The sequence below is a fragment of the Hemitrygon akajei genome, chromosome 2 (assembly GCF_048418815.1).
Source record: "Hemitrygon akajei chromosome 2, sHemAka1.3, whole genome shotgun sequence".
NCBI classification, from domain to species: Eukaryota; Metazoa; Chordata; class Chondrichthyes; order Myliobatiformes; family Dasyatidae; genus Hemitrygon; species Hemitrygon akajei.
Genome location: NC_133125.1, coordinates 207,373,305 through 207,445,393, shown reverse-complemented (window position 1 = coordinate 207,445,393; position 72,089 = coordinate 207,373,305). Strand labels below are relative to the sequence as shown.

Genomic DNA, 72,089 nt, shown 5'->3' with positions numbered 1-72,089 from the left:
TCGGACTGTGTCGGTCACTGACACTTGCGGGCTGCCCCCAGTACATCCTCGGACTGTGTCGGTCACTGACACTTGCGGGCTGCCCCCAGTACATCCTCGGACTGTGTCGGTCACTGACACTTGCGGGCTGCCCCCAACATCCTCGGACTGTGTCGGTCACTGACACTTGCGGGCTGCCCCCAGTACATCCTCGGACTGTGTCGGTCACTGACACTTGCGGGCTGCCCCCAGTACATCCTCGGACTGTGTCGGTCACTGACACTTGCGGGCTGCCCCCAGTACATCCTCGGACTGTGTCGGTCACTGACACTTGCGGCCTGCCCCCAGTACATCCTCGGACTGTGTCGGTCACTGACACTTGCGGGCTGCCCCCAGTACATCCTCGGACTGTGTCGGTCACTGACACTTGCGGGCTGCCCCCAACATCCTCGGACTGTGTCGGTCACTGACACTTGCGGGCTGCCCCCAGTACATCCTCGGACTGTGTCGGTCACTGACACTTGCGGGCTGCCCCCAACATCCTCGGACTGTGTCGGTCACTGACACTTGCGGGCTGCCCCCAACATCCTCGGACTGTGTCGGTCACTGACACTTGCGGGCTGCCCCCAACATCCTCGGACTGTGTCGGTCACTGACACTTGCGGGCTGCCCCCAGTACATCCTCGGACTGTGTCGGTCACTGACACTTGCGGGCTGCCCCCAGTACATCCTCGGACTGTGTCGGTCACTGACACTTGCGGGCTGCCCCCAGTACATCCTCGGACTGTGTCGGTCACTGACACTTGCGGGCTGCCCCCAGTACATCCTCGGACTGTGTCGGTCACTGACACTTGCGGGCTGCCCCCAGTACATCCTCGGACTGTGTCGGTCACTGACACTTGCGGGCTGCCCCCAGTACATCCTCGGACTGTGTCGGTCACTGACACTTGCGGCCTGCCCCCAGTACATCCTCGGACTGTGTCGGTCACTGACACTTGCGGGCTGCCCCCAGTACATCCTCGGACTGTGTCGGTCACTGACACTTGCGGGCTGCCCCCAACATCCTCGGACTGTGTCGGTCACTGACACTTGCGGGCTGCCCCCAGTACATCCTCGGACTGTGTCGGTCACTGACACTTGCGGGCTGCCCCCAGTACATCCTCGGACTGTGTCGGTCACTGACACTTGCGGGCTGCCCCCAGTACGTCCTCGGACTGTGTCGGTCACTGACACTTGCGGGCTGCCCCCAGTACATCCTCGGACTGTGTCGGTCACTGACACTTGCGGGCTGCCCCCAGTACATCCTCGGACTGTGTCGGTCACTGACACTTGCGGGCTGCCCCCAGTACATCCTCGGACTGTGTCGGTCACTGACACTTGCGGGCTGCCCCCAGTACATCCTCGGACTGTGTCGGTCACTGACACTTGCGGGCTGCCCCCAGTACATCCTCGGACTGTGTCGGTCACTGACACTTGCGGGCTGCCCCCAGTACATCCTCGGACTGTGTCGGTCACTGACACTTGCGGGCTGCCCCCAGTACATCCTCAGACTGTGGCGGTCGTTCACGCAAACAACACATTTCAAAATGTGTTTCAATTTAACAAATAAACCTGCTCTTATCTTTACTTGAAACAAGGCAGAGTCTATTTTCTAGACGGAGAGCAAATTCAGAAATCAGAGGTGCCAAGGGACCCGAGAGTCCTTGTACAGAACTCCCTAAAGATAACTTGGAGGTTGAGTCGTTAGTAAGGAAGGCAAATGCAATGTTGGCATTCATTTTCAGAGGTTTGGAATATAAAATCGAGGATCTACTGTAATGCTGAGCCTAAGTAGGTTATTGGTTCAACAGTATTTGGAGTACTAGCAGTTTGGGACATCATATTTAAGAAAGGGCGTGCTAGCATTGGAGAGGGTCCAGAGGAGGTTCAGAAAATTGATCCAGGGAATGAAAGGGTTACTGTATGAGAAGTATTTGAGAACTCTGGTCCCGTACTTGCTAGGCTTTAGAGGAATCGGCAAGGGGAGGGAGGGGAATCTCTTTGAAACCTACCAAATCTTGAAAGGCCGAGAGAGAGAGTGAACATCCATAGGATGTTTCCAATAGTGGGAGAGACTGCGACCAGAGGAATTAATTGCTACTGATGTCCATGGAGGCCAAGCCATTGGTTATATTTTGAGTGCAGGTTGAAAGGTTAGCGAGGTTGTCAAACATTACAGTGAGAGACAGATGAATAGGGTTTGACAGGGAACGTAAATCAGCCATTATCAAGGTCAACTTTATTGTTACCCAAGTTACACAAGCAAATGAAACAATGTTCCTCCGGACCATGGAGCACCTAGAAAACAACACCTACAAAATATACACACAGCACACAGCGCTGAAATAACGACACGCAGTCGGTGAGTTGCAGTTGCGAAAAAAGATTTATTCAAACTTCGCGGCCTCGCTTTAAAGCCTTCCTGTTCCCCCCCACCCTCGCCGGGCGGGAATGCTGTAAAGGGCTCATATTCACAGTCCCGTCCCGCGCGCGGGCTTTACCCCTTGCTGGTGAAGGCTTGGCGCCCTTTTTGGGGCCGGGCTCTCTGCCGGCGCGCGCCACTTTGTGAGCCGGTTCGAGTGCGCTGGAAAGTGGGTCACCATATAACCCCCCCGAACCGGCGATACACCTCTCCCCAATGTCCACAGTCTGGGTCGGTCTCTGTTTGGGAGGTCTGTCTCTGCGCCGCGGTGCCGGAGCCCCGACCGGCTGCGCCAAGTCAACATGGGCCGGTTTGAGTCGGTCCACCGTGAAAACCTCCTCTTTCCCCCGAATGTCCAGCACGAATGTGGACCCGTTGTTGTTGATCACCGTAAACGGCCCCTCGTAGGGCCGCTGTAGCGGTGCCCGGTGTCCGCCCTCTCGTACAAAAACGAACTTACAGTTCTGCAGGTCTTTGTGTACGCAGGTCGGGTTCTGCCCATGCTGTGAAGTGGGTATGGGGGCCAGGTTACCGAGCCTCTCGCATAGTCTGTCCAGGACTGCTGCGGGTTCTTCCTCTTGCCCCCTTGGGGCCGGTATGAACTCTCCTGGGACGACCAGGGGTGCGCCGTACACCAACTCGGCCGACGAGGTGTGCAGATCCTCTTTGGACGCCGTGCGGATTCCGAGCAGGACCCGGGAAGTTTGTCCACCCAGTTAGGCCCTTTGAGGCGGGCCATGAGAGCCGACTTCAGGTGACTGTGGAAACGCTCCACTAGTCCGTTCGACTGTGGGTGGTAGGCAGTTGTGTGGTGTAGCTGTGTTCCCAAAAGGCTGACCAGCTGACCTGACATAGCTGACCACAGGCTGGAGGTGAACTGGGCGCCTCTGTCAGAGGTAATGTGGGCCGGTACACCAAAGCAAGATACCCAGGTGGCAATCAGTACCCGGGCGCAGGATTCAGAGGTGGTGTCGGCGAGCGGGACAGCCTCTGGCCATCTTGTGAACCGGTCCACGATAGTCAGGAGGTGCCGTGCTCCTCATGACACTGGCAGGGGGCCCACGATATCCACATGAATGTGGTCGAAACGCCGGCGGGTGGGGGAGGAACTGCTGCCGCAGGGCTTTGGTGTGCCGCTGCACCTTGGCTGTTTGGCAGTGCATGCACGTTCTGGCCCATTCACTGCCCTGCTTGCGGAGTCCGTGCCAAACAAACCTGTTGGCTACCATCCGGACGGTTGTCCTGATGGAGAGGTGCGCTAAGCTGTGAATGGAGGTGAAAACGCGCCGCCACCAGGCTGCCGGGACGACGGGGCAGGATTGGCCGGTGGTGACGTCACAGAGTAGGGTCCTCTCACCTGGGCCTACGGGGAGGTCCTGGAGCTGCAAACCGGAGACTACAGTTCTGTAAGTAGGGATCTCATCGTCTGCCTGCTGCGCCTCCGCCAGCGCTGTATAGTCCACCCCCTGGGACAGGGCCTGGATGGTAGGTCTGGATAGTGCGTCCGCCACGACATTGTCCTTTCCCGAGACATGCCGGATGTCTGTCGTGTATTCGGAGATGTAGGACAGATGTCGCTGCTGGCGGGACGACCAGGGATCGGACGTCTTCGTGAACGCAAAGGTAAGCGGTTTGTGGTTCGCGAACGCGGTGAACGGCCTACCTTCTAAGAAGTACCTGAAATGCCGGATTGCCAGGTATAGCACCAACAGTTCTCGGTCGAAAGCACTGTATTTGAGTTCGGGTGGTCGTAGGTGTTTGCTGAAAAACGCTAGGGGTTGCCAGCGACCCTCGATGAGTTGTTCCAGCACTCCACCGACTGCTGTGTTGGATGCGTCCACTGTGAGGGCGGTAGGGACGTCCATTCTGGGGTGCACTAGCATCGTGGCGTTTGCCAAGGCTTCTTTGGTTTTAACGAAAGCGGCTGCGGCCTCTTCGTCCCAGGTAATGTCCTTGCCCTTACCCGACATCAGGGTGAACAGGGGGCGCATGATTCGGGCTGCTGAGGGGAGGAAGCGGTGGTAGAAATTCCCCATACCCACGAATTCCTACAGACCTTTGATTGTGTTGGGTCGGGGGAAGTGGCGGACCGCGTCTACCTTGGCGGGCAGAGGGGTTGCCCCATCTTTAGTAATCCTGTAGCCCAGGAAGTCGATGGTGTCGAGCCCCAACTGGCATTTGGCCGGGTTGATTGTTAGGCCGTATTCACTCAGTCGGGCATAGAGTTGACGGAGACGGGACGGATGCTCCTGACGACTGCTGCTGGCTATAAGGATGCCATCCAAATAGATGAAAGCGAAGTCCAGGTCGCGTCCCACAGCGTCCATTAACCGCTGGAACATCTGTGCGGCATTCTTCAGGCCGAACGGCATGCGGAGGAATTCGAAAAGGCCGAACGGGGTGATGAGAGCCGTTTTGGGGATGTCGTCCGGATGCATCGGGATTTGATGGTATCCCCGGACGAGGTCTACCTTGGAGAAGATCCGTGCGCCGTGCAGGTTTGCTGCAAAGTCCTGAATGTGCGGCACAGGGTAGCGGTCCGGTGTGGTAGCCTCGTTCAGTCTGCGGTAGTCGCCGCATGGTCTCCAGTCCCCTGTCGCTTTGGGCACCATGTGCCGGGGGTAGGCCCGTGGGCTGTCGGACCGCCGTATGATCCCCAATTCCTCCATCCTCTTGAACTCCTCCTTCGCCAGTCGGAGCTTGTCTGGGGGAAGACTTCGAGCACGGGCGTGGAGGGGTGGTCCCTGGGTCGGGATGTGGTGCTGTACGCCATGTCTGGGCATGGCTGCCGTGAACTGCGGTGCCAGAACCGATGGGAAGTCCGCCAGGACTCTGGTGAAGTCGTTGTTCGACAGCGTGATGGAGTCTAGGTGTGGGGCCGGCAACTGGGCTTCACCCAGGGAGAACGTTTGAAAAGTCTTGGCGTGGACTAGTCTCTTCCCTTGCAGGTCGACCTGTAGGCTGTGAGCTCGCAAAAAATCCGCCCCCAGGAGTGGTTGGGCTACGGCGGTCAGTGTGAAGTCCCACGTGAACCGGCTGGAGCCGAACTGTAGCCGCACCATACGGGTGCCGTAGGTCCGTTCGCGGCCCTCAGGGTGGGACCAGGTTCTCTTTTGCGGGTGTCGTAACTCGACGGAGGTAAGACGCTGATCTCGGCTCTGGTGTCGACCAAATAGCGGCGTCTCGACTGTTTGTCCCAGACATACAGGAGGCTATCCTGATGGCCAGCCGCCGTAGCCATCAGCAGCGGCTGGTCCTGGCGTTTCCCGGGAGCTTGCAGGGCGGGCTACAGCGGCGGGCTTCTGCGTCCCACCGCTGGTGGTAGAAGCACCATTGTTCGTTGGCCTCCTCACTCCTGTCTCCGGGGTTTTGTGGGCTCTGCTGCCGGACCTGGTCTGGTTTACTGCTGGGCGCGTGGCTTGGTGATCTGTACGACGGACGCCCCACTCTCCTTGGCTTTCCAACAGCACATCTGCCCGGGCCCCCACCTTCCGGGGGTCGCTGAAATCCGCGTCGGACAGCAGCAGGCGTATGTCCTCGGGCAGCTGCTCCAGGAACGCCTGCTCAAACCTGAGGCAGGACTTGTAACCTCCGGCCAGGGCCAGCATCTCGTTCACTAATGCCGACGGCGGCCTGTCTCCCAAACCATCCAGGTGCAGTAAGTGTGCAGCTCGCTCGCGCCGTGAGAGTCCGCAAGTCCTTATGTGCAGGGCTTTGAATTCTGTGTATTTGCCGTCCGCTGGGGGCGACCCTATGAACTCCTCAACCTGGGCGGCTGTCTCCTGGTCGAGGGAGCTCACCACGTAGTAGTAACGGGTGGAATCCGAGGTTATCTGCCGAATGGGGAATTGGGCTTCTGCTTGTTACTGATGTTTTTTACGGCCACCTTTGATTCTCAAGATGTCTCTTTTTTTGTAATATTGTTTCACTGTACGCATTAAACAAATCGGGGGAGAAAACATACCCTTGTCTAACGCCTCTCTTGATTTTCGTAAACTGACTCACTTCTCCATCTATTCTTAAAGCGACAGTTTGTTCCCAGTACAAATTTCTGATTAGGCGGAGGTATTTCGAATCTAGATCGAGAGTTTCCTGTGATATTTTCGAATAACTTATTGTGCTTCACTTTATCAAATGCTTTTGTGTAGTCGATAAAACAAACAAACAAATCATTTTTTTGCACTTGAATAGCTCTTTCTGATAGTATCCTTCATATTAGTATCACGTTTCTTGTACCCTTGTCCTTTCACAAAACCACAGTGTTCTTTACATACTTCAGCTTGTATCTTACTTGTAGCTCTTGTCATCAAAATTCTTCAAAGTATCTTAGTGACATGACTCATTAAACTTATGGTCCTATGTAATTCACGTTCTATTGCTCCAGGTTTCTTAGGAAGAGTGATAAATACTGATTTTTAAATCTCTTCTGGCATTATTCCAGTCTCACAAACGTCATTGATTAAATCAGTAAGTTTTTCAATTTTGCTGTTACAACTCTATAAAACTGATCCGACCATACGTGGAGTACTGAGTTCGGGTCTGGACGGCTCATTATAGAGAGTACATGAGGAAAACTTGAGCAAGCTTGGGCTTCTCTCTTTGCAGCAAAGGGGGATGATAGGAGATTTGACGGAGGTAGATAGATAGATAGATAGATACTTTATTCATCCCCATGGGGAAATTCAACATTTTTTCCAATGTCCCATACACTTGTTGTAGCAAAACTAATTACATACAATGCTTAACTCAGTAAAAATATGATATGCATCTAAATCACTCTCTCAAAAAGCATTAATAATAGCTTTTAAAAAGTTCTTAAGTAGTTTACTTAAATACATTAAATACAATCAACCCCGGCACTTTAACATATCTTACTCCTGGCAGTTGAATTGTAAAGCCTAATGGCATTGGGGAGTATTGACCTCTTCATCCTGTCTGAGGAGCATTGCATCGATAGCAACCTGTCGCTGAAACTGCTTCTCTGTCTCTGGATGGTGCTATGTAGAGGATGTTCAGGGTTTTCCATAATTGACCGTAGCCTACTCAGCGCCCTTCGCTCAGCTACCGATGTTATACTCTCCAGTACTTTGCCCACGACAGAGCCCGCCTTCCTTACCAGCTTATTAAGACGTGAGGCGTCCCTCTTCTTAATGCTGCCTCCCCAACACGCCACCACAAAGAAGAGGGCGGCTCTCCACAACTGACCTATAGAACATCTTCAGCATCTCACTACAGACATTGAATGACGCCAACCTTCTAAGGAAGTACAGTCGACTCTGTGCCTTCCTGCACAAGGCATCTGTGTTGGCAGTCCAGTCTAGCTTCTCGTCTAACTGTACTCCCAGATATACAAGAGAGAGAGAGAAAAAAAGGATGGACAGCGTGGACACCCTGCGTCTTTTCACCAGGCTGGCAATGGCTAACGACGAGAGGACATACCTTTCAGGTATCTGGGGGAAATTATAGGGGTATGGGTGCCAGAGGCAGTTTTGCTTTACACACAGAGAATGTTGAGGGTTTGGATCTCCCTGCCACGGTGGTGCTGTAAGGAAAGTGTTAACTGTGATTCCTTCTTGGCTTACGCTGAAATAAAATGGAAGTCTGTAAGAATAAAGAGTGTTAGCTTGGAGTGGGATTGTTTTGAGGAAGTACAAGACAGCCAGGTCTGCAGCAATGTTTTCAGAGAGTCAAGTGCCACCATAATAATTGAGGTGGTGAAGAACATGTTGGTCTGGGCTGAAGGGCATCAAGGTTCCAGTGTGTGCAGCTGGTCCCGCCAAGATGTAAATACAGCAGGTGTAAGGAGTTTTGAAGGGTATAAAAATGAGAGTGTTCTTTGCTGCAAGGTGGAAAAGAGAGTTGTCTTAGGGCAGACCACAACTGGAGAACAGAATGTTGAGAATAGGGAACAGAATGTTGAGAGGGAAAGAGAGAGAGAGAGAGAGAAGAGAGAGAGAGAGAGAGAGAGAGAGAGAGAGAGAGAGAGAGAGAGAGAGAGAGAGAGACGAGAGAGAGAGACGAGAGAGAGAGAGAGAGAGAGAGAGAGAGAGGGGTGGGGGGGGGAGAGAGAGAGAGAGAGGGAGAGAGAGAGAGAGAGAGAGAGGAGAGAGAGAGAGAGGAAGAGAGAGAGAGAGAGAGAGGAGAGAGAGAGAGAGAGAGAGAGAGAGAGAGAGTGACTGACTCCCAGTCTTACGGTGGGAAATGAGTGAGATTGCAGGATGATGTGTTACTTCCATCATGCCAGGGCTGGGTGAGCAGCCAGAGGTCGTGGTTCTTATTAAAACTTAGAACAGAGAGAAGGTCCTGAAAATAGAATTAGTTAGTTGGGGAGAAAGTTAAGAAGTAGGAACACTGGGGTATTGATCTCAGGATTAGTTCAGGTCCCACGTGCTTGCGAGTAAGAGATGGTAAGGTGGTATCGTGAAACGTGTGGCTAGCAATCTGGTGCAAGAGGCATGGCATCAGGAACACAGATCACTGCGTTCTCTTCCAGCATAGGTGGGACTGGTGTAAGGAGGATGGGTACAACTGTACTGAGGGGAGCTAGTATACTGACAGGGAATTCTGTTGGAACCACCCTTGTGGAGTTTTCTCATGTGGCATGTGTGTGGAGGAAAGGGATAGGTAGGAATCAAAGATACAGGTCAGTAAGTAGAATTGAGCAGAAGGTAGAGACGAGATCGAGAAACCCCATCAGGAAGTCAAGATGGAGCATTGTTAATGAGCACAGTGTCGTCAAGGGGCTGAAGTGCGTTTATTTCAGTGCAGGTTGTAGAACAGTTAAGACAGAAATACTTGGAGCCAGGAATACTCTGTGACACAATGAATTAGCCATTACAAAGATCTGGCTGAGAGAAGGGCAGGACTAATAGCTAAGCATTCCAGAATTCGGATGATTCAAACAGTTCAGAGAGAGGTGAATGAGGCTGCATTGCCGATGAGGCAGAATGTCGCAAAGTGCAGGTCATCCAAGAGTCTCATCCAATAAAATAATGTAAGTAGGACACAGGAATAAGAATGGTATAAGATTATATTATAAACATCCCAATAGACAGTGAGAGAGATCAACCGATATGTCAGCAGTTATGGACGGATGTAAAAACAATATAGCTGTAGTGGGTGATTAATCTCCCCGGAATGACCAGGACTCCCTTGCAGCCTTAGGCTTCGATGGGGCATTATTTGTTAGGTGTGTTCAGAAAGGTTTCCTGAAACAGTATGTAGATGGTCACCAGGGAGGGAGACGTATTTGACTTAGTCTGGGGAAATGAGCCTAAAGAGATGATTGGAGTTTCATTGGGAATGATTTAAGGATTATAATTCCGAAGGGGTTCCGACAGTTATTGATAAGGATAAGAATGAACCTGCATGTGAATGAACGTAAATTTGTGGAATGCTAATTACAGCAGAATTGGACAGAAATCATAGAGAGTAGTTTGGGAAACGATGTTCTTATTAAGTCAAATTGACATGTCAGAGTCACTCACAGTCCAATCGTTCAGAATTCCGGAGCTCCATCTCCATGTTAGGAAAGTAGAGCAGGACGGGGACATTCAGGAACTAAGGAAGGTGAGAGATATTGTGTTTGTTTAAAAAGTAAGAGGAGTCATATGTAAGATTTAGAAAGCTCAAATTGGACAGGGCATTGGAGAAACATATAGGAAGCAAGAAACAAGTCAGACAGTGGATCAGAGAAATGGCATATGAGGTATTGTACTCCGGGAAGTCAAATTACAGCGGTTTTTTTCAAAATTCCTCTCCCTGTTGTGTAGCTGGAATGACAGTTATGTCAGAGACATGCTCTGCCTGATGATGTGGGAGATCAGGGAGTTGGTCATTGTTGCCGATAACTTCACATGAGGGAAGTGACCAGCTGCAGTTCCTGAATGACTATGTGATGGAAATTGAGGTGGTGATCGACAGAGCAAGGATCATCTAGGACACCGAGACCAGATCATTCGTGTAGTCACACATAAGGTGCAGGATGCAAACATGTTTGGTGACCACCAGGGGAGACAAAAGAAATAGCCAGATATTTTAGTGTCCCCCAGTGGCTGCTCCGCTCACAACAAGAACACATTTTGAATCCTGATGATGGAATGACCTATTAGGGCACAACAGCAGCAGCCAGGCTGCTGGCACTGACGGTGTCTCTGAAGCTCAGAAAGGGAGGAAGAGATCAGGCAGGACAGTATTCGATAGAAGACTCAAGTTTCGTTGGCTGTAAAAGAGATACAAGGATGTTGTGTTGTCTCCAGAGAACCAGAATCAGGAGCGTGTCGGAGCAGCAGCAGAAAATTCTCAAGTGCTCTCGGGGACATATCGAACATAGAAATTTACAGAACAGTACAGGTCATTTGGTCCACAATATTGTACTAACCATGCAAATTACTCTAGAGACTACCAAGAATTGTGCTACTGAATACACTCTATTTTATAAGCTCCATGTAACTACTTAAGAGGCTCTTAAAAGACCCCATTGTATCCGCTTCCACCACCACTGCTGGCAGTGCATTCCCTGCACCCAGCACTTTCTGTGTGAAAAACTTACCTCTGACATCCCCTCGGTACCTATGTCCAAGCACCTTAAAACGTTGCCCTACTTTTCAACCTTTTCAGCCATGGGGGAAAAAAACTTCTGGCTATCCAAACGATTAATGACCCTCATCATCTTATATACCTCTATCAGGCCATCTCTCATCCTCCGTCGATTCAAGGAAAAAAGGTTAAGTTCACCCATCCTATTAAAATAAGGTACGCCTTCCAATCCAGGCAACATCATTGAAAATCTCCTCCGCATTCTCTATATAGTATCCACATCCTTCCTGTAGTGAGTTGATCAGAACTGAACACTTGTGGGGTCAGACCAAGGTCTTATATAGCTGTAATATGACCTCATGACTCTTGAACTCAATCCCATGGTTGATAATACCAACCATAATATATGCCTTCTTAGCAACACTGTCAATCTGCTGTCATGGGCAAACCGAGTTTGAAACGGGGTCCAGAACTGACCCTATGGACTGTACTGCTATTAAGAGAGGGGGAGGTGTCCAGCACAATGAGAGAGAGAGAGACAGAAACTGCTCTGATTTATAAAGGCCAGCATACCAAAAGCTTTCTTCACCACCCTATTCACATGAGATTCCACCTTCAGGGAACTAGGCACCATTATTCCTAGATCACTCTCTGTTCTACTGCATTCTTCAATGCTCTACCATTTACCATGTATGTCCTATTTGGATTATTCCACCAAAATGTAGCACCTCACACTTATCAGCATTAAACTCCATCTGCCACCGTTCAGCCCATTCTTCTAACTGGCCTAAATCTCTCTGCAAGCTTTGAAAACCTACTTCCTTACCAACAACGCTACCTATCTTAGTATCATCTGCATACTTACAATCCAATTTACCACCCCATCATCCAGATCATTAATGTATATGACAAACAACATTGGAACCAGTACAGATCCCTGAGGCACACCACTAGTCACCGGCCTCCAACCTGACAAACAGTTATCCACCACTACTCTCTGGCATCTCCCATCCAGCCACTGTTGAATCCATTTTACTGCTGAACTGTTTCTTTTATATTATTTAACCGTCTGCTCATACCTTTGCAGATTGAAATACTTCTTTTCGACGTCTTTAGACCTTTTACAGATTTGAGATGCCCATTACAGACTGTCAGATCAGCAACATCGCACACAAAATTTTGGAGGAACTCAGCAGAGTTCCTTGTGTTGCCTTAATTTGCAGCACCAGCAGACTTTCTCGTATTTGTACTTTAGCAACTTGCTTATTTTACCGTTTTCGTCCTGATCTCGGTCTTTCCATTGTATCTTTCTTCGAATCTATCTTTGTGTATTTTGAATTGTATTGACTTTATTACTTACATCCTTCATATACATGAGAAGTAAACAACTTTACATTATGTCTCCGTCAAAATTGCAGTGTGCAATTTATAGTAACTTATAATAAATAGTATGTACAACAGGACAGTCACTATCACATAGATATACATGTGTGCAATTGTTTCTGTATATGTGTGTGTGTGCGTGTGTGTGTGTGTGTGTGTGTGCGTGCGTGAGTGTGAGTATCACCCGGAATTAGCTGAAGGACTGCAGGACAGTTCAAAATGGGAAACTGCAGGAACAGAGGTAGGGATCGTTCAGTGTCGCTGAACTCCGTTCAGAGATGAATAATTAGCCATAAAAAAAGATTATATCTGTAAATTAAGTCAAGTTAAATCACTTTTTATTGTAATTTCGACCATAACTGCTGGTACAGTACACAGTAAAAACGAGAGGTACTACATGAACAATGCAAAACCTACACTGAACCACGTAAAACAACGCAAAAATTACACTAGACTACATACCTACCCAGGACTGCATAAAGTACACAGAACAGTGCAGGCATTGCAATAAATAATAAACAAGACAATAGGCACAGCAGAAGACAGTAGGTTGGTAGTCCGATGGCTTGGGGCGAAAATCGGTTACTTAATAAACAGCTGAATGGCGGCGTCCGGGATTCCGCCGTTTCTGTACTCCCGCCGAGTATTTCGTTGCCACAGATGTAGTCCAATTTAATGTCCATTGGAGACTAGAATGGACGGGAGAGCCGGCCGGCTAGGGCTTACTTGTTTCCTGGCACGGACTCCTGCCTGCTTGCCTCGCTTCCGCTTCCTCGCACACCGCTTACGATGTCCCCAACTCCGTCCACCGGCATCAGGCGACTCCGAGGACTGCAGGCCTGATTCCCTCAGCAAGCTGAGTTCGTGTAATCTACCCAGCAGATTTTCATGAAGGTTTGTTTTTAGGCGATCCCTGTATTGTAGCAGTAACTGGCAATGGTAGATAGTTGCTGTTATTCATTGCCCTAAACCCTAATTGTGCCTTAAGATTAAATTGAAAAAACTAAATTAAAGTAGCACCAGATCCGAAAGGCTGTTGTGGATGCTCTGCGACAAAGTACAATCATTAAAATTAAATCTATCGGCCACCAGAGACACTGCTGAGGTAATGCCAAAGAATTTAGTTGTATTTATCTCCAGTCGCCCCAATATTAACATTAAGAACAATGGTATTGAATTAAAGTGTTTGTTCAAGTAACTGTAACTAGTGAGGTGTATAACCGTATCTCTGGAGACAGATCCTTTGTATAAATCAGGACCGCTTTGAATGCATTAGCTGTCTGCCGGAGCTGTGGATACAGGAGTAACAGAAATCACAGATTCTCACTGAAATGGTGTATCCTGTCATCTGGCGGATAGCAGAGGTTTACTATCCTTTTACTTCAGCCTTTGGAATTCCCGGTAAGCCGCAGTGTCAGCTGTCGTAGGTGGATGTTAAAGTTTAATCCCAATGTTGTAATTCATTCTGCCGGTGATTAAACTGTCACATTCCAGTCCCAGTATTCGACATTTTAGGAATGGAATGGAAACACCAGGACTGTAGATGCAGGGATTTTGATCTAAAAACAAACCGCTGCAGGAAATCAGCGGATCGGCCAAATTCTGTGGGACTGAGCGTCAGGCTCTTCCAGCGGTTTGTGACGAATAATGAAATGTTCAGGTATCCGCTTTTGGTCTCGTAGCAGATGCACTGCATTTGCAAATATTGTGTTTATACAGCCCGCGGAGATTATACCAATTGACTATCTGCATTTGAATGTGTGATTGTCTGAGTTTGGAGCAACAACCAGACCTTCGACTGTAGTAACACTTTAGCAAATGTGAGGCGTTCCGTGTTATAACACGAAACTTCCGTGGATTTTAATAAATGTGTGCGGTATGACTGAATATAAAGCAGTTGATGGACAACAGAATGAAGTCGATGCCGTGCCAGTTAACACAGCCGACGTGGCGCTTCATATTTACCAATACTGTGAAATGTTTTATATTATATCTACATCTGACACCGTTACAGACATCTGACTGCGGCACCGAGTTTGATTTCCTCTCCCCTGCTTCCCTCTGATGGATTAAGTGGGAGGCATCATGTCTGTCTGTGAGGCTGTCAGACTGCGCTGTATCTGTTGGAATCAGTCAATGTTCTGTTGTAAAGCCAGTGAGGTGGCAAATGCTGGAATGGGAAACAAACTCGGGGAATGCTGGAAACACTGAGCCCCAAGCAGCTTGTATGGAAAGAGAAACCAGTTAACACTCGTGTCAGGGGTCTCTCTGAGAACAGTTCTGAGGGGAGATACTTCACTGTTATTCCACATATTCTGTTTTGCCTGAAGGAGCGTTTCCAGCGTTTCCTGTTTTTGTTCGGTCCTTCAACTGTTCTGACGTTGGCACGGATCGCCATGGAAATTGATGATTGTCTAATGGAAGAACCCGCCATCAGCATCCGGATTTGTGCATTTCATCCAGACAAGACGCGAGTAGAAAATGTTCCATCCAGTATTGACGCTGAGTTGATAGTTAACCAGTTTTAGCTTTGCGCTGCCACTTCACATTTCGGTCATCAGTAAGGAAACCGTATTCAGATCATACTGACTTTATTTTACTCTCCACCCTCTCTCGACCCTCCCGCCGCTAAATGTAACAATGAAGTGGAAATATTACAGGATCCCCTCAAACTGCTGCATTGGACTCTGCTTACTATTTTCACAACTTGCTGTTCCCTGTCTCTCTTCTAGCGAGCTTGGTGGCGAATGTGATCCTGTCCCGGGGAAAGTGCCGTATCTCCAAATGTGTCACTTGCAACCTGGTGGGAATGGCAGCGGCCGATTTTCTGGTCGTTATCTCGGATCCGCTGCTCAGGATGACTGCTGGGACTTATTTTCCCCGATCATTCCTGCTCATCACTCCTGTGTGCAGACTCGGTATATGGTTGGTTGCTGCGAGCACTGTGAGCTCAGTCTGGCTGACTGTCGCTTTCACAGTCGATCGATTTGTGGCTCTTTGCCGTGAGAAGCTGAAAACAAAATATTGCACCGAGAGAGCGGCGGCTGTGATTATCGGGACAGTGAGTGCGCTGACCTGTTTAGAGAGTGTTCCAAGGTACTTTGCACCAAGCTACAAAAACTCTCCCTCATGGGCGGCATTTGAGATGAGTCACCTCATTTTAACCCCTTGTGTTCCATTCTTTCTGATGCTGCTGTTCAATATTGTGACTGTCAGGCGGATTCTAGTGGTCAGTCGAGCCCGCAGGGGGCTCCGGGGACAAAAGAGTGGAGAGAATAATAAGGACCGTAAGATGGAGAACCGACGCAAATCCATCGTTTTGCTCTTCAGCGTAACCGGTGGTTTCATATTGTTGTGGGGAACACTGATGCCATTTTATACTGTTATGCCTGTGCCCAACTCTGAGGGGTCGAAGCGTCCCAAAGTAGCCCCCTCCTTTTTGAGAATCGCAAGATCGCTATTAATTCAGGTCTGGAGACCCAGGAAATGAGAGAGAGAAGTTTGGAATGTCTTGGCCCCTCGGCGATACAAAGCTACGGGAAACGGCCATTGTCTCTTGGAGACGGAATTGTGTATTGAGTACTGTGCTTCGTGGAAGCCCTCAGGCAACGTGGGCTGGTTGGGGGATGGCATCATTCCACCCTGATTGACATCTGAGACCCTGTGAGTCAGGATAAAAGGGGGTCTGTGGGAACAGCCCCTCAGACGCACCAGAAGAAACGCTAGAAATCCTGTAACAGCGTAATAGCGAAAGCCGGTGGAACGCCCACGTGCGTCCTTTTCCATTTGCCTCGGAATTGGTGGGCCTTACCACGGAAGAATGGCTTTAGCTAAAACAAAAGAGAAATCAGCCCCTACGACTCTCGAAGGATTGACATCATAAAAGGAATGGGCAAGTTTTAATCTCTCTCTCTTGACTCCAACCAAAGGCTGCAGCTTGAATGAACTTGAGTGACTTTTATATTTCCATCGGACAATACATTATCCCCTAGACAACGATAGAGTTATTTCTTATTGATTATTATTATACCCGCGCTTTTAGATTTAGTATTGACGACGTATATTATCTGTATGTTTGCATTGACATTATTTTTGTGTATTTTTATCAATAAATACTGTTAAAAATAGTACCATCAGACTTCAACGGACCTCTCTATCTTTGCTGGTAAGTGACCCAGTTACGGGGTACGTAACAATACCTGCAGATGTATTTCAATGAGTTTTGTTGATTCTGTCACGGATCCCCTTTACATCACAGACCGCACATCTGGAATGCTGCAGATTCTCAGTTCCTGCACCAACACGTGTATTTCCGCCTTGGCTCAGAACAAATTCCGGGAGGAACTGAAGAATGCGGTGAAATGCCCACTGAATCGGATTTTGAAACTCGTGAAACATCGGAAATAAATGTAAAGTATTGCAATTCATCAGCCTTCATGCTCTCTATTCTATGCCCCCACTTGTGGTTAAATGGGAACAATGTGATGAACAGCGTCACAAAACTAACACGGGACAATCTGCAGATGCTCGAAATAAAAAACAACAAACACAAAATCATATCCTGTTGAAGGGTCTCGGCCGGAGACGTCGACTGTATACTCTGTTCCACACACAAAATGCCGGAAGAACTCAGCAGTCCAGGTCGCATCTATGGAAACGAGTAAACTCTCGACGTTTCGTGCCGAACCCTTCATCACAGTCCTGTCAACTGATTACTCTTTTCCATTTGTGTGTGTTGCCTTAAGAGTTACAAAACAGATGTTTACAGCTGATCCCAGCGCCATTACTGGCCTCACCATCCCAGAGAAATCCCCTTTGCAACTCACGTCCCGCCCTGTTAAATTGAAGCTTGAGGCGAACCTATTACCCCTGCTTCCCAGTTCCGACAGAACTGCCTTATCTTGGAGTATATTTTCGTCTGTATCAACCACTCCTGCCCCCGTCATAACCCCTCCTTTCCTTCACCCTTTTTCCTCCTTTTTCTCTACCTGTAGGTTCTCCTTCTCACTGACACCTTGATGTACTTTCCTGTAAGAAAATTTTAGTTTTTTTTAAACTGAAGACAAAGTACCGTTACGTTCACTTGTGGCGCTGTGAAAGATAGAGAGATAAGAAAGTGAGCGCGAGCAGGAGACAGCGCGAGGGCTGAGGGCGTGAAGGAGAGAGCGAATGAGACTTCGCGAGGGACAAACAGAGTGAGATGGAAAGAGAGAACGGGGTGGAGAGAGAGATAGTGAGAGCGCATGAGACATCGTGGAGTGAGCGCGAAGGCTGAGGGCGCGAAGGAGAGAGCGAATGAGACCGCGAGGGACAAACAGAGTGAGATAGAGGGAGAGAGAGAGAACAGGGTGGAGAGAGAAATAGTGAGAGCGCATGAGACATCGTGGAGTGAGCGCGAGGGTTGTGGGCGCAAAGGAGAGAGCGAATGAGACTTCGCGAGGGAGAAACAGAGTGAGATGGAAAGAGAGAACGGGGTGGAGAGAGAGATAGTGAGAGCGCATGAGACCGTGGAGTGAGCGCGAGGGCTGTGGGCGCAAAGGAGAGAGCGAATGAGACTTCGCGAGAAAGAGGGCGCAGGGAAGTAGACGAGAGGGAGAGGGCGCGAGGGAGAGGACGCGAGAGTGAGCGTGTGGGAGAGATAGAGAAAGAGAGTGAGGGAGAGAGATAGTGAAGTGAATGAGACATCGTGAGGGAGACAGGGAGAGAGAGAAAAAAAACAGGCTGCGTGACATTGTCGGATCTGTGTTTCCCCTCCAACGCTGAGATCAGCTTGTAGAGAAACCATTTAGCGGGGGAGTGGGTGGGCACAGGCAGGAGTATCTATGGAAATGAGTGAGATTATAGGATGGTACGTTACCTTCATCATGCCAGGGACAAGGATGTCTCTGAAAAGGTACAGACCATTCTGTAAAGGCAGGGTGAACAGCCAGAGGTCATTAACCTTATTAGAACTAACAACAGGGAGACAAGATCCAGCAAAGAGAATTCAGGGAGTTGGGCAGAGAGTTAAGAAGTAGGAACTCTGTGGTGATGATTTCAGGATTCCTTCAGGTGCCACATGCTTGCGAGGTAAGAGATGGTAAGCTGGTACACTTAAATGTGCCGCTGACAGTCTGTGCAGGAGGGAGTGCATCAGGAACACAGATCATTGGGCTCTCTTCCAGGATAAGTGGGACTGGTTTCAGGAGTGTGGTTACACTGAAGGGGTACCAATATTCTCACAGTGAAGCATACTGGAGCCACCCTGATGACTTTCTATCATGTGGCATGTGGAGAGGGTGTTGGGATCCAGAGCTACAGGCCAGTAATTAGCAATGAGCGGAATGTAGAGATGAGGTCGAAGAACCCCAAGAGAAATTCAAAATGGGGCCACGTTAATGAGCACAGTGGCAGCGAAGGGCAAAAGTGAGTTTATTTCAGTGCAGGGTGTAGAATAGTTAAAGCAGATGGACTCAAATCCTGTATTATTACATGGCACAGTGATTCATCCATTACAGAGAGCTGGTTGAGAGAAGGTTAGGACTGGAATCTAAACATTTATATGATTCAGACAGTCCAGAGGGAGCTAAAACCGGTCAGGGAGATGTACTGCTGATCAGGCAGAATGTCATAAGGTTGAGGCCATCCTAGAGGCTGATCCAGTAAGACAATGTGAGTAGAACTCAGGAATAAGAAAGGTGCAGTTACTGTGGTGGGATTATACTATAGGCCTTCCAATAGCCAGTAAGAGAGAGGAAAAGACATGCCAGCAGGTTACGGTTTGATGTAAAAAAACAATAGAGTAGCTGTAGTGGGTGAATAATCTCCCCAGGATGACTGGGACTCCCTTACCACCTGAGGCTTAGATGGACCTGCAGGTGGATGAATGTAAATTTGTGGAAGACAAAATACAGCAGAATTGGGAGGAATCATAGAGAGCAGTTTGGGAGCTGATGTTACTGGTTGTTACTGGATGAAGCTGATGTTAACTGATGTCTGACATATGAGAGTCACTTACAGTTCAGCCGGTCAGAAGTCAGGAGATCCCCGTCCATGTGAGGAAGGTAGAGAAGGACAGGGACATTCTGGAACTTAGGGTGATGAGAAATATTGTATTTGTTTAAAAAATGTAAAAGGAGTCATATGTAAGGTCTGGGAAGGTGAAATTGGACAGGGTCTTGGAGGATCATACTGGTAGCAAGAAACAAGTGGCACTATGAATCACGAAAGTAAACAGTGACCAGGAAATATCTTCAATGAGGAGGATCAATGAGAATCCCAAAGCATTTTATGCCTGCAGTGAAAACAACAGTATAGTAGGGAGAGGGCAGGACCATTCAAGGACAAACATTGCAGATTATGCCTGGAGGCAGAGTTAGCATGCGAGGTTGAAAATGAACACTTTACATTCAATGGCGTTCACTGAGGAGGAGGACATGGAGGACAAACACAGCACTTCAATGACAGAAACTTGTAAAACCCTGATAATGGACTGCAATTCATGGGCACTATCTATCGCCTTCCTCCCATTGGCATCATTTAGGGGAATGATAAAGGAGAAATTTGAATGATATGTGCTTCGATTTCCAAAGTGTTTTGAAATGCCACCGGTAGAAAGAGAAATATCAATGTAGGCATGTTATGGAAAGTTGTAAAAGCAATAGAGTAGTGCATGACTGTTATTTCCCAAATATTTACTGAGATTATCTTGGTGTGGAGACTCAGAGGATCGGAATTTGTTGGCATCCTGGAAAGATTTACCAGTATTTCCGGCCTATACTATGTGAGTTTGTGCAGATTTAACATTTCATCTAAAACTTTGATAATGCTCTTAAGATCTAGAGTGAATAGCTTGAATGGTGTGGTTTAGAAACGCCAATGTCCTTGATGGAATAGCAATAGAAAAGTTGTGGATGCAGCCAATCCATCACAGGTAAAGACGTCCCCACCAATGAGCACATCTACAAGGAGCACTGTCATAGGAAAGCAGTATCCATCATCAAGGACCCCATCATCCAGGTGATGATTGCTTCTGGATGCTGTCATAAAAAAGAGTTACAGGAGCCTCAGGTCCCACAGCACCAGGTTCAGGAATAGCTATTACCCCTCAACGACCAGGCTTTGGAAGCAGAGAGGATAATGTCACTCAGCATAACAATGAAGTCACATCCAGGGACTCCACAAATCATGTTCTCAATATTTAGTTTGCATTTGTTATGATTTTATTTTGTTTTTTGTTTATTTAGACAATTCATTGTGTTTTCTCCGTCTTTATTGTGTGCATTTTCACTGATTCCTTTGTGGGGGTTTTTTGTATTTATTGTGTATGCCTGCAACAAAATGTATATGGTGGCATTTCTACTTCAACAATATATCTCCTTTCAACATTGAACTTCACAGGAACTATCTTGTGAGATAGGTGGAGTAAGATTGGCTTTTCCCTTTGGAGGGAAGCAGGATGAGAGATGACTTAAAAGAGCTGTACAAAATGATAGGAGGCATCAATCGAGGGGACAGCTAGAGAATTTTTTTCCCGATGGAATTGGCTAAAACAAGAAGACTTTATTTTGAGGTGATTGGAGAAAATTATTGAGGGGTGATATCTGAGGTTAATCTTTAAACACAGACAATGTGCAATTCGCTGCTGGGGTTGGTGGTAAAGGCAGATGCATTAGGGACACTTAAGACACCTTGCATTGGGACATGAACCTTGCAACTGATTAATTTAACTGGGACACCATTTCAATATCAATAATCCCTAAAGAAGGACACAGTCTTGGTGAAATTTTCCAAACTAAGGGCAAGCTAATGATAACCTATCACCTTCTACTTCACCCTCACCTTCCCCCACCTGTGTTTCTGGACTTCTCATCTATTTTTCCTGTTGGACGCCCTCAACCCGAAACGTTGACAGTTTACTTTTACATAGATGCTGAGTTGACTGCTGATTTCCTAAGGCATTTTATGTGTGTTTCAAGCTAATGAGAACTATGTTCGGCAGGACCTGGGGAGAGCAGGGACTGGGAGCAGCTGTGACTCGATAACTCATACCTGACCTGTGAGAGTTATCTAAAGCCAAGTGGTTCAAAATTCAAATGGGTTCTGTGAGGGGGAAATACAAGAATCTAAGATCTAAGAATATTGAATGATCAGAGATGTTGCAAATGCAGTTAAACTGGAAAATGAACCATAAGGAGAGTTAAGGATGTGGAAATTAGACAAGGCTCAATGAATAGTCAGCAATTTTCAAATTAAACAGATAATCAGTGATAGTGGGGGAGGTGAAATGATTTTGCTGAGCAAGACTGGAGAGATTACCAAATCACCTTGTACATACTTTAAAAACACGCCATGGAGAAAGCAAGAATGTAGGCAACTCAGTGATGGAGGAGTGAAAGTACGCCTGGAGCTAGAAAAAGTGGTCATATCACTAGATGAACAATTCACATCGGTATTCATCAAACAGAAAGTGAAGGTGGAAAGAAAGATAGAACATAGAACATAGAATAGTACAGCACATTACAGGCCCTTCGGCCCACAATGTTGTGCCGACCCTCAAACCCTGCCTCCTATATAACCCCTCACCTTAAATACATCCATATACCTGTCTAGTAGTCTCTTAAACTTCACTAGTGTATCTGCCTCCACCACTGACTCAGGCAGTGCATTCCACGCACCAACAACTCTCTGAGTGAAAAACCTTCCTCTAATATCCCCCTTGAACTTCCCTCCCCTTACCTTAAAGCCATGTCCTCTTGTACTGAGCAGTGGTGCCCTGGGGAAGAGGCGCTGGCTGTCCACTCTATCTATTCCTCTTAATATCTTGTACACTTCTATCATGTCTCTTTTCATCCTCCGTCTCTCCAAAGAGTAAAGCCTTAGCTCCCTTAATCTCTGATCATAATCCATACTCTCTAAACCAGGCAGCGTCCTGGTAAATCTCCTCTGTACCCTTTCCAATGCTTCCACATCCTTCCTATAGTGAGGCGACCAGAACTGGACACAGTACTCCAAGTGTGGCCTAACTAGAGTTTTATAGAGCTGCATCATTACATTGCGACTCTTAAACTCTATCCCTCGACTTATGAAAACTAACACCCCATAAGCTTTCTTACCTTCCCTATCTACCTGTGAGGCAACTTTCAGGGATCTCTGGACATGTACTCCCAGATCCCTCTGCTCCTCCACACTACCAAGTATCCTGCCATTTACTTTGTACTCTGCCTTGGAGTTTGTCCTTCCAAAGTGTACCACCTCACACTTCTCCGGGTTGAACTCCATCTGCCACTTCTCAGCCCACTTCTGCATCCTATCAATGTCTCTCTGCAATCTTTGACAATCCTCTACACTATCTACAACACCACCAACCTTTGTGTCGTCTGCAAACTTCCAATCCACCCTTCTACCCCCACATCCAGGTCGTTAATAAAAATCACAAAAAGTAGAGGTCCCAGAACAGATCCTTGTGGAACACCACTAGTCACAACCATCCAATCTGAATGTACTCCCTCCAACATGACCCTCTGCCTTCTGCAGGCAAGCCAATTCTGAATCCACCTGGCCAAACTTCCCTGGATCCCATGCCTTCTGACTTTCTGAATAAGCCTACCGTGTGGAACCTTGTCAAATGCCTTACTAAAATCCATGTAGATCACATCCACTGCACTGCCCTCACCTATATGCCTGGCCACCTCCTCAAAGAACTTTATCTGGCTTGCTAGGCATGATCTGCCCTTCACAAAGCCATGTTGACTGTCCCTGATCAGACCATGATTCTCTAAATGCCCATAGATCCTATCTCTAAGAATCTTTTCCAACAGCTTTCCCACCACAGGCGTAAGGCTCACTGGTCTATAATGACCTGGACTATCCCTACTACCTTTTTTGAACAAGAGGACAACATTCGCCTCCCTCCAGTCCTCCGGTACCATTCCCGTGGACAACGAGGACATAAAGATCCTAGCCAGAGGTTCAGCAATCTCTTCCCTTGCCTCGTGGAGCAGCCTGGGGAATATTCCGTCAGGCCCCGAGGACTTATCCGTCCTAATGTATTTTAACAACTCCAACACCTCCTCAACCTTAATATCAACATGCTCAGAACATGAACCTCACTCATATTGTCCTCACCGTCATCAAGTTCCCTCACAGTGGTGAATATGGAAGGATATGCTGATATTCCATGGCACATTAATAACTAGCCGGTGGGAGCGTCGGGACTCTCAAAGAATACAAAGGTGGAAAAGCACCAGGATTAGATAGGATCATTCCAGTTTACTGAGAGAGTGAGGGAAGATTGCAGATTGCTGGTGCCTTCATAGAAATCTTTGTAGTCTCTTTTTAATTACACAAGTTGCTACAGAGGTCTGCAGACGAGCCAATACTTTTTCTTGTTTAACAAGTATATGGTCATGCATATAAGAGGAGAGGAGGAGTTACCGTCTTGAATGCAATCGATATAAATATGATCTGTAGAGAGGGCATCAATCTTACCTGAATCATCTGGTGAGGCCATATTGATACCACTTAGACGTAAAGACATGGCATTATAGAAACCCTATCAGTCAGCAGGGATTGCAATCGCATTTATACAGAGCGACTGCAGTTGTTGTAAACATCATAAGGTAGTACTAATAATATGCAAATTAAACAGAGAATCAGAGTTGAAATGATTTTGCTGAGAAAGACTGGAGAGAATACCAAATCACCTTGTCCATGCATTAAAAACACAAGGGGCGCCACGGAGAAAGCAGGAATGTAGACAACTCAGTGGGAGCGGAGTGAAAGTATGCCTGGATCCAGAATATGTGGTCAAATCATCAAATGAATAATTCACATCAGTATTTATCAAACAGAACGTAAAGGAGGAAAGAAAGATCAGAAAGGATATGCCGATATTCGACGGAAATCGATAACCAGCTGGTCAGGACTCTCAAAGAACACGAAGGTGGAAAAATCACCAGGATTGTATAGGTTTCCAGGTTATTTAGATAGTGAGGGAATATTGCAGATTTCTGGTGCCTTCACAGAGATCTTTATAGTCTCTTTTTAATTACACATGTTGCTGCAGAGGGCTGCAGATAAGACAATATTGTTTACCCCTTTAACAAGGGCTATAGTGACAAACCAGAAAACTATATAGTTGACACAAAAATTTGGGGCCAGTTGTGGATGTTGGAGAAGAATGCCAAAGGATTCAGCGGAACATAGGCCAGTTAGAAATGTGGGCAGAGAAATGACAGATGAAGTGTTGTACTCTGGGACGTCAAATTTCAGAGGTTTTCCACAGAAACCCTCTCCCTAATGGAGTGTCTGGAATGGCCGTTATGCCAGTGACATGCTCTGCCTCAGGATGTGGGAGATCAGGGAGTTGGTCAGTGTCTCCGATAACTTCACATGAGGGAAGTGCACCAGCAACAGCTCCTAACTGATCGTATGAAGGAAATAGAGGTGTTGATCGACCAACCAAAGATTATCTCGGACACCGGGACCAGATCATTAGTGAGATAGTCACACCTAAGGTGCAGGTTGCTGATAAGTTTGGGGATCATTAGGAGATAGAGGAGGAAGAGTCAGGCCGTGCAGGGTCGCCCAGTGACTGCTCTCCTCATAACAAGTACACGGTCTGAATACTGACGGGAGATGACACAATCGCAGCAGCCAGGCTGCTGGCACTGAGTGTGTCTCTGATGCCCAGTAGGGGAGGTAGGGATCATGGGGGGACAGTAGTTGAGAGAAGAATTGAAATTCAGTGTCTGTAAAAGAGAAAGCAGGATGGTGTGATGGCTCCTGGGTACCAGGAACAGAAACGTATCGGATCAGCTGCAGAAAACTCTCATTTGCTCGTGGTGCATATAACATGATAAAAAGAGGGTTGAGCGCCTACATTTTAGGTTTAACACCACTCGTCGTTGGAGATAAACATACACTGTCACACAATATAATGCCCTATTTTACCTAAGACATGAAAACATAACAGCCATAAAGAATTAAATATATTTTATTGAAACTGAAAATGGCAAGAACTTTCTGGAACTGTGGGGTTTATTATATAACCATGATTATATAACCATTCGAGCCGTTACAACCAGCAAACACTGTATTCACTGCTATATCATTAAAAATCCCACTAACTACTATCCAATTATAACTATTAACTATTAATTCAATAGTAAATAACATTTTACCAAAAAACTAAACAAAAAGTAGTTGCTATTTGCAAACTAGTCTTTGAATTCAAAGCAGTCGTGGGAAACCTTGCGTGTGTGGCCCTTGCATATGAGTAGACCACATTTGCAGCAAGTAGTCGATGTTTTGCAGTCCTTTTTCCCAGGGCAGAAGTTGCATCTCCTTCTCTTCTCTCCCCCTGTTTTGGCCTCTTGTGGGACATGTTGAGCAGGGCCAGGTTCAGATTGCTGCACTGCCCTTACCACTGCTGCTGAGAATGGTGCGCAGGAAGGTGTTCCTGCCTTTGCGTAGAAGGAGTCAAAAGGACCTTTCCAAGCTCCTCCAAAAAGAACCTCCTCCAGTTCCTCTTGCTTGCTCTCCAGGTAGGGCTCAGGTCACTGCAGATGACAAAGACATTGTATGTGGAAATGTCAATGATATTATGAAATATATCGAGAGGCCAGCGGGCTGTTCTCCTCATGCTGCTGTATGTGCCTGTGTCTTTTTCAAGGTTGTCAACCCCTTCCCCCCCCCCTTTGTTGGCATTATAGTCCAGGGTGATGGCTGGTTTTCTGTCCCCCTGATCGCTTACCTTTGCAGCCTTATGTAAAGTGCTCATGAGGATCACATTCTTGTTCTCCTTCGCCATATTCGACTCAACTATGGTGTCATAGGTGAACGCAAACTTAGAAGACAAGACGTCTCTCCCCCTTCTTTCAGTCAGAGCAGGTAGCAGCTCCGGCTTGTTCCTTCTCACAGTACCCACCATTGTGATTTTCTTCTTCAGGAGCGCCTGACCAAGCTCATGAGACGTTAAGAAGTTGTCACGGGTCACGTTGTGTCCTTTCAGCCCTTCTGTCATGTCAACACGACGCGCATGCCTTGCTTTCTCTCCGGGCCTCCCACAGCTGGCTTCCCAGTGTACACTTACATATTCTAAGCATAACTGGAAAGCGCATCACAGGCTGCCAATATACTTATCCCATATTTCCCTGGCTTGCAATCGGTATGGGTAAAATTTGACCCGGAACAGCTTCAGTGTTGCTAAAATTGTACCACCAGTATAAAAATTTATTTTTTTTAAATCTTTTCATTTTGGCGCATTTTGAGTCACTTTAGGAAAAGTCATACAATTTCATCTGGAAAAACGGTGTTTAGGGATTTCTCACTGCGGTCAAAGGTCAAAAAGAGTCAAAATTGACTCGAACTGTATGGAAGGGTTAAACCAAAATGTGAGGCTGAGAAAGTATCCACAACCTTTGTAACTGCTGCACTAACTTTCCTTTGATGCTAAGTACTGTATAACCTTACTTACTCACCCAATTTGCTGCATTAGAATTTGGGAGGATCACCCGCTTTCCATGAATTCTAAAGGAAACAATATCCCCTCTCACTGTAAAGTCTATGAAGATTTTAAACAGACAAACCAAAAATGAAGATAAAAGAACACATTTCAGTGAAATGATAATAGAGAACCACAAATCTGAGGAATGATACAAGGCCGTCACAAATGCATTGGACATACCTCAGAGCTCAGTGTGAAAAATGGGGAAAACATGAAACCACAACCACACTACCGAGGTCAGGTCGACCCCTCTAAACTTGGTCACTGGAGGAGAAAGGGACTTGTAAGTGTATTTCCTGGTTCCACAATCTTTGTCCTTCACAAATTGTTTATTTTTATGGAAGAATACGAAGGTAGAACGTCTGGTTTAAAAAAATAAAGCACATTCTTATCTGTAAGGAATTTGTAAAGAGTCATTTAGAAGGTACTTTAAAGATGTAGAATAAGTTATTCTGGTCAGATGGGTCTAATATGTAAACTTTTGGCCTCAACACTAACCAGTGCATGTGGTGTAAATCTGATGCTGCATATCAGCCAGCTAACATCTTTCCTACTGTAAAGTATGGTGGAGGTAGCATCATTCTATGCGATACATGTCAACTGCAGGGAACCAAAATCTATTGAGAGTTGATGGGAAGATAAATGCTGCTAAATACAAGGAGACGCTGGATAAAAATCTGCTAGAAAGCTTACACTGGAGAGGAAGATTGATACTCATCAGAACACCATAAAGCGTACTGCAGGAGCAGCCATGGAGTAGCTTCAAATGAAGAAAATTGACGTCCGTGAATGGCACAGTCAGAGACTTGACATTAACCCAAAAGAATCTCTCTGGCAAGACCGCGGGTTTGCTATCCAACTAAGGTGGCACAACTTGAGCAATTCGGCAAGGAGGAATGGGCACGTCTTGTTTCATCACGCAAAGATAATACACACTTATCCAAAATAACTATTGGCTGTAATAATTCAACTTAGGACTGACAGAAGGATATAAATACCTATGAACTGCCAATATTTCAGTTTTTGAATTTTTAGTTTCTTATGCCTTACCTTTGTCCACGTGCCTGTGCTCTTATGCCGGAAACAAGAGCATAAGCTTCACCAAAAAAAAAAGATTCTCAGTTACGTTGTTCCAAACACCTCATTGTAATTCTCATCTCTATGAACAAAGTGTTGGGGCTGAATATTTTTTCAAGGCACTGTAACTACTTGTGACCCACACAATTGAGAATTGCTTTATGAACATGAAAAGGGCCTTAATTTCCAACTATCCATCTCCCTATCCCAGAATTGATTTGTAACATCCTGTGTTCTGTGTTGACGAGTTCCAATGATCTTATAGAACATAGAACACAGAGTAGTACAGAACATTACAGGTCCTTCGGCCCACAATGTTGTGCCGACCCTCAAACCCTGCCTCCCATATAAACCCCCACCTTAAATTCATCCATATACCTGTCTAGTAGTCTCTTAAACTTCACCAGTGTATCTGCCTCCATCACTGACTCAGGCAGTGCATTCCAAGCACCAACCACTCTCTGAGTGAAAGACCTTCCTCTAATATCCCCCTTGAACTTCCCTCCCCTTATATTAAAGCCATGTCCTCTTGTACTGAGCAGTGGTGCCCTGGGAAGAGGCACTGGCTGTCCACTCTGTCTATTCCTCTTAATATCTTGTATACCTCTATCATGTCTCCTCTCATCCTCCTTCTCTCCAAAGAGTAAGCCCTAGCTCCTTTAATCTCTGATCATAATCCATACTCTCTAAACCAGGCAGCATCCTGGTAGATCTCCTCTGTACTATTTCCAATGCTTCCACATCCTTCCTATACTGAGGTGACCAGAACTGGACACAGTACTCCAAGTGTGGCCAAACTAGAGTTTTATACAGCTGCATCATTACATCACATCTCTTAAAATCTATCCCTCGACTTATGAAAGCTAACACCCCATAGGCTTTGTTACTACCCTATCTACCTGTGAGGCAATTTTCAGGGATCTGTGAATATGTACCCCCAGATCCCTCTGCTCCTCCACACTACCAAGTATCCTGCCATTTACTTTATACTCTGCCTTGGAGTTTGTCCTTCCGAAGTGTACCACCTCACACTTCTGCGGGTTGAACTCCATCTGCCACTTCTCAGCCCATTTCTGCATCCTATCAATGTCTCTCTGCAATCTTCGACAATCCTCTACACTATCTACAACACCACCAACCTTTGTGTCGTCTGCAAATTGGCCAACCCACCCTTCTACCCCCACATCCAGGTCGTTAATAAAAATCACAAAAAGTAGAGGTCCCAGAACAGATCCTTGTGGGACACCACTAGTCACAACCATCCAATCTGAATGTACTCCCTCCACCAAGACCCTCTGCCTTCTGCAGACAAGCCAATTCTGAATCCACCTGGCCAAACTTCCCTGGATCCCATGCCTTCTGACTTTCTGAATAAGCCTGCTGTGTGGAACCTTGTCAAATGCCTTACTAAAATCCATGTAGATCACATCCACTGCACTACCCTCATCTATATGCCTGGTCACCTCCTCAAAGAACTCTATCAGGCTTGATAGGCACGATCTGCCCTTCACAAAGCCATGCTGACTGTCCCTGATCAGGCCATGATTCTCTAAATGCCCATAGATCCTATCTCTAAGAATCTTTTCCAACAGCTTTCCCACCACAGGCGTAAGGCTCACTGGTCTATAATTACCTAGACTATCCCTACTACCTCTTTTGAACAAGGGGACATCATTCGCCTTCCTCCAATCCTCCGGTACCATTCCCGTGGACAACGAGGACATAAAGATCCTAGCCAGAGGTTCAGCAATCTCTTCCCTCTGCCTCGTGGAGCAGCCTGAGGAATATTCCATCAGGCCCCGGGGACTTATCCGTCCTAATGTATTTTAACAATTCCAACACCTCCTCTCCCTTAAAATCAACATGCTCCAGAACATCAACCTCACTCATATTGTCCTCACCGTCTTTAAGTTCCCTCTCATTGCTGAATGCCAAAGAGAAGTATTCATTGAGGACCTCGCTCACTTCCACAGCTTCCAGGCACATCTTCCCACTTTTATCTCTAATTGGTCCTACCTTCTCTCCTGTCATCCTTTTGTTCTTCACATAATTGAAGAATGCCTTGGGATTTTCCTTTACCCTACTCGCCAAGGCCTTCTCATGCCCCCTTCTTAAGCTCCTTTCTTGCTACCCTATATTCTTCAATAGACCCATCTGATCCTTGCTTCCTAAACCTCATGTATGCTGCCTTCTTCCACCTGACTAGATTTTCCACTTCACTTGTCACCCACGGTTCCTTCACCCCACCATTCTTTATCTTCCTCACCGGGACAAATTTATCCCTAACATCCTGCAAGAGATCCTTAAACATTGACCACATGTCCATAGTACATTTCCCTGCAAAAACATTATCCCAATTCACACCTGCAAGTTCTAGCCTTATAGCCTCATAATCTGCCCTTCCCCAATTAAAAATTTTCCTGTCCTCTCTGATTCTATCCTTTTCCATGATAATGCTAAAGGTCAGGGAGCGTTGATCGCTGTCCCCCAGATGCTCACCCACTGACAGATCTGTGACCTGACCCGGTTCATTACCTAATACTAGATGTAGTATGGCATTCCCCCTCGTCGGTCTGTCAACACACTGTGACAGGAATCCATCCTGGACACACTTAACAAATTCTGCCCCATCTAAACCATTGGAACTAATCAGGTGCCAATCAATATTAGGGAAGTTAAAGTCACCCATGCTAACAACCCTGTTATTTTTGCACCTTTCCAAAAATCTGCCTCCCAATCTGCTCCTCGGTATCTCTACTGCTACCAGGGGGCCTATAGAATAATTCCAATAGAGTAACTGCTTCCTTCCTGTTCCTGACTTCCACCCATACTGACTCAAAAGAGGATCATGCTACATTACCCACCCTTTCTGCAGCTGTAATAGTATCCCTGACCAGTAATGCCACCCCTCCCCCCCCCTTTCCCCCTCTCTCTATCCCTTTTAAAGCACTGAAATCCAGGAATATTGAGAATCCATTCCTACCCTGGTGCCAGCCAAATCTCTGTAATGGCCACTACATTATAATTCCATGTATGTATCCAAGCTCTCAGTTCATCACCTTTGTTCCTGATGCTTCTTGCATTGAAATACACACACTTTAGCCCTTCGACCTTACTAACTTTACACCCTTTATTCTGCTTCTCTTTCCTCAAAGCCTCTCTATATGTTAGATCTGGCTTTACTCCATGCACTTCTTTCACTGCTCTATCTCTCCGGGTCCCATCCCCCTTACAAATTAGTTTAAATCCTCCTGAACCATGCTAGCAAACCTGCCAGCAAGGATATTGCTCCCCCTCGAGTTCAGGTGCAACCCATCCAATCTGTACAGGTCCCACCTTCCCCAGAAAAGATCCCAATGGTCCAAAAATCTAAAACCCTGTCCCCTGCACCAACTCCTCTGCCACGCATTCAACTGCCATCTCCTCCAATTCTTACCATCACTATCACGTAGTACTGCCATTATCCACTGACATTTTGCCCTCCTCCCTGCCCAGCTCTCAGTGGGACTGCCTATATACTGGCAAATAAAACTCTCTTGGATGCATTTTTAAAAGTCCACTTCCAATCCTTATGCACAAAGACAATCCAATTAACTCTCCACACTTAACATTTAAAATCTCTCACCTCTGTTGTTGAACTAATGTCCTCTCGTTTTTTAGCACTTCCTTCCTGGGAAAATAACAATACCACCTTCTCCTTTTCCATAAGACTCCCCAGTGCACCAGCCTTCACTGTATCAAAGTGCAATTCTGCCGGTTTATCTGGTTTGAAGGCCATTTGCCAATCCTCAGCCCATGTTGCCAGATGATCCCCTCTGAACTATGTGCAGCACCACCTAATTTAGTGTCACTTGCGATATTAGACTAGATTAGCTTAGATTTAACTTTATTGTCATTGTGTCAAGTAGAGATACAAAGCCAATGAAATGCAGTTGGCATCTAACCAGAAATGCAAAGAATAGTGTTATTTACAAAATAACTGCGAATAAGTGCTGCAGCACACAAATTTAAAAGTACTGAGACAGTAAAATATGGGTGCAATACTGCTTAGTGCTGTGATGTGAGGTTCAGCAGGGTCACAGCCTCAGGGAAGAAGCTCTTCCTGTGCCTGCTGGTGCGGGAGCGGAGGCTCCTGTAGTACCTACCGGATGGGAGAGGAGTAAAAGGTCCATGGTTAGGGTGAGATGCCTCCTTGATAATGCTTTTCGCCCTGTCCAGGCAGCGTTTATGGTAGATGTTCTCAATGGTGGGCAACTGAGTGCTGATAATCCGCTGGGCAGTTTTCCCCACCCGCTGGAGTGCTTTGCGGTCCGATATGGGACAATTTCTATACCACACTGAGATGCAGTTGGTGAGTATGCTCTCAACGGTACAGCGGTAAAAGTCCGTCAGTGTCCTGGGACAAAGGTAAGCTTACTTGATGCTCCGCAGGAAATAAAGGCGCTGTTGTGCCTTTTTGATCAGGATGGAAGAGTTCAGGGACCAGGTGAGATCCTCGGAAATGTGGACACCAAGGAACTTGAAGTTTGATACACGCTGCACTACAGCTCCGTTTGTGTAGATGGGGATGTGAGTGTGGCTCCTAGCATGCCTGAAGTTCACAATGATCTCCTTGGCCTTCTGAGTGTTAAGGGCTAGGTTGTTGTCGGCACACCACGCGGCTAGGTGCTGGACCTCATCCCTGTACCGTCTCATCATCCCCTCTGATCAGGCCAACCACCGTGGTGTTGTCTGCGAACTTGATTATGTCATGGTCCGGGCTGGCATTTCCCACCTTTTCCCTTTCCTCCCGAATTGGTCCTTAATCCCCACACCTGATTCCCAATCTTTCCCAATTCCTCTCAATCACCAGCACCTGGTTTCCATTAGCCACCGGAGGATAAGACCCCGACAGCTCCGGTCAGCCCTTGCCAGATTGTTGGTCGACTCTCAGAGAGAGAGGAACCTTGCTCCAAGTCTTCAACTCCGTAACTCTCCGTAATCCAAGTCTCCCAGGTCCTGACTCAGCCTGGTCCCGATTCTACACTCGCTACGGAGATTCTGCCTCCTGCTCCTGCCTCCGCGTTGGAGTCCTGCACTTGGGTTCGTTTTCCTGCCACATCCATGACACAGATTATGGAGTTAGAACCATGTACAGAATATCAGTCTTAGGAGAAAAGGGAGTACAGGAGAGGGCTCAACACAGAGCCTTGAGGCAGGCCTGTGTTCAGGGTCGGAATGGAGGAAGAGAGGTTGTCTAACTTAACTAATTGGGGTCTGTTTGTCAGAAAGTCCAAGGTGCAATTGCAGAGGGATGAGCTGATATCAAGCTGGCGAAGTTTGGCGATCAGCTTGGTTGGGGTGGGGGGGGGGGGTATCACAGTACTGAATGCCGAACTAAAGTCAATGAACGACATGCTGACGTAGAGTTGGGGCTGTCCAGGTGGGTCAGGGCACAGTGAAGTGCCGTGGAGATGACTTCCTCTGTTGATCTGTTGGTGTGATAGGCAAATTGATGGGGGTCCAGGGTAGTGGGCAGACAGGATTTCAGATGTGATAGAACCAGTCTCTCAAAGCACTTTGCAATGATATGTATAATCATGTAAATTTCAGACAACTTATGTCAATAGCATAAATGCGACCGATGCTACCAGACGATTTCAACGCCTTCTATGTCCGCTTTGAAAGGGAGAATAGAACCACCATTGTGAAGATCCATGCTGCACCTGGTGACTCTGTGATCTCTGTCTCGAAGGCCGATGTCAGGCTGGCTTTCGGGAGGGAGAACCCTCGCCAGGCAGCAGGCCCTGTTGGACTACCTGGTCATGCTCTGAAAACTTGTGCCAACCAACTGGCAGGTACATTTTCAACCTCTCATTGCTATGGTGCGAAGTTTCCACCTGCTTCAAAAGGTCAACAATACCAGTGCCTAAGAAGAATGATGTGGGCTGCCTTAATGATTATCGCCTGGTAGCATCCACATCGACAGTGATTAAATGCTTTGAACGGTTGGTCATGACAAGATTCAAGTCCTGCCTCAGCAAGGACCTGGACCTGCTGTAATTTGCCTATCGCCACAATAGGTCTACAGCACACACAATCTCAATGGCTCTTCACACGGTCTTCGATTACCTGGACAATACAAGTACCTCCGTCAGGATGCTGTTCATTCACTGTAGCTCAGCGTTTAACACTATCATTCTTACAGTCCAGATCAATAAGCTACGGAACCTGAGTCTCTGTATCTCCCTCTGCATCTGGATCATTGACTTCCAAACTGGAAGACCACAATATGTGCGGATTGGTAATAATATCTCCACCTCGCTGATAATCAATGCTGGCACACAACAGAGACGTGTGCTCACCCACAGCTCTACTTTTTCTGTGTGGCTGGGTAAAGCTCAAATGTCATCGATAAATTTGCTGATGATGGAACCATTGTTGGTAGGATCTCAGGTGGTGACGAGAGGGAGTACAGGAGAGAGATATTCCAGCTAGTTGAGTGGAGTTATAGCAACAACCTTGCACTCAACGTCAGTAAGACCAAAGAACTGATTGTGGACTTCAGAAAGGTTAGGACGAGGGAACATGAATCAATCCTCAGAGAGGGAACAGAAGTGGAGAGAGTGAGCAATGCCAGGTTCCTGGCTGTCAAAATCTCTGAAGCTCTAATCTGGTCTAACCAGAACAGCAGCTATCTTTCATTAGGAGTTTGAGGAGATTTGGTTTGGTACCTAAAGCAGTTTAAAACTTTTATAGATGTACCATGGAGAGCATTTTGACAGGCCGCTTCTCTGTCTGGTTTGGGGAAGGTGCGGGGGCGGGGGTGTGACAGCACGGCATCAGAAGCAGCTACATAACTTTGTAAATTAGTCAGCTCCATCTTGGGTACCAGCCTCCATGGTATTCAAATCATCTTCAAGGAGCGGTGCCTCAGAAAGGCAGCGTCTATCATTACGGAACCCCGTCACCCAGGACAATGTCTTCTTCTCCTTGTTACCATCAGGAAGGAGGTAGAAGCCTGAAGGCACACACTCAGTGATTCAGGAACCGTTTCTTTCCCTCTCCCATTCGATTCCTAAATGGACATTGACCCTGTGAACACTGCCTCACTTTTTTCTTTTCTTTCTTTTTCAAATATTTTTATTAAATTTCATATACACAGATTTAGAATTTATAAGGATACATAGTATAAGTCAAAATAAGGTAGCATAAAATGCACTATGTATAAATCACCCTAATACAATCACGATATCCCATAATCATGATCAATCAAATAAAGTACATTGAATTATGAAATACAATAATATGGTTAATTATATATATATATTTAAAAATCTACACCCACTAACAAGACAAAGCTAGTTGGTTAAAAAAAAGAGGGAAAATAAAGAGTACTTTACTATAGAGTGTTTTATAATAATAGATCTATATTTTAATAACAATAACAATTCAAAGATTTTTTAAAAATAGTTCAGAAAGGGTCCCCATAGCGTTTGAAAATATTGGTTAGAATCAGAAAACAAAGAACGAATCTTCTCTAAATTTAAACATGACATAACATCGCATAACGATAAGCATATGCGTGTGCGGGGGGGCAACCTCCTTCCATTTAAGAAAGATCGCCCTCCTAGCCATAAGAGAAATAAAAACCACTACTCGCAAATGAGAAGGCTCCAAAATTATAGCTCTTTCCTCAACAATACCAAATAAGGCAGTCAAAAGATTGGGCTTAATATTAACTTTAAAAAGCACAGAGGAAGTTTGGAATACATCTTTACAATATTTTTCAAGGCTGGAGCATGACCAAAACATATGAATTAATGAAGCCTCTCCATTATTACATCTGTCACAATAAGGAGATTATCTGCAAAATAACTAAATAAATAAATAAAATGAGAGAGCTTGTCTTTAGACATATGAGCCCTATGTACCACTTTAAATTGAAGGGAATGATGAGCACATAATGAAGAATTAACCATTTTGAAAATAGCACTCCAGGTCTCATCAGATAACGAAACCTGTAAATACTTTTCCCAGTCTTTTTTTTAAAATTTTGTCTAAAGCAGCCATTCTCATTCCCAACAACAGACCATAAATATAAGATATTGAACCATTATCAAAAGGTTTCAAAGTAAAAATTACATCTATTATGTTCTTATCCGGACTGGTAGGAAATATATGTAGGTGAGAGCTTTAAAAAAATCTCTAATCTGTAGATATGGTAAAAAGTGGATATTTGATAGGTTATATTTCACTTAGAGCTGCTTAAAAGAAGAGAGTCCGTCCAACAAACAGATCCTGAAATCGTTTAAAGCCTAATCTATCGCATTCTCTAAAAAACAGATTGGTTTTAAGAAATTAGAAAAAATAGGACTAGAAAGGAAAAATCTCAATAAACCGAAATGATTTCTAAACTGTAGCCAGATCCTCAAAGTGTGTTTAACCACCAAACTGTCAGTTAATTTATTTAAATATAAAGGAAGAGAGGATCGAAGAAGAGAGATAACAGAAAATTTCGTAACAGAGTTGGCTTCCAAAAAGACCCATATTGGACAATCCTCACGATTAACATAATATAACCAGAACGTAAGATTCTGTATGTTAATTGCCCAATAATATAATCTAAGTTTGGGTAGAGCAAGGCCTCCATTCTTCTTAATTTTTTGAAGGTGGGCTTTACTTAATCGGGGATTTCTGTTCTTCAAAATATAGGAAGAAAGAGTCGAATCTAAAGAATAAAAAAAAGACAGGAATAAAAACAGGTACGGCTTGAAAAAGGTATATAAATTTAGTTAAAATATTTATTTTAATAGAATTAATTCTACCAATCATTGATAAGGAGAGAGGCGACCAATTAGAAAGTGTCTTTCGCACATAATTCATTAAGGTTAGAAAATTTTCTTTGCATATATCTTTATAATTCTTAGTGATTGCTACACCCAAATATGTAAATTGTTTTCCTACAATTTTAAAAGGAATGTTAATATCGTTTGGAATCAAATTATTTAAAGGTAACAATGCGCTGTTATGTAAATTCAATTTATGTCCTGTAAACTGACTAAAATTAGTCAGTAAAAGAAACATAGAGGGTAAAGAAGTTGTAACATTAGATATAAAAAGCAATAGGTAACATTAGATATAAAAAGCAATAAAAAAGTACCATAAAGCGAGGCTTTATGAATAGTACCTTTCCATAAGATACCGGTGATATCTTCAGACTCTCGAAAGGCAATTGCTAAAGTTTCTAATATCAAATCAAAAAGCAAAGGACACAACGGACATCCTTGTCTGGTTCCACGTTGGAGTTTAATTGGTTTAGAGATCGGAAAATTAGTAAGGACCCGAGCAGAGTGAGATAAGTAAAGTTATTTAATCCAATGAATAAAATTGGGCCCAAAATTAAATATTTCAAAGGTTTTAAATAGGTAATTCCATTCAAATCGATCAAAAGCCTTCTCCATATCCAGAGAAATCACACATTCCGATATTTCCTTGGATGGAGAATGCGTAACATTTTACAGTCGCCATATATTAAAATGGGAATATCGATTTGTAATAAATCCTGTCTGATCATCAGATATTATAGAAAGTATAATATTTTCGAGTCTACGGGCTAAAACTTTAGATAGTATCTTAGCATCAACATTGAGTAAAGTGATTGGTCTATATGAAGAGTATTCAGTGGGATTTTTATTCTTGTTAGGAATAAGCGAAATGGGAGCTTCATAAAAAGACTGTGGCAACCTACCCACCTTCAAGTCAAGTCATTTTTTCTTGTCATTTCGACCATAACTGCTGGTACAGTACACAGTAAAAACGAGACGTTTTTCAGGACCATAATGTTACATGAAACGGTAAAAACAAAACTAGACTGAACTACGTAAAAATCAACACAGAAACAAACTACACTAGACTACAGACCTACCCAAGACTACATAAAGTGCACAAAACAGCACAGACATTACAATAAATAATAAACAAGGCAATAGGGCAGTAAGTTGGTGTCAGTCCAGGATCTGGGTATTGAGGAGTCTGATAGTTTGGGCGAAGAAACTGTTACATAGTCTGGTCGTGAGACCCCGAATGCTTCGGTGCCTTTTCCCAGGCGGCAGGAGGGAGAAGAGTTTGTATGAGGGGTGCGTAAGGTCCTTCGTAATGCCGTTTGCCTTGCGATGCAGCTTGTAGAGTAAATGTCCATAACGGCGGGAAGACAGACCCCGATGATCTTCTCAGCTGACCTCACTATCCGCTACAGGGTCTTGCGATCCGAGATGGTGAAATTTCCGAACTAGGCAGTGATGCAGCTGCTCAGGATGCTCTCAATACAACTTCTGCAGAATGTGATGAGGATAGGGGGTGGGAGATGGACTTTCCTCAGCCTTCGCAGAAAGTAGAGACGCTGCTGTGCTTTGAGGCGCCAGCCGTGGCTCCGCTCTCGGGTTCCTGGAGCTGGCGGTCTCTGTTGGTCTCCGCCTCCTGTGTTTGTACCTGGGGGGGGGGGGGGGGGTGGCCAGCAGACTTTCTCCACACTCTCTCTCTCCTCTCCACTGGCTGGCAGGAGAAGGACGAGATGGACACAGTGGGGTGGTTCCCTGAGCAGACCGTCCAGTTCATCTGGCAAAATGCCTCATCGCCAGACCTCTCCAACAGACACCAAGACCTTAGTGATTGTTACACCCAAATATGTAAATTTCAATCCTTTACAACTGTTTCCATTGCTGTCTTTACATTTTCACACTTTTCGCCACCCTCGTGGCACTCTGTAATTTCATATTTACATACACTTGTTTAGGGGTATTCACCCCCCCCACCCCTCAACTCCCGCGGGAGAAGAGCCCTAGACTGTGGTCCTTCCCCACCGGGCCCTTGCGGTGGCTGCACCAATTTTACTCGATCCTTCGGGTTTCCGTACTTTGGTAAATTCTTCACTCTCCAACTGGACTGCGATGGTAGATCAAACCAAAACTGGCAGTGTTGTGGCAAAACTGCCAGCAATAATCTTTGAGACTTAAGGTAGAAAGTAAAACTCCACTTTAAAACAAAGCTGCGTCATGAAACCAAATACGCAGCATTACGGAGTAACGGACGACTTAAGCGACGTCCCAACAAAAACTCCTGCATCACAGCAGGCTTTCGCCGTTTTATACCTGTTGAAACAGGCCATCAAATTACCTCACACTGACGGGAAAATACATCACCACACCATCACATGACCATTACAGCATGCTCACCAGAAACTCAATTACATCATGGTCATAAGACAGTCACAAGATACCCAAGGGTTATGTAACACCTCCCTCCAAAAAAAATTGGTCTGCCCAGAGCAAATTTTTAACAGCTATTTACAGAAAAAAAATACAAATGTATAAAATCTACAACATACACAATATACATAGTATCATCATATAGCAGCTTACAAATTAATATACAATAAGAGTGTTACAGATGTTAAAATATCATTCCATAAAAAATTTACATTGTACATTCAACATCTAGATAGACAGTCAGCAATCACATTACGTTTGCCTTTAATATGCGTTATCAAAATATTATACTCCTGTAACATCAAACCTCTTCTTGCTAAATTGGAGTTTGATTTATTTCCTTAACCATTTTCCTTAACCAAGCCCGGACATGCAACATAATCAAGGTAAGTCACAGTGGCATGACCAAATTCACATTTAGCTGTTAATAGTTAAATTAGCTTTTGAAAGCCTTTCAGATAGTTTCTCCACCGCAGTATAATGTGCTTCCCAAGATTCATGTCCTGTAACTAAATCGTCAATATAGGTATCTGTGTCTTTTAACCCACGGATCACAGAATTAATCATCCGCTGAAAAGTACCTGGTGCATTCTTCATCCCAAAAGGAAGAACATTATATTCATATAACCCAGATGGAGTTACAAATGCAGAAATCTCTCCATCTTTATCCGTCAAGGGAACACACCAATACCCTTTTAACATAACAGTCTTTGTAAGGAACTTTGCTTTTCCTACTTTATCCACATAATCATCCACTCTAGGGATTGGATACGCATTTGTTTTCGTTACCGCGTTCACCTTCCTGTAGTCAGTACAAAACAGAATACTACCTTCTGACTTAGGCACCATAACACAAGGTGAACTCCAATTCGAATTAGAAGGTCTAATAATATCATTCTCCAACATATATTTAATTTTTTTTCTCAGCAAGTTCACATTTTTCCATGTCCATCCTATATGGATGTTGCCTTATGTGTTTGGCATCTCCAACATCTACATCATGTGAATCTACTGTGGTTATTTTAGGAACATCTGGAAATAAATCCTTATATTTAAAAATTAATTGTTTCATCTGCTGCTTCTGCTCTGGCTGTAAATGTGCAAATTTCTAATCAATATTTTCCGGAATGGTTCAGTTTGGTTATCTGGCAGAAACAATATTGGGTTTAGAATAAGTTTCAGATGAATCACCCATTATGTTCCTAATGAGATCTGACTCAATATTATAGACCACAACAATCATAGTAGCAGACTGTTTCTAATAATATGGTTTTTATCATATTTATATGGCAAAGCAGTGTTGGTCTACTTCGATCTGGTATTTTTATCACATAATCCACATCATTAACTTTAGACATAATTTCATAAGGACCATGAAATCTAGCTTGCAAGGGGTTCGCTTGTATTGTAAAAAGAACCAACACCTTATCCCCAGGCTTAAATTACCTCCTTCTAGCTGCTTTATCATACCAGGTTTACATTTTCTCTTGCACCGATTTTAAATTTTCCCAGGCCAAGCTACATGTAATCTATCCTTAAATTTTAATACATAATCCACCAAATTAGTGTGTACCTCCTTATTAATCCATTGTTCTTTTAATACGGCCAAAGGTCCTCATCTTAATCATTTCCATTTTCTACACAATATGTCCAAATCATAGTCTTGAGGGTGGAGTGAAACCTCTCCAAGGCTCCTTGCGATTCTGAATGGTTTGCAGATGAGGTAATCTGTTTAGCTCCCAGTTTATAAACTACATGTTGAAACAATCCAGACACAAAATTACTATCATGATCAGATTTTATTTCCTTAGGCAACCCAAAATAAGTAAAGAATTTTATAAGAACCTTTATTACAGTTTTAGCTGTTATATTCCTAAGTGGTATTGCCTCTGGAAACCTCGACGCAGTGCACATTATGGTCAATAAATATTGATGGCCAGTTTTAGTTTTTGATAATGGGCCTACACAATCTACAATAATTTTAGAAAACGGTTCACCAAATGCAGGAATAGGCTGCAGTGGGGCCACTGGAGTAACTTGATTAGGTTTACCCACAATTTGGCAAGTATGACACGTTCTGCGAAATGTCGCCACATCTTTTCACAATCCATTCAGTAAAAATGTTTAAAACCCTTGTTCGCAGTTTTCTTCACCCCTTGATATCCACCCAAGTGCACACTATGAGCTAAAGTTAAAATCTCATTCCGATAAACTTTAGGAACAACTACCTAGTGAACAACCTTCCATTCATTACTTGCAGAAATTGTATGTGATCTCCACTTCCTCATCAACACTCCTTTCTCAAAATAATATCCGACTGGCATCTTATCAATTTCACTATCCGGGAGAGCTTGTTTCTTTAATTCGATAATCTCAGGGTCTCTACTCTGCTCTGCTATCATCTCCTTCCAAGACAGAGAAAAATCTTCAGGGTCAGATTTACTCCAAGAATCTTGTTCAAACAATGAAGGTAAGGAAGTTTCTGACACATCCCCAAAACTCGAATCCCGAAGTTGAACAATCATGGGTAACAACCTCATCCTGCACATCAAGCTTTTTATCCATAGCTCGAGTTACAACACAGGAGGAATCAGTGTTAGAATCCATTCGTGGTTCCTCTGACTTTATTTTCAAATGCACTTCAGGAAAAACTTGTCCATCTGCTGTCATTCCCCACCAATAGAGAAACATCATTCACGGTTAAGCTGGGCTGTAGTCCTACTTTAACCGGTCCTGTAACGAACCCTGACCTTAAGTTTACTCTATGCAAATGTACAGGCATAAGGGCACTCCCAGCACCTCGTATATAGTTTACCTCACCAGTGTCAGACTCGTAACTAAACTTTAACACACTGTCTAACATTAGTGATTGAGAAGCTCCAGTATCCCTAAGCATTTTTATTGCCACCGGAGTGGATCCCTCTTTCAAGGATACAAATCCTTCAGTTATAAAATAACCATATCCCCTCTTAACTTTATTAGGCTCTGGCAAAGCTTCATGTGTATTTATCGAACCCTGTGGATTTACAGATGTTTCAGTATGTTGCACACAAGCATCTGGGACTGCTTCCTTCTCCTTCAACTAGAAACAGTTAGCTAGTACGTGACCAGGTTTCTTACAATAATTACAAATGGGACCAAACTGTCTTTCCTTCATATGTTTTCCTTCCTCCTTACCTTTCTCACTAACTTCTGATTTAATTTCGGGTTTACTTTGACTCTGTTCTATTTTTCCTTTTAAAAGTTCCACCCTGCGGAAATTTACTCTTATGGAGTAAAGCATGCTTATCAGCTAATTTAGCAGACTCCTGCTGTGTAGCAGTGTCCTTACTTTTAAGTATGTTCTTACTTCAACAGGGATGCTCCTTTTAAATTCCTCCATTAAAATCAACTCTTTCAATTTATTATACTCCCCATTCACATTTTTAGAGGAAACCCATCTCTCAAAACACGCAGCTTTATCGTAGGCAAATTCCACGGAAGTTTTTTTCCCCCCATGGATTTCTTCAAATTTCGGAATCTGTCAGGAACGCGGCCGGATGGACCCAAATGCAGGACGCAGACACTGAAGTACTAGGGGGAGGGCAGGATGGGGATGTCATGGCATTTAAGGGTAGAGCTGGGGTTCAGGTAGATGGGGTTCAGGCAGGCGGAGCGCAGCGGGCTCCCGAAGTTCAGGCAGGCAGAGCGGAGCGCAGCGGGCTCCCGAAGTTCAGGCAGGCAGAGCGGAGCGCAGCGGGCTCCCGAAGTTCAGGCAGGCAGAGCGGAGCGCAGCGGGCTCCCGAAGTTCAGGCAGGCAGAGCGGAGCGCAGCGGGCTCCCGAAGTTCAGGCAGGCAGAGCGGAGCGCAGCGGGCTCCCGAAGTTCAGGCAGGCAGAGCGGAGCGCAGCGGGCTCCCGAAGTTCAGGCAGGCAGGTAGACAGGCTCCCGGGGTTCAGGCAGGCAGGTAGACAGGCTCCCGGGGTTCAGGCAGGCAGGTAGACAGGCTCCCGGGGTTCAGGCAGGCAGGTAGACAGGCTCCCGGGGTTCAGGCAGGCAGGTAGACAGGCTCCCGGGGTTCAGGCAGGCAGGTAGACAGGCTCCCGGGGTTCAGGCAGGCAGGTAGACAGGCTCCCGGGGTTCAGGCAGGCAGGTAGACAGGCTCCCGGGGTTCAGGCAGGCAGGTAGACAGGCTCCCGGGGTTCAGGCAGGCAGAGAGCCCTCCCTGGGTAGGCCGCAAATGTCCCGGGTAGGGCCGCCTCCCAAGCGGAAACACCGGTGGCCTGGGAAAGACGCGGACCCCTAGGCGGGTGCGGGGCACAATCCCAGGGTTCGGGCAGAAGAGGACGAGGCAGAACCCCCGTCCGGCAGCGGCAGGTCGGCCGGACCTGCCCGACGGAGGTAAAGGGGAGGAACGGGCATAGGTCCAGGGTGACCAACACAACAGTCATGACAACGGGAAAATCGGGAACGGCCGGCAGACAGCGCGACCGCGCGAACAACACAAACGAGCAGAGAAGCGGGACCAGCGCATGGGAAGAAAGGTGGGGGAACGGACCAACCTGGCAGTACTGGTACGGGGATCTGAGCCCGGGCAGGATAACAGAATGCAGAGAAGAGTTCGGAGCCGGCGGAGGAACAAAACGACCACCCGCCTCGTCCCAGTCCCAAGGCCCCTTATAAACACCTGCAGCTCAATGAGTTACAGGTGTGCCTTCTTGAGCCAGGAGGGTCCGAACTAGATCACGGGTGACGGGAGGGACAACTGCAGGACCCGGAGTCCGGAACCCTCGGACCGGATCAAAACCCGGAACGCGGATTCCGGACCGGACCCTGACAGAATCTTTCTCTATAAGCTTTTGGAACCAGTTCATACGTTTTCAGTATATGCTGCTTCACACTATCATAATCAAGTGCTTGCTCAGCAGTTAAAGCTGTATAAACTTGTAGTGCCTTACGTTTAATTACAAACTATAACATCACTGGCCATTTCTCTTTCGGCCACTCTGAAATCTGAGCAACAGTTTCGAAATGTTGGAAATATTTATCCACTTCTGTTTCATTAAATGGAGGAGCTAATATAACTTCTCGACTAGCAACAAACTTTTTCCAAGAACCAGAGGACTGACTTTCGGACTTTAATTTCGCCATCGCAAGCTCAAACTCCCTCTTTCTCTCTGCTTCTTTAGTTTCAAATTCTCTCTTTTTATTTACTTTTCCTCAAATTCCCTCTGTTTATTTGCAGCTTCTAACCGACTTAGTTCCAAGTCAGCTTCCAATTTTTTTTCTGTTTTAACTCAGCTTCTATTCTAAGCTTTTCTAACGCTAGGTGTTCCAGGTGTAACTGGATAGCTGCTTTACTTACAGGGAACCTATCTAACACCTCTTCATCAAAGACACCCGAATCTACATAGTGTTCCGCGATTTCCCTCTGAATTACAGGCTTTGTTGTAGCCTTCGAAATACCTTTAAGTTCCATCCTGCTAGCAATCTCAGACACATCTCTTTTTTCCACCTTCGCCAATAACTCCAGGTCTGGGGATGCTAGAAAGTCGTCAATATACATTGTTGCCGAATACCACCTACAAACCAATCAAACAAAATAAGCGGGTATTTCCCTTTTCCAAAACAGAATGATAATTAAACAAACATTTAAGCACAAAAATTGAATCAGATCCCGGATGAGCCCCCGGTTGTTACGATACGGCAACGAATATGGCAACAATGAATACAGAATTGAGACAGGTTTGTTCTTTTATAAACACATAAACAGTTTATTAAACTCTGCTCAATAAAAATGAAAAGTAAACAAACGACTAACTTAACCAGAAGTTAACTGCTGTACGGCAAGTCGGACAGTTCTTAAAGCGATAAATGCGGCACAGTTCTTAAAGTGGTAAATGCGAAAGTCCAGGTGATTTATATAGTCAATTAAGAGTAACTTTCCTGAAGTAACGAATTCCTCGATGATGTGAGGTCACTGCTGAGCCCAGCCGAAATATGCCTTGCCCAAAGGATTCACGACGAAGGAAATTAAAGCGGCTTAAAGGAACTGACCATTTTCTTGGTGAATAACGCTGCCCCAACCCTTTCTGCTCTTACAATGCAGGGGCTATTTCGATGCAGGTTACTATTTCCTGAATGAAGATCCAATAAGGTCGATCCTGCATTATCACCGACAACACCAACTTTACTCAATCCTTCGGCTTTCCGTACTTCGGTAAATTCTTCACTCTCCAACTGGACTGTGAAGGTAGATCAAACCAAAACTGGCAGTGTTGTGGCAAAACTGCCGGCAATAATCTTTGAGACTTAAGGTAGAAAGTAAAACTCCACTTTAAATTAAAGCTGTGTCATGAAACCAAATATGCAGCATAATGGAGTAACAGACGACTTAAGTGACGTCCCAACAAAAACTCCTGCAGGCTTTCCCCATTGTATACCTGTTGAAACAGGCCATCAAATGACCTCACACTGGTGGGAAAGTTACATCATGTGACCTCACACTGGCGGGAAAAGACATCATGTGACCTCACACTGGCGGGAAAATACATCATGTAACCTCACACAGGCAGGAAAATACATCACCCCACCATCACAAGACCATTACATCATGCTCACCAGATACTCAATTACATCATGGTCATAAGACAGTTACAAGATACCCACGGGGTATGTAACACTTCCAACACATTTTCTTCAAAAAAAAATTAGATTCTCCAGAAATTTTAGAAAGTTCTTATCGGACAACAAAGTTAGATTAAAATGCCAGGATATGTTCATACGCCAGGAAGATTTAAAGATAGAAATACAGGAGAATAGTCAGATACAGCTATTTCTTTATATTCAGTGGATCGAACTAATGGAATCATTTGACTATCAATAAAAAATAATCAATCCTTGTATAGGAATGATGGACATGAGAGAAGAATGAATAGTCCCTTTCTGCTGGGTGAAAGAAAAGCCAGACATCAACAATATCACACTTCGTTAGAAAGGACGGAATAAATAAAGCTGATTTATTAGGGGTGGCTGATTTAAGAGAAGAATGAACTAATACGGGGTCTAGACAACAATTCAAATCTCCTCCCATCACTGAAGAATAAAAATTCAAATCTGGCAGGAATGAAAAGAAAGGCTCAAAAAATCCTGGGTCATCCACATTGAAAGCGTACACATTAGCAAATACAATTAATTTATTATCTAGTTTCCCTGACACTATGACAAATCGCCCCTTATGGTCAGAGACAACTTTATGTTGAACAAAAGAAATTGTAAATCGAGACCCCTCGAGATTTTGCTCTGAATGAGGAATGGAATTGTAGATCCCACCACCGATTAAAAAGGCGCCGTGTTGTCACAACTACATACATGCGTTTCTTGTAGAAAAATAATGAGGGCCCTTAACTTTTTAATATAAGCAAAAATCTTATTCCATTTCACAGGATGATTTAACCCTTTCACATTAAAACTAAGTAAATTAATATTTCCATCCATTATAAATTGTAATTAACAGAAGAGTTAAAATATCTGACCAGGAATTATTAGAACCAGAGAACGAACTATAAAATAACGTACTCAAACAGAAAATTTGTATGGTAGCCCAACCCAGCTTCCAGAGAAAAAAGAGAAAAAGAAACCCCACACCGTTTCCCCCCCCCCCCCCAAAGCAAAAAAGCCGGCCAAAGAATAGTCGGCAAGCTAAACCCTAAAAACAGCCCTCCCAAAGAAATCCTGCTTGCAAAACTCCAACCATCCAAAGTTATTTTGTTCCCAGCAAGACAAAACAGAAAAAAAAACTTAGATCAAATATCCAAAACATAAGAGGATTCATTTTAACTATTTCTATTATATTTAACAATTTCAATATATGTGTGTGTGTGTGTGTGTAGAAAAACCTCAAAAAAAAAGAATTAAGTATAAAGTAATAAAAATAAAGTAGTAAAAATAATCAAAGAAAATATCAATACAACAAGATATATAAATGGTCAAAACGTAGGTTTATTAAAAGCTTATGCTGTCCAACATTTAAAAAGATAATTGCTCTTGTCAAAGATATAACACATTTAATGTTCTGCTTTCAAAAACTGCTGTGCATTTTCAACTGATCCCAGCTATTTCTGCACACCATTTTTCAGATTCTAAGATGAGTGGGGAAGCAAAGGGAGGGCTTAAACCCTTTAAGTACATGACTTCTTTGTACTTAGCGCGTTCAGCCATAACCTGCGGTGTATGATCTTCTACAAATCTGATTTTCTTCCCATTGTAATTGATCATTCCTACTCGGCGAGTATGACGGATTAAAAGCTACTTAGTATGAAATTGGTGAAAACATAAAATAAGCGACCTAGGACGCTCTCCCGACTTGGGTTTGGGGGCCAGTGATCTGTGAGTGCGGTCCAGATTCGGCACAGACGGCAATAAATCAGGGAATAACTGCTTCAGAAAACTTGCAAAGAACTCCGTGGGGTGGGCACCTTCAATTGATTCTTCAAGGCCCAGACTACGTAGATTGTTCCTTCTGCTTCTGCTTTCCAAGTTGGCGATCTTCTTTGTTAATTTTTCATTAGATAATGATAATTTTTTTGCAGAGCTCACTCATGTCTTCTAAGTCCGCTTCCAGTAGTGACAAAATTTCTTTATTCCCCTTAATTCGCTTTTCATGTTCGATTAGAGTTTGTTCAACTTAACGTTGAGATGTTGAAATTCCTCAGAAAGATCCGTTCGTTGCTCTTTAAGGAAATCTCGAATTGATTCCAAAGTGGTTGGAGAATCCTCTTCTTTTTCCTTTGCAGAGGCTCTAGTCTTTCTCAAAGACATAATAGAGCAATATTGAGATTTATAATAAGGTTTCAAAAAACTGGTAGGAAACAAAAAGATAGATAAGGTAGGCAAGTTCAAAAAGATGTGACCCCATCAGCTGCCAGCAGGGCTGTGCCCACTTTTTAAATATAATTCTGTTTTTGCACAATTTTAATCTATTCGATATACATATACTGTAATTGATTGATTCATTCATTGATTTTTCTTCTGTATGATCTATTGCATTGAACTGCTGCTGCTAAGTGAACAATTTCACAACACATGCCGGTGATAATAAACCTGATTTGATTCTGATTCCTTCCTCGGTTTAGCGATCTGTCTGTGTATGAGTGGGCCACAAGTACCTCATTTTGACTTTCTTCTGGGCAGTCGGTGGGCAGTTAATGTTGGCCCAGCTACCAATGCCCACATTCCAGCCGAGTTACAGCATTGTTCTGCTCTTCCTGCAGTACCGGTTCCCGGCAGCAGGTGGGGATCCTGCACCGTGAAACGAGAAACAAGGGAAAATCCGCAGTGCTGGAAATTGTTAACCTCTCCCTGTCCCAGTGTGGAGCACCTTCCTGCTTCAAATTATCCTCCATCGTCCCTGTAACAAACAAGACCAAGGTAGCAAGCCCGAACGACTAACGTCCTGTTGCACTCACCTCAATGATAAGCAAATGCTTTGTGAGGTTGGTCAAGGACAGGTGTGTAAAAAGGGCCCGTAGGATCACTGAGGACACAAGTCACCCTGACCACAATCTAATCCAGCTGCTACCATCCGGGAAGCGGTACCACAGCATAAACCCCAGGACCAACAGGTTCCAGTGCAGCTTCTCCCATCGGGCCATCAAACATCACCCTGACTGTTCTGTTCATTATAAATTACTATGATTGCACATTGAGACGGAGATTTTTACTCCACATGTATGTGAAGGATGTAAGAAATAAAGTCATTTCAATTCAATCCGAGCAACACACACAAAATGCTGGAGAAACTCAGCACGGCAGGCAGCATCTACGAAAAAAAGTACAGTCGACATTTCGGGCCGAGACTCTTCAGCAGGACTGGAGAAAAAAACATGAGGAATCAGTCAAAAGGTGGTGTGGGGGGGGGGGGGGAGAAACACGAGGTGATGGGTGAAACTATGTTCCCAATCTATGTCGGGTCTCACCGATGTACAGGCCACACCAGAGGCACCAAACACAGTGTATGACCCCACCTGACACACAGGTGAAGTGTCGCCTCACCTGGAAGTGCCAGGAGGGAGTTCAGTGGGAAGGGACGAATGGATGTGAGTCGTGTAGGGAGTGATCCCTGCTGAAAGCAGAAAGTGGGGGAGAGGGAAAGATGTGCTTGGTGGTGGGATCCTGTTGGAGACGGTGGAAATTACAGAAATTATTAAGAGTGAGGACAAGTTCCGCTAGACGGAGGAGAGTGGTGGTGGAAGGGAACTGGTTGGGACGTGTGTCCAGAAAGAAAGAGAGAGCTCTGAGACCTTCCTGCTGGTGGATGAAGGTGTACAAGGACTGGACATCCACAGTGAAAATAAGATGCTCGGGGCCAGGGAACGTGAAATCATTGAAAGATCCAGAGTCTGCGAAGTCACTGAGGGTTCACTCCATCCTGTGACAGTGACCCCTGACCCTCAACTCCTCCGACAGGGGAAACATCCTCCCTGCATCCTGTCTGTTGAGCCCTGAACGATTTTGCGCTTCCCCGAGATCTCCTCTCATTCTTCTAAACAGGAGAATGTTATGTTCTCTGAGAACATACAACAGTACGGAACAGGCACAGAAACTGAAATTTCTGATGTGGACTGTGAAGTTTGTCTAAAGTTACAACAGGACCTCAAACAACTGGGAATATGGGCAAAGGAATGGCAGAAAGAATTCAAAATAGAAATGGGCAAAGTGACAACAGTACATTACAGCACAGGAACAGGCACAGAAACTGAAATTTTCGGAATATACACAGTGAATGTCAGGGCCCTGGGGAGTGTTGTAGAATAGAAACACCCAGGGGAACAAGTACATAGTTCCTGAGAGTAGGGACACAGGTAGACAGTGTAGTGAAGAAGGGGTCTGGTACGCTGGCCTTCATCGATCGGGGATTAAGTACATGAGATGGTTTGTCATGTTACAGCTGTACAAGACATTGGGGAGACCACACTCAGAGTACTGGGTACAGTTCTGGTCACCGAGCTGTAGAAAGGATGACATTCAGCTGGAATGTGTGCAGACAAGATTCACAGGAATGTTACCGGGGCTCAAGGGCTTCAGGAGAATCTGGATCGACCTGGACTGTTTTCCTGAAGCAAAGGAGACTGAGGGTTGACATTATTGTGATTGATGAAATCCTGCAGGGCAGTGATGAGGTCGATGGTCACAGTCTTTCCCCAGGGGAGGGGAGTCTAAAACTAGAGGATATAGAGTTAAGCTCAGAGGGTAAAGATTAGCAGGGGACCTGAGTGGCAAATTTTCCACACAGTCAGTGGTCGGTAAATGGGATGAGCTGCCGGAGGAAATGGTAGAGGCCGATAGAAATGAAACATTTTTAGGACATTTGGATTGAAAACGTTTAGAGGAATGCTGGCCAAATGCTGTCAAGTGGGACGTGCTGAGGAAGCCACCTTGGTTGTCAGGGACATGTTACGTCGAAGGGCCGGTGTGTGTGCTGTCACCTCCATTAGTCTCATTAGGAAGAGTGGAACCTCACATCAGAGCAGGGCTGTACAGGGGGGAAGTCAGGAAGTTTTCCTGCATTCGTGTTTGAGTAATCCCAGTGTATCCAACACCTCACAATCTTCTGCTGCATCAAGATCCCCCATTTCAGTGTCAAAGATATTTTCCTGACAATTTAAATAATCGATATTTAATCACCTTTCCACCCTCCTGCTTTACACCTCTATTTATTCCCCGGACCCTTCTATCCTCCCTCTGGTCAGTCTGTACACTGCTCTGAAGAACATCAGAAACAGAAGCAAGGAGGCCATTCAGCCCCTCACACCTGCTCTCCCATTAGACATGATCAATACCACTTCCCTGTGCTCATGCTGTTTCTACTGATTCACTTTGTATCCAAAACTCTATCCACGTCTCTCCTCAACATAGTTAATGTGTAAATGTGCAGAGCCCTGTTAGATTGTGAGCTGTGTAAATACATTTACTCACCTCTGAAAGGTCGTCCCCTCACTGTGTCTCCTCATCCTGACACTCCCGTTACCAGAAACATCATCCCTACATCTACCTGGGGAGCCTGGAGTAAATCTCAGACTCTCTCTCTGTCTCCGCCATACACAAATACACACAGGGGCTTCACCATTTACATTTCTCCATTGCGTCAATGACCAACACAGTCTGCCCGAGGATTGTGCTGGGATCAGCCTGCATGTGTTGCCACACTTCCAGCTCCAAAATATCATGTCCACGTCTCTCTCCCCTTCACCGTACCTCTCTGGGTAGTTCCAACCTGAGCATCGATGTCTCTAATGGTCCACTCCCCTCTCCTATCACATTCCTCCTTCTTTATCCCCCTTCCGGAGGAAATTACACTGCACTCCCATTTTTTCTTCAATCAGATGCTGGAAGAACTAAAACAAAACAGAAATTACTTGAAACCCACAACAGAGCAGGCAGTGTTTGAATCAATTCCGGGAGAGGTCACCGACGTGGAACGTGAAACCTGTTCCTCTCTCCACTGATCCTGACCAACCTGCTGTGTTTTTCCAGCATTTCCTGCATATAAACTGGGTCCAAAACTGAATATCTGATTCAAAGTAGAGATCCGGACTCTATTTGCCTTGTAAATTAGAGGAACAGCTCCCCATTTTCCGTCAGGGTGATTGGCAACCTGGCAGCATCAACATCGAACTTTCAAACTTCTGGAAGTCGTTCCCTGTCACTTTTCCTGTTTAATTGTCTCTCTCCTCCTGCTCCACCAGCCCCATCACCCTCTCTCTTTCCCCTCCTTCCCCACCCTCTCCATCTGTCCATCACCCACACTCCCCCCCCCACCCTCTCCATCTGCCCATCACCCACACACTCCTCCCCACCTCTCCATCTGTCCATCACCCACACCCTCCTCCCCACCCTCTCCATCTGCCAATCACCCACACCCTCCTCCCCACCCTCTCCATCTGCTCATCACCCTCACACTCCTCCCCACCTCTCCATCTACCCATCCCCCACACTCCTCCCCACCCTCTCCATCTGCCGATCACCCACTCTCCTCCTGACCCTCTCCATCTGCCCATCACCCTCACACTCATCCCCACCTCCCTCCCTTTACTCCGGGGTCACTTTCCCCTCCTGTCAGATTCCAAAATCTTCAGCCCTTTGTCACTGACACCTCTCACCTCCCAATTTCTGACACATTTCCACCCGTCCCTCATCTATCACCCCTCCCTCAGGTATTACCCCTCACCTGGATCCACCCCTCACCTGCCCATTTCCCTCCATAGATGTTGCCTGACACGGTGGGAGACCCAGGCGCTTTGTGTGTTACCACCACAACATGTCCCGTGTTACCAAGATTCACCCTGACCTCCCTCTCCCAGTCAGCACCACCACCACTTGCCCCAGTTACCCTGTCAGTCCTGGTGGACTTTAGCACCCGGGGGAGCCGGGGAGCTCAGGACCCGCCGCCCGCGGCTGCTGCTGAATCCGCAGTGTTTCTGTTCCGTTGACGGATGCGGTGAACGAGTTAAAATTAATGGATCGATAATTCTCACATCGTGTTTATTTCACTCTCCGCACATTTATATTTACACTGACTGACTCCTGACGCCGGTCCCGGACCCGACCCGTTTACAGACCCGGAGCAGATTCTCAGCCACTCGTTTTTATAGATAGTCCAGAAGAAAGGATAAAGTTTCTCCGTGAATTTATTCCCGGTGAAGGTGTGGAGATGGGACTTGGTCTCCGCGTTGTAAAATGAAACTGTCCCGGACTCGTAACTGAGATAAACTCCCACCCTCCCGGGGATGGGATCGGCCGGGAGACGGGACAAAGGGGAGATGTAAACCCACATCACGTCATCAAGCCGCGAGATGGTCCAGAATCCGGTCTCCGGACTCTCTGTGACCCGTCCCTTCCTCTCCACAGACTCTGCGGCGACTCCCAGACCCCAGCCCCGATTCCCCGTCACCTCCACCTCCCAGTAATGTCTCCCCGATGTGAATCCCTCCGATCCCAGCACACAAGCCCGGTCTGTGAACCTCTTCCCGGTGTCAGGGAGATTCCTCCGGGTCCCAGTGTATCTCACACTCTTCCGATCCTCAGACACCTCGAGCCCCGGATGCGCCGTTTCCACATCCAGGGTGACAGAGACTGGGGGGAGAAGCAGAGAATTAGAGAGTGCCCGGGGATCGGGGGGAGACTCGGGCAGCGCGGCCCCGGGGATCGGGGGGAGACTCGGGCAGCGCGGCCCCGGGGATCGGGGGGAGACTCGGGCAGCGCGGCCCCGGGATCGGGGGAGACTCGGGCAGCGCGGCCCCGGGATCGGGGGGGGAGACTCGGGCAGCGCGGCTCCGGGACCGGGGGAGACTCGGGCAGCGCGGCCCCGGGGATCGGGGGGGAGACTCGGGCAGCGCGGCTCCGGGATCGGGGGGAGACTCGGGCAGCGCGGCCCCGGGGATCGGGGGGAGTCTCGGGCAGCGCGGCCCCGGGACCAGGGGAGACTCGGGCAGCGCGGCCCCGGGACCGTGGGGAGACTCGGGCAGCGCGGCCCCGGGGATCGGGGGGGAGACTCGGGCAGCGCGGCCCCGGGATCGGGAGGAGACTCGGGCAGCGCGGCCCCGGGGATCGGGGGGAGACTCGGGCAGCGCGGCCCCGGGGACCGGGGGAGACTCGGGCAGCGCGGCCCCGGGACCGTGGGGAGACTCGGGCAGCGCGGCCCCGGGGATCGGGGGGGAGACTCGGGCAGCGCGGCCCCGGGGATCGGGGGGAGACTCGGGCAGCGCGGCCCCGGGGATCGGGGGGAGACTCGGGCAGCGCGGCCCCGGGGATCGGGGGGAGACTCGGGCAGCGCGGCCCCGGGACCGTGGGGAGACTCGGGCAGCGCGGCCCCGGGGATCGGGGGGAGACTCGGGCAGCGCGGCCCCGGGGATCGGGGGGAGACTCGGGCAGCGCGGCTCCGGGACCGGGGGGAGACTCGGGCAGCGCGGCCCCGGGGATCGGGGGGAGACTCGGGCAGCGCGGCTCCGGGACCGGGGGGAGACTCGGGCAGCGCGGCCCCGGGGATCGGGGGGAGACTCGGGCAGCGCGGCCCCGGGACCGTGGGGAGAGGCCGCTGGGCCTCAGGCGTAGTTGGATGGGCGACAGGACCCTTTCCCGGGGTTTTACCCAAATACAGCGGATGGACAACCGGCATCGTCCCGAGGTTTTTCCTCGACATGGAGAGCGGATTTTCCTCGATCAACAACACAAAATTCTGGAGAATCTCAGCGGGTCAAGCAGCGTGTGATAAGGGAGATGTACAGTCGCTGTTTCAAGCCGAGACCTTTCCTCGATTGGAAAGAAAGACGGGAGATAGCAGTGGAAACGGGTGTGAGAGAGACCCAGAATATTCAGCCTCTCCTTATAACCCAAACTCTCCAGTCCCAGTAACATCCTTGTAAATCTGTTTTATACCCTCTCAGTTTAATGACATCCTTCCTGTAGAAAGATAACCAGAACTGTACAGGGTGATCAAAATCATAAAGACAAGAAAGTCTGTAGATGCTGGAAATCCAAAGCAACACACACAAAACCTTGGCCCAAATCATCAACTGTTTATTCATATCCATAGATGCTGCCTGACCTGCTGAGTTCCTCCAGCAGTTTGTATGTTACTCTGCTCCAAATGTGGCCTTCCCAATGTCTTGTACACTCATAACGTGACGTCCCAGTTCCTGTACTCAGTATTCTGTCTGATGAAGGCAATCACCTCCTGGTCTCTCTGTTCCACAACACTCTCCAGGGCCCCCGATTGATGTGTAAATCCTGTCCTGGTTTACCTTCCAAAATGCAACACCCTCATCTCTCTGAATTAAAATCAAATTCCATCCAATGGCCCAGAGACCCAATTAATCAAGATCTCGTTGTAATCTTGGATAAACCATGAGCAAGAGGGTTATGTAGTGGATAACACAATACTGTTGCACCTTGGGGCATTCCAGAGTTCAGAGTTCAATTCCAACACCATCTGTAAGGAGTTTGTACTTTCTCCCCGGGACCTCGTGCATTTCCTCCGGGTGCTCCCGATTCATCCCTCAGATTGGGGAGGAGTGGACAGCGAGGAAGCCCATCATTACTTGCAGTGGGATCTGGAGCAGCTGGGAAAATGGGCTGAAAAGTGTCAGCTGGAATTTAATGCAGACAAGTGTGAGCTGTTGCTCTTCGGTAGGACCCCAGTGTAGGTCTTTCACAGTGAATGGTCGGGCACTGAGGACTCTGTTCTACAGCAGATCTGGGAACACAGGTCCAGAATACATCGAAAGTGATGTTACAGGTAGATGGATGGTACGTTGAAGTTGTCTGAGACCTGGGGCCGCCTAATTTGGGATATTGTGTACAGTTTTGGTTACCTACCTACAGGAAGGATGTAAATAAGTTTGCAAGAGTACAGAGAAAATTTCCAGGGATGTAGCTGGGACTGGAGGACCTGAGTCATGAGGAAAGATTGAATAGTTTAGGACTTTATTCCTGTAACATAGAAGACTGAGGGGAGATTTGATAGAGGTATACAAAATAATGAGGGGGTATAGATAGGGTAAATGCAAGCAGGCTTTTTCCACAGAGGGTGTGTGGGATTACAACCAGAGGTCATGGGTTAAAGGTGAAAGATGAAAAGTTTAAGGGGAACATGAGGGGAAACTGCTTCATTCAGAGGGTTGTGAGAGCGTGGAACGAGCTGCCAGCCCAAGTGGTGCATGCAAGCTCGATTTAAACATTTAAGTGAAGTTTGGACGGTACATGGATGGTCGGAGTTGGAGGACCATGGGTCCCAGTGCAGGTCGATGGGAGCAGGTAGTTTAAATGCTTCAGTATAGACCAGATGGGCTGAAGGGCCTGTGTTGTTGTTAATGGTCATTGTACATTGCCCCGTGATTAGGCTGGTTTTAAATAGTTGGGGTGCTGGGTGGAGCGGGTCGTTGGTCTGGGACGGCCTGTTTCACACTGTCTCTAAATAAATAAATAACCTCTTCACTGTCCATGAAACCACCAAATTTAGAGTCCTTCACAAACCTACTAAACACTTCACCTACATTCTCTCCAAATCATTCATATGAATGATGAAAAACAGTGGACCCAGCACCGATCCCTGCAGAACAACCACTGGTCACAGGACTCCACCCAGACAACTCTGTATCCTATTCCAGATCGTACCGTATCCCATGTGATCTAACTCTCTGCTACCTTGTCCAATCCCTCGCTAAACTCCATGGAGACGATGTCTACTGCACTTTCATCAGCTGTAATTTATTTATTGAGATACAGCACGGAATAGGCCCTTCCGACCCTTTGACCCCCCACCACCCAGCAACCCAATTTAATCCGAGCCTGACCATGGAACAAGTTACAATGACATCCATCACCACCCAACAATCCCTGATTTAATCCGAGCCTGACCATGGGACAAGTTACAATGACCCCCACCACCCAGCAACCCCTGATTTAATCCGAGCCTGACCATGGGACAAGTTACAATGACCCCCACCACCCAGCAACCCCTGATTTAATCCGAGCCTGACCATGGGACAAGTTACAATGACCCCCACCACCCAGCAACCCCTGATTTAATCCCAGCCTGACCATGGGACAAGTTACAATGACCAATTAACCTGCCAACCAGTACAGGTTTGGACTGTGCAACTAGAGCACCTGGAAGAAACCCACGTGGTCATGGGAGAACGTACAAACTCCTGACAGGCAGTAACGGGACATGAACCCGGGTCGCTGACAACATAAGAACGTACCTGAATGAGAGAGAGGCTGAGATTCTGTCAGAGTCTGCTAAGTTAGCAGACGAGTATGCTTTAACCCACAAGGTAAAGTTTTTCCCGAGCAAGAGCTACCAAAGGAGTAGCAGGGATAACAAAGATAACCCACCGGCTAAACCAGAGAGTAAACCGGGGACTAGTGATAAAAGTCAGGAGGAAGGGAAGCAGTCAAAAGAAAAATTTCCCAGTTTCAAGTGTTACTTTTGTGGGAAGCCTGGTCATGCGGCATCCAATTGTTTTGCTATGAAAAGGGAAAACAGGACAGAGAGAGAGAGAACCCCAAATGCCTGCGTTCAGACGGTTAAAACACCACTGAAGAAGGAGGGGTCTGACCGAGTTCAAGAGGGATTTGAGAGATTTATTTCAAATGGGTTTGTGTCTGTGAAGGAGGGATCAACTCCGGTTCCAGTGAGAATCTGGAGCGATACTGGAGCTTTTCAGTCACTGATATGAAAGAGTGTTTTGGAGTTCGGTGCTGAGATGGAGATTTGAGAGTCGGGGGCGTTGAGAGTAAGTGTTCAGCACGGACTAGAAGGGCCGAGAAGGCCTGTTTCCGTGCTGTAATTGTTATATGGTGATATGGTGGTGAATATTATCAAAGGTATTGGAAAGGGGACTGAGACCGTGACTTTGCATAAGATAATTCTGAAATGCGACTTGGTATCTGGACCAGTCACAATAGGGGTGCGATCTGAACTACCGATAGACAATGTTGATCTCTTACTCGGAAATGACCTTGCAGGTGGGCATGTTTACCCAGAAAGTGGTGAAATGCCATCGGTCATTGTAAAGTGTTAGGCTGCAGTCGGTCAACGATCGGAACAATTTTAAAGGATAAAGTGAGAAAGGCTCTGCCCCGATGAAAGCTACAATGATTACTAAGCAACGCAGTGGTTTAATTATTGGGTTTTGGGTTTTTGATCCTCCACATCAAACCGGCACGGTGAAGAGCACACTTGGGAGTGGTCTGTCACTGTATCGAACCCGGCGCTGAAACATTGGTTCTTAAGTGTTTTATATGCTGTTGTGACGGAAAATAACTGGTTCTTTGAGTCTCAACAGTAGAGGCCTGGACACACACAGTTTTAATACTAAGGAATTTATTTACAAGGGCAAGTCGGGTCAACACAAGCAACTACAATACACAGGAAGCGGTGTGGGGACAGGGTACGGTTACACAAACAAAGAACAAGGGAAAGGCACTACAACAGCTATCCCCCTTGACCTTGGATAGTTGTGGCTCCCTTATCAGGACAAACGATAGACCTTACCAAGCATAAATCAATGCACTTACCTCCAATGTGGTTGCCTGTAAGAGAGGGCGAGCTAAGGGCAAGTCTCACCTTTTAAAGCATGGGGCTGGGCGAGATAATCCAATTAAGGTGACCAATAATTTAGGTGTGCATTGATTAGTTGGGAGGGACCAATGTCTAACCATGTCAGCAACTTCCCTATAATACCACGGGCTCTTAACTTGGGAAGCAGCCTCATGTGTGGCACCTTATCAAAGGCCTTCTGAATCTCCAAATATACAACATCCACTACATCCCCTTTATCTATCCTACTTGTAATCTGCTCAAAGAATTCCAACAGGTTTGTCAGGCAGGATTTTCCCTGAAGGAAACCATGCTGATTTTATACCATCTTGTCCTGTATCACGACGTCCTGTGTCACCATGTGCTCCATCACCTCATCCTTAACAACTGACTCAAACTTCTTCTCAACCACTGAGGTCAGGCTAACTGGTCTATAATTTCCTTTCTGCTGCCTTCCTCCTTTCTTAAAGAATTTTCCACTCCTCTGACACCATGCCAGACTCCAATCATTTTTGAAAGGTCATTTCTAATGCCACCATAATATTTAATGCTACATCTTTCAGAACCCTAGGGTGCAGTTCCTGTGGTCCAGGTGACTTATGTACCTTTAGGTCTTTCAGCTTTTTGAGCACCTTCTCTCTTGTAATAGTAACTGCACCCACTTCTCTTCCTTCACACACTACATCAGGCATACTGTTAGTGTCTTCCACAGTGAAGACTGATGCAAAATAGTCATTTAGTTCATCCGCCATCTCCTTGTCCCCTGTTATTAATTTTCCTGCCTCATTTTCTGGCGGTCTTATATCCACTCTCATTTCTCTTTTATTTTTAACATACGTGAAAAAACTTTTACCATCCACTTTGATATTATTTGCTAGCTTGCTTTCACATTTCATCTTTTCCTTTCCAATGATTGTTTTAGTTGCTCTGTTTAGGTTTTTAAAAACTTCCCAATCCACTATCATCCCACAAATTTTTGCTTTGTTGTATGTCCTTTCTTTTGCTTTTACAATAGTTTTGACATCCCTTGTCAGTCATGGTTGTACTATTTTACAATTTGTGTAGTTCTTCGTTTTTGGAAGAAATGAAAACATACTCACATCCTGCAGCTTCCTCATTTCCCCAGAAACACACACCATTGCTGCTCTGCTGACATCCCTGCCAGCAGCTCTTTCCAATCTACTTTGGCCAACTCCTCTCTCATACCACTGTAATTTCCCTTACTCCACTGAAATACTGCTACATCAGCCTTTACTTTAGTGGTCACCAACCTTTTTAAGCCCAAGATACCCTACCTCGGCCACAGTCAAAGAAGACATCGACCCCCAGATTGATTAGTTACACACATGCACACTGGGGCAGGAAAGACCGGAATTAAAACCCTGCAACCCGGAAGTAGAAATAATGTATAAACACCAGGGGTACACACCCTTTTTTGCACCGCGGACCGGTTTAATATTGACAATATTCTTGCCGACCGGCCGCCGGCGGGGGTGGGGGGGGGGGGGGATTAAACACGACCAGAATACAGCGATACTCGAAGCAGGTTCCTTATGTCCAGTCTATTGCACAATTTAGTTTTTGCGGCTCTCGGCACTTAGCTTTTGTCCCACTTGCTCACGTTTTCTCCGCTCAAAAAACTCAGCGGGTTTGTCTTTAAGTGCGGGGTGCTTGGAATCAAGGTACCGAAGCAGTTTTGAGGATTTCACTGCCTCATTAGACAGCCTCCAGGCCCAAACTGCAGCCTCCGCCCGCCCGCCCTCCGCCAGACACCCTGGCCGGGTGCGGCTGGTCGTGGGTGGGGTGAGAGGACAAGGTCAGGGCCGGAGGTCCCCGTGCCGGTTCCAGTCCGAAGAAAGCGACAGAGCGGGGAGAGTGACAGGGTGCCCACCCACCTTGTAGGATCTATCGGCCGACAAAAGTTTGTATCAACAGATCGCAGCGCGGTAGCTGCTCTGCTACTTACGGAACCCTGAGCCCGAATTAGATCGTCTGTGAATATTTTAGCACCGGGTTCCCCACGAACATTCGGTGTGGTGAACAGGTTTAGAGGCGGCGCCCACCTCTCCGCGCTCCAGGCCAGTACCAACGGCACTTCTCGCCGGCTGCGTGAGGCGAACCAGTGATTCCTGGCGCGACGGTATCACTGCGTTTAGACGACTGATGACCTCGCGTGGGTTCAAGTTCAACAGTGGGCAAGACAGGGAGTGAGGAAAGGTGCAGCTGACTCATATCGTTTCCTCACGGCCCGGTGGTTGGGGACCTCTGAATTACACTGTGTAAACACAAAGTACACTGCAGATGCTGTGGTCACATCAACACGTACAAACAAGCTGGATGAACTCAGCAGTCAGCAGGTTGACTGTTCATTTCAACGGACTCTGCCCGACCTGCTGAGTCCATCCAGTGTGTTTGTACGTGTTGAATTACACTGTGTAATGCGGGGGAGCTACACACACGCACACTGGGCAGAAAGAACGGAACAAAACCCCGCAACCCGGAATCAATCTTTCAACAGTATTTGTGTATTTATTTTTGAATTTTTTTCGGGATCTACTGGGAAAGTCTCAAAGATCAACCAGTCGATTGTGATCGACGGGTTGGCGACTGCTACTTTACTTTCTCTCTATCAAATTTCAAGTTAAACTCAATCATACTGTGATCACTGGTTCCTCAGGGTTTTTTACCTTCAGCTCCCTAATCACCTCTGGTTCATTACGTAACAGCCAATCCAGTATAGCTGATCCCCTAGTAGGCTCAATGACAAACTGCTTTAAATGCCATCTCTTAGGGATTCAACAGACTCACTCTTGAGATCCATTATCAACCTGATTTTCCCAATCAACCTGCATGTTAAAATCTCCCATGACTACCAGAACATTGCCCTTTTGACACAGCTTTTCTATTTCCTGTTGTAATCTGTGGTCCACTGCCCAGCTCTGTTGGAGGCCTGTGTATAACTGCCATCAAGGTCTTTTTAACCTTGCCGTTTCTGAACTCAACCCACAAGTATTCAACATCTTCCGATCCTATGTCACATCCTTCTACTGATTTGATGCCATTATCTACCAGTAGAGCCACACCACCCCCTCTGCCTATCTTCCTATCACTCCGATATAATGTGTAACCCTGGACATTCAGCTCCCAACTACAACCATCCTTCAGCCACAATTCAGTGACGGCCACAACATCATACCTGGCAATCGGTAATCGTGCAACAAGATCATCCACTTTATTTCTTATACTACGTGCATTTAGATACAACAGCTTGAGTACCGTATTTGCTGTCCTTTCTGATTCTGCATCCCTAAAGTTTTGATACTCAGCCTGTTGGCTGCAACTGAGTTCCATCACCTGCCTGCCCTTCCTGACAGTCTGACTGCAGGCTATCATTACCATTTTTACCATCCGTCCTATCCTGAGTCCCTTCACTCCAGTTCCCACCCTCCTACAAAATTAGTTTAAACCCTCCCCAATAGCTCTAACAAACCTGCCCGCAAGAATATTGGTCCCCCTTGGGTTCAGGTGCAACCCATCACTTCTGATCAGGTCATACCTCCCCCAGGGGGATCCCAATGATCCAAGAACCTGAAGCCTGCCCCCCCTGCACCAGCTTCTCAGCCACACATTTACCTGCCAGATCATCGTGTTTCTACCCTCACTGGCACGTGGCGCAGGCAGCAATCCAGAAATTAGTACCCAGGCGGTCCTAATCTCTGGATTAGAGAGAGGCAGGAGTGGATATCGGACTGCTGGAAAACAATGCTGGAGAGGTAGTAATGGGGGACAATGAAAGGGTGGATGAACTGAAGACATATTTTGCATCAGTCTTCACTGTGGAAGGCACTAGCAGTATGGTGGAAGTTCCAAGTGTCAGGCGACGTGCCGGGCGTGAAGTTAGCATTACTAGAGAACAGGTTCTTGGGAAACGGAAAGATCTTTAGGTAGCTGTCACCTGGACTAGACAGTGTACATGCCAGAGTTCAGAAAGAGGTGGCTGAAGAGATCATGGAGGCATTTGTAACGATCCTTCAAAAATCACTAGATTCTTCAATGGTTCTGGAAGACTGGAAATTTGAAAATGTCACTCCACTGTTCAAGAAGAGAGAGGGAATAAAGGAAACTCTAGGCCAGTTAGTCTGACCTCAGTGGCTGGGAAGATGGTGAAGTTGATTATTAAGGAGGAGTTGTCAGGGAACTTGGAGGCACATGATAAAATAGGCCATGGTTTCCTCAAGGGAAAATCTTGCCTGACAAATCAGTTGGAATTCTTTGAAGAAATAACAAGCCAGATAAACAAAGGAGAACCAGTTGATGTCGTGTACTTGGATTTTCAGAAGGTCATTGACAAGCCATATTTGGCATCTAATTATGACTTAGTAGTGTCTCATAAACAAGCACAAATGAATCTTATGTCTTACCGTGTTTAATGCCGCCAATCACTTCTTCCGATGCTATGTCGAGCAAATAGGGGTGATCGAATTTTTCAACCAATAGGGCACCATCTGTCACTGACAATGTGTGGCTATCATCACTAATCCTGTAAATATTATACAGATGGTTATAAACTGACCATCAGTGATATTTGAACTATTTTACAAATCCATACAGAGTTTCAGTGAAGACCATGTCCTACCTCCTCTTCCGACGAGCTTCCTCCTGAAATAAATAAAACACAGATCTCAATTGACTGAGACTGACCATCGGCATCCGAACAGCAGGAATCTTAGACAGGTTATTAAAAACTGCTGAAAATTCCCACTGAACTCATTCCCACTGAAACGAACTGAGAAAGAGGGACATTGAACCATGGGAGAAAGTACAAGGAATATTTATGAGAATTATACGATAACAGAGAGAAGGAACTTACAGGAGAGACTGGACAGGTTTTAAGATTCTGAATGTATTTGATCGAAAATATTTCTGCTTGTGTGGAGACAATAAGTCAAAGATAAAACATCAGTTGGTTGTTAATAAATCCCACAAGAAATGTAGTGAAGAGAATGTGGAACTCACTGCTACAGGAGTGGCTGAAGTGGAACAGCAGAGATTGAATGTAATGGGGAAGCTGGATAAACACATGAGGGACCATGGAGTTGGGGACACTGTTACTGGGTGTGGTGAGTAGGTGGGAGGAGGCTTGTGCACCAGGGAAACTGATAGGAGAGAATGGACTGAAAGTCCTGTCTCTGATGAAAATGGGATATAATCTGATGAAAAATATTTCTGAAAAACAAAAGACAGTGCAAAATTCTCCAAAACAATGAACCTGATACAAACCAGATATAGATGGTAAATCCGATGTGTAGGTCACATTCTGGAATTCAACCTCAGTTCCCACTGATCAACAGAGAGACCCTCACACCCACTGCACCAGACACACTCACAGTCTGTGACTTCAGTGGGATGTTACTCTGAGTCTCAGGGGATATTATACGTGGGAATCACAGAAGTGATCACTGGCTCAGTGCTACGATCAGAGTAAACATTCCAGAGAAGAATGCAGACTGTCCAGCGATGTACAGATGTTGTGAGAGGCCGGTTTGGAGACAACAACCCTGAACAGTCAAAACATCCGTCTGGTTTCAATCAGTTTACAACTCCAGTATCTGTAAATCCCACACTGAGTTAAAATACATCATTTTGTGCCTATGTACTTTTACAGGACCAAACTGAAATCTCTCACCATGAGGAATATGATATTGTCTTGTTGATCCATCTGTTCCTGTAACTTTGATATTTCCTTGTAGATGGCATTTAAATTCGCTTGAATCTCCTGAAGATTTTTCTCCATTTGATTTAGAATCCTCTCCTCTTCTTCCCTGAGATCTCGGAGTGCACGCTGCTCTTTCTCGGTGATAATCCGGCGCAGTTCATCAAACTGGGATGTGATGTGGGACTGAATGCTTTGTGACTGTTCCTGTTGAATGAAAGGAGAGGCTGGTTTATTATTTGGCCCTGATGTATTTCCTTATGATATGGAAGGGTCTGTCCAGCCCATTATCATCCAAGAGGACCACAACCTTGCGGTTGGGTTTGGAGGCTTGTGTGCCTCAATGACCCAAAGAACTCTGTTGGCTGGAATGTGGGCTTTATGCTTTGACCCTTGGTAGGGTCACCCATGCCAACAGGTCAAAGGGTAGAGGCCAGAGTAAGAGTGGTCCACTGGTCCTCCAGGTTCATGGGTTCAGCTCAGGGCTAACAATACTGACTGGTGAAACAAAACTGTTACGGAAACAATGAAGAGTCTTTCTACATCTGAGTGCCATGTTATTCCCGAGTCTCCACTCAGGACCTGCATGACTGACAGTAGTGAAAACCGAGAAGTAGCTACTGACATGTTGAATGAAGACATGAACACTGCCGGAGATGGAGGACCTTCCCCAAACTCCAGTGGCATAACAGGCAGCAAGTGAGTGGTTCCCAGATATTCGATCACATTTCCCTCAAACCCAGTCTTCCTCACTGACCCATTAACTCCCACCTGATTCACATACAATACCCCTTCACAGGGTTAATTACAGTTGCCAATTTACTGTTCAATCCTGAACAGTCAAAACATCCGTCTGGTTTACATCAGTTTACAACTACAGTGTCTGTAAATACCACATTGAGTTGATTGTCGGCTAAAAGAAGGTACTGGTTACAGAGAGAACGTGCAAACTCCACGCAGACAGCACCAGAGGTTAGGATCGAACCCAGGGCACTGGAGCTGCGATACTCTGCTATTCTGCATTAAAGGGAACAAAACTACACAACAAGATTGTAAATTCTGCTCAGGAAGCCTCACCCGAAATCCAGAAATCTTCTCTTTCTGTTGCTGCTCCATTTCCTGAAAGTCTGATTTCCTTTTTGTGAGAGAGTCCAAGGAAGATTTAACCCGATCCTGGGAATTAAAGAGTTAATGGATTAGACAAAACAAAAAGACAACATAAACAGACGATCGAAAGCGGGTTAGTTTTACCTGGTAAATTTTAACGGCTTCTTTAACCGGCATGAAGTTGTGAGACTTGTGTTCCCGCGCAGTCGCACAGATCAGGCAGATCAGTTTCCTGTCCGTCTCACAAAACAGCTTCAGTTCTTCCTCATGTTCCTCGCAGTGAAGTTTACTTTCCTTCCCTTTCGGATTCAGGTTTAGTTTCCGAGCTTTCTCAGACAGATTTGCTAAAACCCGATTGCCCTTGAGGGTGCGGTCTGCAAACTCCTCTTCTGCATTCCGGGCAGGAGTTTCTCTTCTCCCTTTCCCAACACCGTGTGATGCAGGAGCGGCAGAAGTAGTGACCACACTCCAGTGACACCGGATCGGTGAAGAAATCCAGGCAGATGGGACAAATTACCTCCTCGATTAAACTCTCGACCTGTCCTTTCGAAGCCATGTTAACTCCCGGTACTTCCTGGTTCAGAATCCTTTCACTTCGAGAGCTGCTGAACCCGGCAGTACCTGGAATGTCCACTAGGGGGCGCTGCAGTCTCGGGAATGAACAACGTTGCTCCAAGTGTTCTCTGGGCAGGAATCGCGGCAATTTCCACGTCAGGGTGGGATGAGAAACACATTAAAGAGGTCTGAATATAAATAAATAAGAGTCTCTAAAAAGCCTTTATTGTACCCGGTTCTACCACCTTCACTTTGCATTCAATGCACCCACCACTCTTTGAAAAATTTACCTCTGACCTCCCCTTGTACCTCCTTCCAAGCACCTTAAAACTATGCCCCCTCATGTTAGCCATTTCAGCCCTGGGAAAAAGCCTCTGGCCATCCACACAATCAATGCCTCACATCATCTTATACATCTCTATCACGTCTCCTCTCATCCTCCGTCACTTCAATGCCAGTTTACTCAACTTGTCTCATAAGGTACGCCCTCCAATCCAGGCAACATCTTTGTAATCTCCTCTGCACTCTCTCTATAGTATCCACAATCTTCCTGTAGTGAGGTGACCAGAACTGAACACAGTACTCCAAGTGGGGTCTGACCAAGGTCTTATATACCTGTAACATTACCCCACGGCTCTTGAACTCAATTACTTCCCACAGTTGATGAAGGCCAACACAACATACGCCTTCTTAACCATACTGTCAACCTGCGCAGCAGATATGAGTGTCCCCTGGACAAGGTCTCGCTGATCCTCCACACTGCCAATATTCTTACCATTAATATTACATTCTGTCTTCAAATTTGACCTACCAAAATGAACCACCTTACACTTACCTCAGTTGAAGTCCATCTGCTACTCCTCAGCCCAGTTTTGCATCCTATCGATGTCTGCTGTAACCTCTGACAGCCCCTTCAGACTATCCCCAACACCCCAACCTTTGTGTCCTCAGCAAATTTACCAACTCATCCTTCTGCTTCCTCATCCAGGTCAATAATTAAAACCACAAAGAGGAGGGATCCCAGAACAGATCCCTGCGGAAAACCACTGGTCACCATCTTCCATACAGATAGGAACCATCTACAACCACTCTTTGCCCTCTGTGCTCAAGCCAAAAAGCAAGGTCTCCTTGGATCCCTCGAACTTCTGGTAATGCCCCCAATCCCTCTCCTTCACCATTCCCCATCCCCCTTTTCCCTCTCCCACCTTAACTCCTTGCCGCCCATCGCCTCCCTACGGTGCTCCTCCCCTCTTTTTTCCTTCCATGGCTTTCTGTCCCTCTTCTGTCAGACTCCCCCTTCTCCAGCCTTATACCTCTTTCACCAATCAACTTCCCAGCTCTTTACTTCACCTCTCCCCCTTCAGGTTTCACCTCTCACCGAGTGTTTCTCTCTCCCTCCCCACCTTTTAAATCTCCTCAGCCTTTTTCCCCCCAGACCTGCCGAAGCGTTTCGGTCCGAAGTGTCAAATTGTACTTTATTTCCATAGAGGTTGCCTGGCCCGCTGAGTTCCTCCAGCATTTTGTGTGTGTTCACCGTGTACATCGAGTCCTTCCTGGTGACTTGTGGTCGGTGGTGTTAGTCTGGAGGAACTGTTCCCAAGTTCATTAACGCAAAGTTCACATGCACAAGCGATAAACAAAGTTACTGGCAGGAGCTTCCTCGCCGGGGATTGGGGCCTGTTGTCCGCAGCTGCCTGAGGGTGACCGGCATTTCCCCGCCGGGGATCGGGGCCTGTTGTCCGCAGCTGCCTGAGGGTGACCGGCCTTTCCCCGCCGGGGATTGGGGCCTGTTGTCCGCAGCTGCCTGAGGGTGACCGGCCTTTCCCCGCCGGGGATCGGGGCCTGTTGTCCGCAGGCTGCCTCAGGGTGACCGGCCTTTCCTCACCGGGGACTGGGGCCTGTTGTCCGCAGCTGCCTGAGGGTGCCTGGCCTTTCCCCGCCGGGGATCGGGGCCTGTTGTCCGCAGCTGCCTCAGTGTGACCGGCCTTTCCTCACCGGGGATTGGGGCCTGTTGTCAGCAGCTGCCTGAGGGTGACCGGCCTTTCCCCGCCGGGGATCGGGGCCTGTTGTCCGCAGCTGCCTGAGGGTGCCCGGCCTTTCCCCGCCGGGGATCGGGGCCTGTTGTCCGCAGCCTCAGGGTGACCGGCCTTTCCTCACCAGGGATTGGGGCCTGTTGTCCGCAGCTGCCTGAGGGTGACCGGCCTTTCCCCGCCGGGGATCGGGGCCTGTTGTCCGCAGCTGCCTCAGGTGTGACCGGCCTTTCCTCACCGGGGACTGGGGCCTGTTGTCCGCAGCTGCCTGAGGGTGCCTGGCCTTTCCCCGCCGGGGATTGGGGCCTGTTGTCCGCAGCTGCCTCAGTGTGACCGGCCTTTCCTCAACGGGGATCGGGGCCTGTTGTCAGCAGCTGCCTGAGGGTGACCGGCCTTTCCTCGCCGGGGATCGGGGCCTGTTGTCCGCAGCTGCCTCAGGGTGACCGGCCTTTCCTCACCGGGGATCGGGGCCTGTTGTCCCAGCTGCCTGAGGGTGTCCGGCCTTTCCCCGCCGGGGATCGGGGCCTGTTGTCCGCAGCTGTCTGAGGGTGACCGGCCTTTCTTCGCCGGGGATCGGGGTCCTGTTGTCCGCAGCTGCCTGAGGGTGACCGGCCTTTCCTCACCGGGGATCGGGGCCTGTTGTCCGTAGCTGTCTGAGGGTGACCGGCCTTTCATCACCGGGGATCGGGGCCTGTTGTCCGCAGCTGCCTGAGGGTGACCGGCCTTTCCCCACCGGGGATCGGGGCCTGTTGTCCGCAGTTGTCTGAGGGTGCCCGACCTTTCCTCGCCGGGGATCGGGGTCTGTTGTCTGCAGCTGCCTCCGAAACCCGCCTCCTGCTGCTGGGAGACCGGAGCAGCTGATGGATCTCTGGTGCTCTCACCTCTCTCCCGTGCAAACCGACAGACTGAAGGGCGAGGGAGGACGGGGACCGATGACCCTTTCTGCCGTCCTCAACCCTCCTCCTCTCCCTGGTCACCCCGCTCTGGATCTTTTCATTGCAAACTGCCGACGAGACATCGACCGTCTCCACTTCCCCACTCCTCCCTCCAATTCCAACCTCACTACTTCCAAACGCCCTGCTCTCCACTCCCTCAGCACTAATCCTCACCTCACCCTCAAACCGCGGATCAGTGGGGTGCTGTAGTAGTCTGGCGTACTGACCTCCACCGCTGAGGCCCAGCGACAATTCTCAGACACCTCCTACTTACTTACCCCTCGAACAGGACATCACAGAGGAGAACCAGGCCACTGTCTCCCTCACCATCACCGACTTTATAAGCTCTGGGGATCTCCCATCCACTGCCTCCAACCTCATAGTTCCCGTACCTCCCCTTTCTACCCAAGATCCACAAACCTGCCTCTCCAAGTAGACCGATTGTTTCAGCTTGTTCCTGCCCCTGAACTCATATCGACATAACTCGACTCTGTTTTATCCCTCCTGGTCAGTCCCTTCCTCCCTACAGCAGTGGCACTTCAGACACTCTGGATCTTTTTAATGATTTCATGATCCCTGGCCCCGATCATCTGATTTTCACTCTGGATGTCCTGTGCCTATACACTTCCACCCCCAACCAGGAAGGCCTCAAAGCTCTCCATTTCCTACTGAACAGCAGACCCAACCAGTTCCCCTCCATCACCACTCTCCTCTGTCTGCAGAACTGGTCCTCACTCTCACTCATTTCTCCTTTGGATCCTCCCACTTCCTTCAAACCAAAGGTGTAGCTATGGGCACTCACAAGGGTCCCAGCTTTGTCACGGGTACCTTTTTGTCAGCTTTGTGAAACAGTTTATGTTACAAGCCAACCCCTCGTGTCCGTCCCCTACTTTGCCTACACTACATCGACGACTGAATTGGTGTTGTTTCCTGCACTGATTCTGAGCTCTTCGATTTAATCAACTTTGCCTCCAACATTCACCCCGCCCTCAAATTTACCTGGTCCATTTCCGACACCTCCCTCCCCATTCCCAATCTCACTGTCTCTATCTCTGGAGACAGCATATATACGGATGCCTATTATAAACCCACAGACTCTCACAGCTACCTGGATTATACCTCTTCCACACCCTGTTACTTGTAAAAACAAGATCCCCTTCTCTCAATTCCTCTGTCTCCACCACATCTACTCTCAGGAAGAGACTTTTCATTCCAGAAAGATGGAGATGTCCACTTTCTTCAAAGAAAGGGGCTTCCCTCCCTCCACCATCAATGCTGCCCTCAACCACATCTCTTCCAGTTCCCGATGTCTGCTCCCACCCCATTCTCCCGCCAGCCCACCAGGGATAGGGTTCCTCTGGTCCTCACCCGCCACCCCCACCAGGGATAGGGTTCCTCTGGTCCTCACCCGCCACCCCCACCAGGGATAGGGTTCCTCTGGTCCTCTCCCGCCACCCCCACCAGGGACAGGGTTCCCCTTGTCCTCACCTGCCACCCAACCAGGGATAGGGTTCCTCTGGTCCTCACCTGCCACCCCACCAGGGATAGGGTTCCTCTTGTCCTCACCTGCCACCCCACCAGGGATAGGGTTCCTCTGGTCCTCAACCTGCCACCCCACCAGGGATAGGGTTTCTCGTCCTCACCTGCCACGCCACCAGGGATAGGGTTCCCCCTTGTCCTCACCTGCCACCCCACCAGGGATAGGGTTCCCCTTGTCCTCAACTGCCACCCCACCAGGGATAGGGTTCCCCTTGTCCTCACCTGCCACCCCACCAGGGATAGGGTTCCCCTTGTCCTCACCTGCCACCACACCAGGGATAGGGTTACCCTTGTCCTCACCTGCCACCCCACCAGGGATAGGGTTCCCCTTGTCCTCACCTGCCACCCCCACCAGGGATAGGGTTCCTCTGGTCCTCACCTGCCACCCCACCAGGGATAGGGTTCCCCTGGTCCTCACCTGCCACCCCACCAGGGATAGGGTTCCTCTGGTCCTCACCTGCCACCCCCACCAGGGATAGGGTTCCTCTGGTCCTCACCTGCCACCCCACCAGGGATAGGGTTCCTCTGGTCCTCACCTGCCACCCCACCAGGGATAGGGTTCCCCTGGTCCTCACCTGCCAGCCCGCCAGGGATAGGGTTCCTCTGGTCCTCACCTGCCACCCCACCAGGGATAGGGTTCCTCTTGTCCTCACCTGCCACCCCACCAGCAATAGGGTTCCCCTTGTCCTCACCTGCCACCCGCCACCAGGGATAGGGTTCCGCTGGTCCTCACCTGCCACCCCACCAGGGATAGGGTTCCTCTGGTCCTCACCTGCCACCTCACCAGGGATAGGGTTACCCTTGTCCTCACCTGCCACCCCCACCAGGGATAGGGTTCCCCTTGTCCTCACCTGCCACCGCCACCAGGGATAGGGTTCCTCTGGTCCTCACCTGCCACCCCACCAGGGATAGGGTTCCTCTGGTCCCTCACCTGCCTCCCCACCAGGGATAGAGTTCCCCTGGTCCTCACCTGCCACCCCACCAGGGATAGGGGTTCCTCTGGTCCTCACCTGCCACCCCCACCAGGGATAGGGTTCCTCTTGTCCTCACCTGCCACCCCACCAGGGATAGGGTTCCTCTTGTCCTCACCTGCCACCCCACCAGGGATAGGGTTCCGCTGGTCCTCACCCTGCCACCACACCAGGGATAGGGTTCCTCTGGTCCTCACCTGCCACCTCACCAGGGATAGGGTTCCACTTGTCCTCACCTGCCACCCCACCAGGGATAGGGTTCCCCTTGTCCTCACTCTGCCACCCACCACCAGGGATAGTGTTCCTCTGGTCCTCACCTGCCACCCCACCAGGGATAGGGTTCCCCTTGTCCTCACCTGCCACCTCCCACCAGGGATAGGGTTCCCCTTGTCCTCACCTACCACCCCACCAGGGATAGGGTTCCTCTGATCCTCACCTGCCACCCTCCACCAGGGATAGGGTTCCCCTTGTCCTCACCTGCCACCCCACCAGGGATAGGGTTCCCCTGGTCCTCACCTGCCACCCCACCAGGGATAGGGTTCTCCCTTGTCCTCACCTGCCACCACCACCAGGGATAGGGTTCCCCTGGTCCTCACCTGCCACCCCACCAGGGATAGGGTTCCCCTTGTCCTCACCTGCCACCTCCAACAGGGATAGGGTTCCCCTTGTCCTCACCTGCCACTCCACCAGGGATAGGGTTCCTCTGGTCCTCACCTGCCACCCCACCAGGGAATAGGGTTCCCTCCCTTGTCCTCACCTGCCACCCCACCAGGGATAGGGTTCCCCTGGGTCCTCACCTGCCACCCCCACCAGGGATAGGGTTCCCCTTGTCCTCACCTGCCACCCCACCAGGGATAGGGTTCCCCTGGTCCTCACCTGCCACCCCCACCAGGGATAGGGTTCCCCTTGTCCTCACCTGCCACCCCACCAGGGATAGGGTTCCCCTGGTCCTCACCTGCCACCCCACCAGGGATAGGGTTCCTCTGG

General features: G+C 47.3%; 1 protein-coding gene across 1 annotated transcript; it reads right to left on the bottom strand.

Annotated features, from left to right (window-relative positions):
* Positions 1-52,678: 52,678 nt before the first annotated feature.
* On the bottom strand, positions 52,679-65,607 carry LOC140722141 (zinc-binding protein A33-like). The gene is made up of 6 exons (XM_073036936.1): positions 65,217-65,607; positions 65,043-65,138; positions 63,939-64,172; positions 62,889-62,911; positions 62,674-62,792; positions 52,679-53,283 (listed from the first exon to the last, which is right to left on the bottom strand). Exons 1-6 carry the CDS (start codon positions 65,247-65,249, stop codon positions 52,682-52,684), a joined length of 1,107 nt encoding a protein of 368 aa, XP_072893037.1. The 5' UTR covers positions 65,250-65,607; the 3' UTR covers positions 52,679-52,681.
* Between the last annotated feature and the right edge of the window lie 6,482 nt (positions 65,608-72,089).

Excerpts from the sequence above, each read along its gene's own strand:
- LOC140722141 (XM_073036936.1), bottom strand. The coding sequence starts at position 65,249 with ATGCCGGTTAAAGAAGCCGTTAAAATTTACCAG. Across the intron at positions 65,139-65,216 it reads AAGCCGTTAAAATTTACCAG|GATCGGGTTAAATCTTCCTT; the intron begins GTAAAACTAACC and ends TTTAATTCCCAG. Across the intron at positions 64,173-65,042 it reads AGAAGATTTCTGGATTTCGG|GAACAGTCACAAAGCATTCA; the intron begins GTGAGGCTTCCT and ends TTCATTCAACAG.